At 37.3% G+C, this 65,957-nt stretch overlaps 3 protein-coding genes across 3 annotated transcripts; 2 read left to right on the top strand and 1 right to left on the bottom strand.

Moving 5' to 3' along the window:
- Window positions 1-5,573: 5,573 nt before the first annotated feature.
- On the bottom strand, window positions 5,574-29,851 carry LOC104588277 (protein kinase family protein / protein phosphatase 2C (PP2C) family protein). Its single transcript, XM_010246135.3, has 12 exons — window positions 29,482-29,851; window positions 29,241-29,358; window positions 28,941-29,107; window positions 26,095-26,162; window positions 25,728-25,951; window positions 24,419-24,470; window positions 11,468-12,014; window positions 11,320-11,389; window positions 11,020-11,239; window positions 8,492-8,596; window positions 7,111-7,206; window positions 5,574-5,948 (listed from the first exon to the last, which is right to left on the bottom strand). The coding sequence occupies exons 1-12, from the start codon at window positions 29,594-29,596 to the stop codon at window positions 5,754-5,756; spliced, it is 1,977 nt and encodes a 658-aa protein (XP_010244437.1). The 5' UTR covers window positions 29,597-29,851; the 3' UTR covers window positions 5,574-5,753.
- A 12,318-nt stretch (window positions 29,852-42,169) lies between these two features.
- On the top strand, window positions 42,170-46,206 carry LOC104588275 (cysteine proteinase inhibitor A-like). Its single transcript, XM_010246134.3, has 3 exons — window positions 42,170-42,485; window positions 42,590-42,809; window positions 45,973-46,206. Exons 1-3 carry the CDS (start codon window positions 42,267-42,269, stop codon window positions 45,978-45,980), a joined length of 447 nt encoding a protein of 148 aa, XP_010244436.1. The 5' UTR covers window positions 42,170-42,266; the 3' UTR covers window positions 45,981-46,206.
- Window positions 46,207-52,366: 6,160 nt separating this feature from the next.
- LOC104588274 (cysteine proteinase inhibitor 12-like) lies at window positions 52,367-55,550 on the top strand. Its single transcript, XM_010246133.3, has 4 exons — window positions 52,367-52,684; window positions 52,788-53,007; window positions 54,905-55,050; window positions 55,221-55,550. Exons 1-4 carry the CDS (start codon window positions 52,469-52,471, stop codon window positions 55,356-55,358), a joined length of 720 nt encoding a protein of 239 aa, XP_010244435.1. The 5' UTR covers window positions 52,367-52,468; the 3' UTR covers window positions 55,359-55,550.
- The last annotated feature ends 10,407 nt before the right edge of the window (window positions 55,551-65,957 follow it).

The raw sequence follows: 65,957 nt of genomic DNA, 5'->3' as shown, positions 1-65,957 counted from the left end.
TTGATTCAAATGATCAAACTCTTTCATTTTTGAGATCAATATTTAATAAACAACATATACTCCCACTTGATATATTCACACATTCTCCTCTAGTGATGCACACAGTTCAATCCTCTAGTAGTGCTTTTGTCCAACCACAAAACCCCTATGTCTTGCAAATTAAATGAACATTGCTTGATTATGTCACAAAAAGAAACATTAATTATACAATTAAGAGTTAGTATAAGTAAAGGAAGAAAGTTCAAAAGGATCTTTTGCTCTAACAACCTTTAAATTTCGCAAAAAATTACTTTAGACCCTAAAAAATTAATGGGAAAATTCCACTTTAGCATCCTGAACTTTGAGGTAGTGCTAAGTTAGTATCCAAACTTTCAAATGTGTCACTGCAATACCTAAACTTTCAAAAAGTGTCAAATTGGTCCCTACCGTTAATCGATCGTTAGTTATCTGTTGAAAATATCAAAACTACCCTTCAAAAGAAGACATTATTCATTGTCTTCTACCTTAAGATTGAACCGATTGAAGTGTTTGAGATTCTAAACTAATGAAGCCATTGTCTTCTATCTATAGATTTGAAAAACATTCTTGTCTAGTTATTTCTTTGCTTTCAGTTATTGTTTCCCTCTATCATATTTCATATTTTTTTCTCTCTTTTTCTTTGAAGATAATCGGTTCAATTTCAAGGTAGAAGACAATGAACAATGTCTTCTTTTGAAGGGTAGTTTTGACATTTTCAATAGATAACTGGCGATCGGTTAACAGCATGGACCAACTTGACATTTTTTGAAAGTTTAGGTACTACAGTAACACGTTTGAAAGTTCGGGTACTAATTTGACATTACACCCAAAGTTTATGGTACTAAAGTAGAATTTTCCAAAAATTAAAAAGGGCCACCCTTGAATTATGTTGGAAAGGACACTTTAAGGCAAAAATAGATGACATTAGAAACATTGTTGATAGATCTGTTAGGCAAAGAATAAAATAATAAAAAGATGCTTATGTGGCATTGCTCAAGTTTGAAAAGGCCACTTTTGACCCTAAAGTTTGAAAAGACCACTTTAATAAAGTTAATTAAGTAAATTAAATAAATTACTCTAATTAAGATAATATTAAGCCAACTATGTAAATTAAGCAATTGAATACATAAATTAAATTAATTAAAAATTAAGTTAAGTGGTTGTTAACTTACTATTAATTAATCTAATTTAGTGTTTAAATAATAATTTATTCTTAATTGTTGTTAATTTTTTACTATTAAATAATTATTGTTAATTTAATGACTTTAATTTGAGAAAATCCTTGAAGTAATTTACTTCAAAGTTAATGAAATCTATTTTTTTTTATTAATAGATTTTTTACCATCTGAAGTGGTATTTTTTATTTTATTCATTGTCTAATAGATTTGTCAATGACGTTTCCAACATTGCTGTTTTTGCCTTAAAATTGGCCTTTCCATCACAATTCAAGGGTGAAAATGACAATTTTGATTCTTTAAGGTCTAAAGTAGTTCCTTTTGCAAAGTTGAAGGGTTGTTAAAGCCAAAAATCCAAGTTAAAAATGTTACTAAAATGATTCTAACCCTTTTGATCATCTCAAACCCCTGAAACCAAAAAATGATTTAGAGATTCACAATATGAAAATTAGCATCAATTGTATTTCAAATGTTATCTTAATTAATAATTTAATACCCACTCTTTGAGTGCCCTCATCTTGTTAGATATTACCTTTTAAGACCCTCCAACTAAACACATATCTTGCATTAGAAATTTGTTCCAAACCAAACTCTTCCATACATTCTGATCAAATGTGTTCCACACCATATGAGTTTATCAGCTTTGTTAGAAGGGGTGTATCTGACCATTTCATATAGTTTATTTCATATATATCATCATCCAATATATAAGCTATATAGGCAGTAATTTCCATTATTCACGTATGTCAGATAAAATATCTTTGGTCTTCAGGTTTCTATGTCCATGTCAATGTTATTGATACTAACTTGGTATCTAACAAAAAAAAAAAAATCTAAACAATATTTATCTAACAAAAAAACAACCCTCTTTTTCCCACATGCAATTTCGATGTGTAAAGGGTAGCCCAGTGTAAAGGTTCCCATTAATGCGGGGTCTGGGGAGGGGACATATGTACACAGCCTTACGGCCTCTGTATATACAGAGAGGCTGTTTCCAAGATTTGAATGCTGGTCACCCCAGCATATGAACTCCTCAATAATGAGACAGAGACGGATGGGCCAAAAAAGAAAATCACACCCCCCAAAGATAAATTTTTTTCTCTCGCTAGCAGTAAGGGATAAACTTCCATCTAAAGAGAGACTCAACAGGAAGGGTTTTAAATTTGATCCTAACTGCAAGTTGTGTGGAAAAAACGGAGTTCAAATCAGCCCCCCACAAGGCTGCACCCCACAACGTCCCACAACACATCCCCACCGTGTATTGAGAATATCTCCAGATGATGACATCATTATTTTAGGTACTATCACCGGGAAATGTTTCCAATACACTCGTGGGGTGCAGTCTTGTGGGGGGCTGATTTGATCTCGAAAAAACGAGGATGTAGCTCACATCCTAGTTAACTGCCCAGTGGCCTCGCAAACTTGGAGGCTAATTGGGAATTACATTCCCACCCCAACAAGATTGAATCCCTGCAACCTTAAAGAATGGTGGGATGGGATCCTCAATAGTGAGCCAGACTGGTGCATGGAGCACTATTGGTAAAAAAAAGGATACATGCTATGGCACTTATGAAAGGAAAGAAATGAGAGAATTTTCAAGAAAACAAACTTGAGCCCTCTAGAATTAGTTAATAAAGCCTTACAAAATTGCAAAGATTTCATACAAGCCCAGCTAACCCTAGGCCCAAACCCAATTGAGAGAAAGGAGAAGAGGAGGACTGGATAAAGTGGATATCACCAAAGATAGGGGAAATCAAGATAAATTGCATGCATCAAAAAAGGATAATAACAGATGTGCCTACGGATGTATAGCGAGAAACCACCTTAGAGAGGCCATCATATGTAAGGTAGGTTCCATTGGGTCCTCTTCTATCAATGTAGCAGAAATTAGGGCAGCCCTTGAAGCTCTAAACTAGTCGAATTTCTTCAGCAGAATGGGATCATCATTGAAGGAGAATCAAAAGTGACTATTGTGGCCCTAAAAGAAGCAGAGGATCCTTCTTGGAGATGCAAGACCATGCTAGAGGAGTGCAAGAGAATAGCAATGCAATCAGGACGTAATTTCAGATATCAGCACATCCATTGTGAGGGAAACCAGGTGGCAGATTGGCTGGCCAATGAGGGGCACTATCACGACGTGCATGGGACTACGTCGACTCCATGCGGGACCTAACTAACCCTAATCAGGTCCAACTTTTCTTATTCTCTAAACTAAAGGGCTAGATGAATTCAGTTGTATCATTATTATATGTAAATGGACATGGTTATCTTTATAAAAGTTTTGCCCAATTTAAAATTGTTGACATACATATTCTCAAAGAACTATTCAACCTAAAAGCTTAAACTGTTAAGTGAGGTCATTGAATAAGTTTTCTTCTCTAACACATACAGTACTGATGACATAAATACATATTTATATAATACTTATACATACAAATATGAAGTTAAATCAGGTTCGCGCTTATGACCCTAACTCTAACCCAAAATTCAAACCAAATCAAACCAACCCAATGACATTTTGGGTTGGGCCACCTATGTTGCAGTCACTAATTCCCAGTTTCTAAAAAAATGTCAATAAAATAATCACTTGTCAGGAAATATAAAAATCAAACATGAAAACCCCTAATGATAATAAGAACATAGCTCAGAAATATTTAGATATGGGTAGAATCCATTAACTCACAATTTAACATAAAATGTGATGAGGGCAGATTTGGCCCTCCAGTGAAGTTGCGACACGTGGCACCCCGTGACAACTAGGCAAGTCCCCAGGCAACAACTTACCAAGTTGCCCCCCCCCCCGGGCACCGGTCTGGCTGGTCTGGCACGGCCTGCGCGTGACCTGGCACGGCCTGCGCGCGACCTGTGCGAACTGCGCGCAAACTGCGCGACCTCGCGCGAACTGCGCGCAAACTGCGCGACCTCGCGCGAACTGCGCGACCTGGCTGGATGAGCCTGCCACATGCGCCGACCTGGCAATCTGGCCCGGACGCAGGCGCCGACCTGGCGATCTAGCACGGACACAGGTGCCGACCTGACAACAAGACCCGGACACAGGCGCCGACCTGCTGACCTGACCCGGACACAGGCGCCGACCTGGCAACCTGGCCCGGACACCGACCCGCCGACTGACACAGGCGCCGACCTGGCGATCTGGCCTGGACACAGGCGCCGACCTGACAACATGACCCGGACACAGGCGCCGACCTGATGACCAGACCCTGACACAGGCGCCGACCTGGCAACCTGGCCCGGACACCAACCCGCTGACTGACACAGGCGCCGGCCTGGCAACCCGGCCCGAACACCGACCCGTCGATTGACAGGCGCCGACCTGACAACCTCGAGGAGTTCATCACCGTACCCCGGTTCTGACGGGATATGACGTTTTACCATTTGAAGGCTTTTTACCCACCTAACCCGCGAGGGCACCACTATATAAGGACTCCGACCCCCAAAGCCAACGGAGGAGGAAAAAGGGTATGGTAACCCCCGCTCTCTAGCTCTCTCATTTCTCTCCAAGCCCTCTGTAATCAGAATGCTAACTTAGGCATCGGAGAGTCCCCGCCGGGAAAATACCCCCGGGTCCTCTGATTCAATTCCCGCAGGTCCCTCAGCTCCCGCTGTCTACAAAGGAGAGAAAATCACCTCACGCAGGGGGTAGTCGGGTAGCGCTGCACCAAGGAGCTCCACCATCCTCTGAGTTGCAGACCGCCTAGGAGCAAGTCAAGTGACGAGTTCGCCACCAGGCAGTTCGCCATCAGGCAGTTCGCCACCAGGCAGTTCGCCATCAGGCAGTTCGCCATCAGGTAGTTCATCACCAGGCAGTTCGCCATCGGGCAGTTCGCCACCAGGTAGCACTGCCGGGCAGTTCGCCACCAGGCAGTTCGCCATCAGGCAGTTCGTCACCAGGCAGTTCGCCATCAGGCAGTTCGCCACCAGGGAGCACTGCCGGGCAGTTCGCCATCAGGCAGTTCGTCACCAGGCAGTTCACCATCAGGCAGTTCTCCACCAGGCAGTTCGCCATCAGGTAGTTCGCCACCGGGCAGTTCGCCACCGGGCAGTTCGCCACCGGGCAGTTCGCCACCAGGCAGTTCACCACTGGGCAGTTCGCCACCAGGCAGTTCGCCATTAGGCAGTTCGCCACCAGGAAGCATCACCAAGCAGTTCGCCACCAGGCAGTTCGCCACCAGGCAGTTCTCCCCCGGGAAATTCGCCACCAAGTAGCTCATCACCAAGGCACGTCACCACCAGGTCAAACACGAGGTACTTAGCCAAAAAATTTTACACATCCCAAAAAATGGTACGTGACCAAAAACGGTTACATCAAAATGTTTCATGCATCTGACTGTTGAAGCAATTGAATTGCACAGTATAATCTAATACGAATCCCCAGTGGAAATACCAAGGCTTTTATTATACTTTAGGTTCATACAGAAGAAACAGTAAACCGGATAATTTACAACAATGCCATCACTGACCATTTTAAACACATCCCCAATAAAAACGGATGCACAATGTAGCGCACGCCCATGCAGAAATACAAAGAATATCTCCAACTTAGTAAATTCTCTCAGCTGTAGAGACCGGCCGTAAGAAGACAACAATGACTGTAATGTTATCTTTGCTTCCACGCTCAGCAGCTTCAGTTGCTAACCTCTTTGAACACATTCCTGGCTCTTTAACAGTGTCTCTGATTATTGACACGACATCCTCATTGCTCATCACATCCCAAAGCCCATCACTAGCCATTACCTGATTATACCAACCACACAAATATCAAATTGCTTATAGAACATGTGCGGCTCTTTCAAAAGCCTCTAATAAATTATTTGCTATAGCTTTGGAATTTTAGAGTATTCTGGTTAACCTGGCTGGCTATTATTAATTATATCATATGAAAACTAGGACACTCTCTCCCTTTAAGGTTATGACTCATGAGGATGGAACAGAATGACAAAATTGAACAATTTAAAACATGGGTTGAGTTAATGATGCATCTAAAAAAAAACTGAGTAGGCAGGTAGATATTTTCATAAAGGTAATCTGATTTTTTGGATCAGTCACTAGAATGCCACAAATCTTGCTGGCTCCACAAAATTCACCAAGATAGCATACATGGATGGATATGTACGCATGTACACACAACCTAATTTGATCATGTAAAATTAACTCTGAAGCAACCCATTTAATGACTAAAAGTGCCAAAGGAAAGCAACTAAATTTTGTTCAATAGTGACCAGTTAATTAAGCATCCAACATCCATCATTTTGTTAGGTTGGCGTGCTATAGTGGTTATCAGGCATGACTAGAAGTCATTTGGGCTTCCCCTGCAGGTTTGGATTCTGCCAGCAAATTCTTTCAGGCACTAAACAGAACAGAATGGCAAAGCAGGGTTCTTGTAGCCGACCCCATTTAGTTGGGAGTCTTGGGACATGGCTTATATGAAGATTGATTTTGTTGTAGAGTTGCTTGGCTTCTTACAGGTTTTGTGACATGGTCACAAACAGAAAGCACAATTAAATACTGTCCTAGAAGTTCTTTCAGATAATTGGGAACAATCAATATATATGTAGAAATAACTCTAAGCTAGTTCAGACTAGAACATAAATTACGAAATGCAATTACACTTTGCTCGATTACAATCAGGAAACAGAAGCTTGCCATTTTTCCATAAAACTGTCCATCTTCTAATATAATTTTGTTAAGTACCTAGGTAGAACCAACAAGAACTTAAGACTAGCAAAGAGAACTTCAAGTGATGGACGAAAAGACAGTTTTTTTTTCATAAATTGGTCATTACAGGTTCTTCCAGAAAATTTCAAATTTATTGATTAGAATTATATGCACTTAAAAGTATGCACCATTTATTCAGTGAGAATAAAGATTCGTTTAATTGGCAGTTAATAGTCCTTACCAGGTATTCATCTTCAGGTGACAAATTAATTTTGGTTATCTCAGGCTCTGCAGTAACAGCAGGCTTCAAATCATCATCACCAATTGAGCGTGTAACCTGTTAAAAGTGAAACACTAACACTATGAGAAAATATAATATGATTAAAACAAACCACTGGTAATTAATTTTGAAAGATCTGAAACTAAAGGGGCAACTGGACATAGCACACTAAAACTGGCCTTAGGTTATTTTCTTTAGAAAATAAAAGCAGTGGATCCTTGTTTTTCCACAAGGGGGAAATAGAGAAAAAAAGAATACCTTCTCAGACAGAATTTAATATAGAACACCGTGGAGAAGGATTGTATGTGCTCCAAGAAATGGAGTTTTAATTTCTTTATCTATATGTTATAAATAATTTGTCTCTCTGTCAAGGCCTGTCAAAGGGCTGGATAGACAGGCCTCTTGGTAACCACCCAGTAGAGGGCTTACACCACCACATGAGCCATAAAATTCTAAGTATAGTGACAGTGATCAAACCAAAGAGAAAAAGTCAGATTGGAGCCTCTTTTGACTTGTTTTCGGTAAAACAAGTCCAGAAGAAAATAAAATTAAAAAAAAAAGAAAGGAGAAGTAAAAGAAGAATTGCAGCCTTTTTATAACAGTTCACAGCTTCCAAGGTGCTCTGATACCATGATACAATCCTTGACTTTCAGACCTGAGAGTAGAAAAGAATGAAAGAAGCAAGGGAGAGAAGAAGAGAAGAAGAATAAAGAAGGCCCATGGGGTAAAAAACCATCACCTACTCTGTCCCAGTCAGCTGCTTTACATAGCTTTCTAAATATGTTACAGTCACTCTTATGCCCCCATTAAGTATGGGACACCCTACTTAACACAGGAATCAATTACTCTTATGCCCCCATTTAAGTACAAGTGACTCTTAAGTTGGTACATAACAGGAATCAATAAGCTCCAAATTTTGTGCAAGTTTTATATTTTACTAAAAAAAATATTGTGCAAGTTTCTGCAGTCCTTATCAAACTTAAGTAAGCATACACTTTTTCCTGTCAAGCAAACACATCATTTTTAGAAATTTAATGATCAAGCAAAAAAGGATTACTTACGTTGAAAAGGCAAAACAGGATTCATGTAGCCAACCCCATATAGTTGGGAGAAGGCTTGGATGATGATGATGATGAAACAATGATCAAGCAAAACTTACATAGAAGAAAAGGAATCAGGGAACACCTTTGGTTAACTATTTTACAAAAAAAAATGGTACCACTCAATGTTGGTCTCGGCCATCTGGGACTTGAGCCTACCAAGATATTATATATTTATACCCAATGGCAAATTCTATGGATACAGTTGACATGGTATATTCCACAAAGGTAGAGATAAAAACCTGCAGAGCAGCTGGACCAACTCTCCATGTATCCACTTGCCATTTGACTTGCCCCCCAGCACTGATGACACGTTCTCTCTCCTCAAGACTGCTTGCAATGTGATCCTATTTTAAAAAGTTATCCAGTTCACCCACAGAATAGTTCAAAATTTAGAGCTTAGTCATGCTATACAAAATATACAAGTAAAGAGTCACTTGTACACTGTTGAAATTGAAATGTGATGGAAGCACCCTATTTTGTAAATTTTGTATAAAGCTTGTATATTTTGTATAAAGCGCAATTGAAATGGGGCTGCAATTTCACATTGCAAGCTTTGTATATTTTGTAAATTTTGTACAAGTTTTGGTTGGTAAACTAGGTTTACTTGCACAAGTAAAGATTGGCTGTGCAAGTTTTATACAAAATATACAAGTAAAGAGTCACTTGTACAAGTTTTATATTAAATCGATAAACATCTTCCAAGAGGTAAAAAAACCTAGGGTCTAGGGCTGAGGGTGGCATGTCCCCCCCCCCCCCCCCCCCCCCCCCCTCCTGCCACCACACACACAAAAAAAAAAAAAAGAAAAAGAAAAAAGATTATGTGAGTTTTGTTACTATTGTACAATGTGGAAGCCAAAATTTTAAATATACATATGACCCCCCAATACTTAACAAAGCTCATTAATTTTTTTAACGTAAGGTATATTCATTAAATAAAAAAAGCCCCATGTACACCAAAAAAGTCCTTTAATTTACAAAAAAGAGTATCACTATCAAAAAAGTATCATTAAACTTGTCTTTGAATAGCCTACAAACCCCAACCTAAGACAAAACTCTCCCCTATAGCTTTCAGGTTTCAGCTTATCTTTGGATTAAAAATTTGTTTTAAAAGATTCTTAAATTTCTTTCTGACCAAAACGTCCACATCATATCAAGAACAGCAGTCTTCCGCACAATAGAACCTTCTTTGCTCAACCCCTTCAGCTGCCAGCTCCTGAGAAGATTGATTACAGATTCTAGATTACAGTTATGCCAAACAACGTTTTCACCCAAACCCATAGCACCTCTGAAGTCTCAAATGAATAAACAAATGATCAACTATCTCATGGGAATTATTGCACTTAATGCAAGTTTCATCCGTCAAATGCACTCCCCTAACCCTTCTTATCAAAGTTACCTTAGTTAAGCACCTTATAAGAACTGCAGTCCAAACCAGGAAGGACACATTGGTAGGAAGTGGGAACAGTGGTGGTCCAAACAACAGAAGCTGGAAGCTGGAAAGAAATTAGGATTCAATCCTGATCACCTTCTTTTACATTGCTCAGAAACAAGGAAAATTTGGTGCTTCTTCCTAAACCTAGTAGGATACAGCTGGGTCTTTCCTGAACATATTGAAGACCTCCTTTGGCAATGGCAAGGAAGAGGCCTTGGAAAAGGGGGAATAGTGTATTGGCGCATTGTGGTTCAAGAAGTTTTGTGGGGGGTATGGGAGGAGAGAAACCACCGAATCTTCAACAATAAAGCTAAAACTATGGGCGAACTGTTACCTCATATTTTTCACTTGTGCAACATTTGGGTGCTGAGCTCAGAGGAGCTCAAAGGTGTTCCCTTGAATGATCTTCAGAGAAGCATGGTGGATATCTTGCTTTCTTCTCCAACTTCTCTAAAAGCAACAAACATTCCTCAGCCAAGCTTAGAAGAGGAGGTGACCCTGAACTTTGATGGAAGCGCCCTTGGGAGCCCTGGTTTAGCTGGGATTGGGGGTGTGTTTAAGGGAAGGGATGGGAATTTACTGTGGGCTTACAGCGGTCCAATCGGGATGGCAGACCTCACAAAGGCTGAAGTGTTAGCAGTGCTAACTGGACTCCAGATTGCAAGAGACCTTGGCTTGTCTTCCCTTGTCATCAAAGGAGATTCGAGAAACACCATTGGATGGCTTGGAGAGAAGAATGGAGGGCCATGGAGGCTTGCTCATTATTTATTTGCATGAGGCTCGGGACCTTCAGGACTCTTTGAATGCTAATCTGTTCTGGAATCCTAGAGAGTTAAACTCTGTAGCAGATTGGTTGGCTAAATCGGAAGCCCATAGGGAATTTTTACATGGTGAGAGAGTAATGCCTTTGTAATCTGTGTGTGCTTCCTGTTGTACATTTTCTCATGTACCCCTTTCTTGATTAATGACATCTGTTATCTTTCATCTCAAAAAAAAAAAAAAAGTATAGAATTCAACCCTCCACGAGATAACATATGGTTTTGATTTGCAATATTTTTTTAGGAGACTTTCTCAGGAGTTTAGATATTGATACTTTATGCATTTCATATCTATTCTAGATTCTGTAAATTTTTAAAACTTTTTTTTGTTCTTTTTATAAATACATTATCATCCCCCCACCCACCCCCCAAAAAAGAGAAAATTACTAGTTCTGTTCCTGGCTGGAATTGAAATTGCAGCCCCATTTCATGGTATTGTATATCTGTAAACCCAGTTTACCAACTAAAAAGGAAATAAGGGGAAAACAATGAGAAGATGAAAAATATTCCAACTGACCTTACTTAAAGCAAAGGGATGGCCACCCCGACATAAAATTGTCCGGCAATCACCAGCATTAGCAACAAAAAGATGGTTCCTAACAATTAATGCCACAACTGCAGTGCAACCAGGATGCCAATCTTTCTGAACAGCTCCTTTTATATTACGCAGAGCTAACAATTCATTTCTGAATGCAATATCTGTCTTGACAAATGCTTCCAATAATGCGTCTGAGGGACTGTTTCAACAAATAACCACAAATTATGGGATGAAGAAAAAATAGAGAAAGATACAAGCAAACGAGAAAGAAACCAAAACCTATTTGTGGAACCCAAAGTTTGTAAGAATCCTGGTAGTGCTCGAGCAGAAAACTCGGCAGCTGCAGCACCTGCAAACATATACTATTCATTTACTGAATTCACATGTTCAAACTAAAAATGGTGATGGAAAAAGTCTCTTTGTGAACCTCGATGACCATCAAAGATTCCAAATATATGGATATCCTTCTCGCCACACATTTGAGGCATTAAAAAGTGTGTATCTTCCATTGTCTCCCTTCTTCCACATGTAGCAAAAGATCCCCAAGACAGTATTGGATGGTATTCCAAAGAATTATTTGACAAATCAGCCCACATTCTTGCACTTGAAGCTGAAAGAGAAGTTCTCTTGGCCAATTGCTCCCCTTGAGTGAACCAGTTTATACTCTCCTGATAAGTCCTTATGTTACTGACATCACTTGGGAGCTGATCACCAAGAAAAATATAAGGAACTCCAGGGATATTTTCTACTTCTTTCTCTTTTTTTGCATGTTCCATTATTGAATCAAGTTCCATAACAATATTTTCAAAAGAAGGCCTGCTCTCAGGATCTGCGTTCCAGCACCTCTCTATCAAGGACAACAAACTTGTTGGTGCACCAGACTCAGGATCAGCAAGCACTGGCCGCAATCCTTCAGATACTACTGCTGCTGTGAGCTGTTGTTCAGTGTATCTCATCTCCAGCACAGTGTGGGCCTGTAGATAGTACATAGCAGTATAATTCAGGTACACATCTGATGTTGCAAGAACTAACGCAAAGGATCAAACAATCAAGAGAAACATACCCATGGATGTGAAAGGCCAAATTTTTCAAAGATGATTAAATATGCTTTTTCAAATAAGCCCATAATAAACTCGTTCCAAGATTAAAAATTTAGCTGTTTAATTTGAACTAAATCTAACTGATAGAGAACAAGCATAGCATATGAATAACACATGTGAGGATCAACGAGGTTAACCAATAAAGATAAATTGATGACATATAGATGAATCCAACTTGAGTCGCATATGGTGGAAGAGGAAATGACAAGAAACAGTCCACATGGTAAAATATGTGAATGCCCCATTGCCTGATATGATGGGAATATTAACTCAACTTTCCGAGTACATAATGAACTAATTTGGACTCAGAATGAAATATGTTTTGGTTTAGTCAAAACAGTGCTCATCTTTGTAATGCAGTGGGTGGATGGCTAACAGGTATCCTTCCTTACAGCCTCATGCTTTAATAGGTAGGTTAATCCTACAGAACACATACAAAGGAAAGGAGCCAATGATAAATTCCCAGAGATTAGTTCTTTCTACAAAAAAAAAAAAATTAATGTAGGAAATACTAATCAAATTATGTAAAACTGAAGGATTGGTTGCCCAGGGTCGAAGTTGAAGGGAAAAGAGGATGAGGTAACACTTCACCCTGGAGATAACCTCCACTTACAGCCTCATACTTTAATAGGTAGGTTAATCCTACAGAACATATACAAAGGAAAAGAACCAATTATAAATTCTCAGAGATTATTTCTTTCTATAAAAATAAATTAATGTAGGAAATACTAATCAAATTATGTAAAACTGAAGGATTGGTTGCCCAGGGTCGAAGTTGAAGGGAAAAGAGGATGAGGAAACACTTCACCCTGGAGATAACCTCCACTTCCTAGACTTGTCTGTGTCTCAGTCTTTTTTTTTCAGCTCCAAGCCTCTCTGGACAAGAATCATATTAATTTTTTTCCCTTTTCTTTTATCAGTAACAATCCAAATTTATGCATTGACATGTAGAGAATGCTATATAGAAGACACAAGTCAATGCCTCCCTATCACTGAGCCAGCAACAGCTGCCTTCCCTATGTTTTCCTTTCTTGCTATAAATTCCACTCTTGGGGGAACATTTCCCAAAACAATTGTTCCATACCCACTCCTTGTCTTTCAAGTGCATCAGCGACACTATTGGCTTATCTTGGGATCCACCTATATTTGATTCCCAGCTCCCTATCAATCTTTCTTGTATCTTTGAATTAGGGGTGAGCAAGAAAAACCGAAAAATTGACTGAAACCGAACTGGAAATCCAGTTAACTGAAACGGTCAGTTCGGTATTTTTAAAAAATCTAAGGTACCAATTCAGTTTCGGTTAACCAATACAGAAAACCAGTGGTTAACCGAACCGACCGGTATACATATATTTCTATATATTTTATGTATATTTATGTAATATTATATATTTTTTATTTTCTATATATTATAAATTAATAAATATGCATTATATATTATTTATTATTTAACATATAATAATTTATATATATTTATAGTTTTTTATTATATATTTATAGATATTTTATAATATATATATATATTGTAAATATAAAAAAATCGAAAAACCGATAGTTAACCAAACCGGTCAACCGGTTAACCTATTGGCTTTGGTTCGGTTTCGGTTACCGGTTTTCTAGAAACTAGTAATACCGGTTCAGTTTCAAAATTAGGCCCATGGTTTGGTTATCCGAACCGTGAGCACCCCTACTTGGAATTCATTTCTATACTACCATGAACCCCCAATATCCTTTGCAAGCCAACCAACTACAACATGGAAATCTCCTTCCGCTATTAAATTCCTGAAGTTTAGACTTTTAGCCAGCCTCAGCCCATATTGAACTGCCAACAGTTCTGCTCGTGGAATCACCATACCAAATGGTGCCAGAAAGCACTGCCAAGATATGCCCATGATTTCTAAATATGCCTCTAATTCCTGACTTCTCCGAGTTACCAAGACTAAAGACATCAAAATTCATCTTGATTAGGATAAGAGATACTGTCCGTAACAAGTTTGATACTCTCCAAGGGGATGCAGAGTTAGTCATGGTTTGCCAATTCCAAATGATGTTATGAGTAATAAAAGGGGAAAAGGCATCCACTAAATGTACCCAATGGATCACTTTAAAAGACATGTTTTCTGTAATAGCTTTATTTCTTTGTGTTGAGTGGGCCGACTTATGTTTAGTTTATTTCCTTTTAAATTAAGATGTTGCTGGGCCTTGGGCCCATTAGTCTTTATTTTTTAAAGAGTTGTAATTACTTAGGTTGAGTTGCCGCCCTACTTAGGGCATCTTTGTAATATCTCATACTTAAGTTAATTATAAATAGAATGAGGGGCTGGCGGCTAGGGTTAAGTTAATCAATCCTAGTCGACCTTCTTCTCTTTTCTTCCCTTTCCTTTGTCTCTTGCTGAAATCCCCAACTTTCTACTCTTCCTTTCACAAGAAGCTTGGCCGAAATCAGCACATAAGGTTTTCTACTTGGTATCAGAGCGAGTTGAAGGTTCTTGAAGAGATTCGTTCCTGCAGCCCTAGATCGGCCGACTGCATGGAGATTTAAGAGGCTGATCGAAGCTTTCAGGTAAGCCCAGTTTTTGGATTTTCTTGGTGGATCTGTATGCCCTATAGCTGGTCTAGGGTTTCTCATCAGAATCAGGAAAAACTGGAGAAAGGGGAAGAGTCCTGATTTTGTTGGACTCTTCAATTTTGACTTAGGTAGTGGTGCCCTATTTTTTTAGGGTTCCTCTGGGTTTTTTGTAAGGGGCGATTCAAGTTCCATGTGGTTTGGAGGCCTCTAGAGAGGGCGGTTGTTTCTTCTCTCTCTTCTCCCCATCCCACCGAAAAGGAATCTTTCGTGGGAAGAAAGTCCAGGACACCAAAGGAGTGTCGTTGGTTCCAAAAGGTATTTTGTTTATTCTTGTTGCATTTTTAGCTGTTTTTTGTACCTCTTTGAGACACATGGAGGGACACAGAGTTGAATATAAGCCCGGGAATGAAATGGGACCAGTGGGAGGAGGTGCTGGAGACCCTTTCGGAGCCGGAACCATTACTACAGTTAGGTTGGATGGTACAAATTACTTGGAATGGTCCCAATCTACAAAGATGGCCATTGGGGCTCGTGGAAAATTGGGGTATATTACTGGTGAAGAGGTAAAACCCGAAACTGGCAACTCCCGGTGGGTGCAAGAAAATTATATGGTAATGACATGGTTGTGTAATTCTATGTTGCCACATATAAGTAAAAACTTTTTATGGGCAAACACTGCTAAGGAGATATGGGATGGGGTGGCAAAGACCTATTCACAGAAGGAGAATGTTGCTAGGGCTTATCAACTAAGAAATCAGATTATTGCTACGAGGCAGGGAGATAGATCTGTTGCAGCTTATTTTTCAGTCCTTAAGACCTTGTGGCAGGAGATTGATCATCTAGAGAACTTTGCTTGGGAAACCACCAAGGATGCAGCTACCTATCAAAGACACTTAGAGAAGTATAGGGTGTTCGAATTCCTTGCTGGCCTTAACCATGAGTATGACATTGCACGACAACATCTTCTTTCCAGGGACAGTGTCACTTTCTCCCAAGCATATTCATTCGTGTCAGGGGAGGAGTGCAGGAGGGATGTAATGATGAAGAATCTCATGACTGATCAGTCTGCTATGGTAAGTGCTGTGAAACCTAAACAGAATGGCAATGAGAACAAGAAGGAAGACAAAAGGGACTTACTCTGTGACTACTGTAAGAAACCGAAGCATACAAGAGATACTTGCTGGAAGCTTCACCCACATCTTGTGCCAACCAGATTGAAGAATAAGAAAGGAAATGCACATATGGTAGTTACTGGTGACACTCCGGCCCCTCCTACTACAGCTGCCTTGGAGTCTGTTGCAGTTGCTGCAGTAAGGGCCAAGCTTGAGAGGTTTGGGTTACTTCTGAATCAGAGGGATACAGCTAGTTCCAATTCAGCCGCAACCGGACAACAAGGTACAGGTAGCACAGGTGGAACTCACTCTACCTCCCTTGCCCACACAGGTAGTCCACATGTCACTGCAAACTATTTTTCTGCTTCAGGTAAGGAGAGATCTCCTTGGGTTATAGACTCTGGAGCCTCAGAGCACATGACCCATTGCTCCACCATTTTCTCCTCTTACCAACTCAGTTCTGGCAAAGATAGGGTCTCCACAGCTGATGGATCCCATGTTCCTATTGCTGGGAAGGGATCTGTCAAGATTAATGATTCCATTTGTTTACCCTCTGTCCTCCATGTTCCTATATTGAGCACTAACTTGTTATCTGTTAGTAATTTGACTAAGAATCTGAATTGCTTAGTAATTTTTTCTCCTGGACATTGTATTTTGCAGGATTTGGATTCAAAGAGGACGATTGGGAGTGGTCGTGAAGTGAATGGAATCTACCTCCTGGATACTCTTCCAATTCACCAAAGTCATCATGTTTGCAAGGGCAGTGAGTCAAAACTTGTGGATCAAATTATACTTTGGCATAATTGTCTGGGCCATTTGTCTTTTTCTTCTTTAAGTTCTTTGTTTCCAAAACTGTTTGAGTCTGTGAGTCTGTCAAGGTTGAAGTGTGAAGGTTGTGAACTTGGAAAGCATTGTAGACACTCTTTTAAACCGAGTAATAAAAGATGTTCTTCTCTTTTTGATGTTATTCATTCGGATGTGTGGGACCCTTATCATGTTCCCTCTATGGGCGACTATCGCTATTTTCTCCTGTTTGTGGATGATTTCTCTCGATATTCCTGGATTTACTTGATGAAATCACGTGATGAGGTACCATCCTTGGTGAGACAATTCCATCAAATGGTATTAACACAGTTTGGAACTAGAATCAAGATGTTCAGATCTGACAATGCTAGGGAATATTTTGAGAGACATCTTGCCTCATATCTGTTGGAGTATGGTGTTGTCCATCAGAGTAGCTGTTCCTACAGTCCACAGCAGAATGGTGTTGCAGAGAGAAAGAACAGACACATTGTTGAGATGGCAAGAAGCATGATGATCACAGCGACAGTTCCAGTTCGTTTTTTGGGTGATGCTGTTCTCACGGCAGTATATCTGATTAACAGGATGCCTTCTTGTATACTTGGATTCAGCACTCCATTCAGCCTTCTTTTTCCTCAGGGGGAGATGTTTCATATTCCTCAAAGGGTGTTTGGGTGTGTCTGCTTTGCGCATATTCTTGGTCCTTACCGTTCAAAACTTGATCCCAAGGCAAAGAAATGTGTCTTCCTTGGATATGCAGAGAATTAGAAAGGGTACCGCTGCTATGATCCAGTCTCTGGGAACCGGTTTGTTACTATGGACATCACTTTTTTCGAATCTACATACTTCTTCTCAAGGAATCCTTCTCAGGGGGAGTGTTTTGGGGAAGTAAGTCAGCAGTCTATCCCTCTCCCAGTTCCAGTTCCTGTGCCTACTACTGTGCTTGACAACCATTCGATGTCACCTACCTTGCCCCCCCCTTTGCGTTCCATCTCACAGTATTACTCACGGCAAAGACTTCATAAGGAGGTTGATTCCACTACAGCAGAACTCACACCACTTCCTGTCGATCCCTTGGAGACTCCAGATTCAGCTGATACAGATCCAGGTATTCCTCTTGATCCCTCTACTATTTCAGTTCCCATTGGTCCCACTAACACTGTTACAGATAACCTTGATCTCCCTATTGCTCTTAGAAAAGGGAAGAGGAAGTGCACTGCTCATTGCATATCACAATACTTATCCTACAGTTGACTTTCTCCTTCCTACCGTGCTTTTCTCTCTTCTCTTGATTTCGTGTCTATACCCAAGGGTGTTAGTGAGGCTCTCTCCAAACTTGAGTGGAAGGCAGCTATGCAAGAAGAGATGGAGGTTTTGATTAAGAATTAGACATGGGAGATTGTGAACCTACCAGAAGGCAAGGAGACAGTTGGATGCATATGGGTTTACACAGTAAAGTATAAGGCAGATGGAAGCATAGAGAGGTACAAGGCAAGACTTGTTGCAAAAGGATACACACAGACCTATGGCATTGATTATCTAGAGACTTTTGCACCAGTTACAAAGATGACCTCTGTTCGGATACTCCTTTCTCTTGCTGCCTCATACTCTTGGCCCTTGTTTCAACTGGATGTGAAGAATGCTTTCCTAAATGGGGATCTGCAAGAAGAGGTGTATATGGACCTTCCAGCTGGTTTTTATGATAATGCTAAAGAGGGAAAGGTATGCAAGCTGAAGAAGCCACTATATGGCTTGAAACAATCCCCTAGAGCATGGTTCGACAAATTCAGAAAGGCCTTGATTGTTTTTGGCTACACTCAAACTCAATCTGATCACACCTTGTTTGTGAAGCGCAGGGGATCCTTGGTGTCAATCCTAAGTGTTTATGTGGATGATATTGTTGTCACTGGGAATGATCTAAGTGAGATTGATAGTCTGAAGAGGAACCTGCATAAGGAATTTGAGATTAAGGACCTTGGAGAACTGAGATACTTCTTAGGCATTGAAGTTGCAAGATCGAAACATGGAATTTTTATCTCTTAAAGGAAGTATGTCTTGGACCTTCTCCAAGAAACAGGGAAACTTGGAACAAAGGCAGCTAGCACCCCCATTGATCAGAACCATAGAATCAGTGCATCAAAAGGTGAACCAGTAAAGGACCTTGGGAGGTACCAAAGACTTGTGGGTCGGCTACTATACTCGTGCATGACAAGACCGGACATCTCCTATGCAGTAAGTGTAGTGAGCCAATACATGCATGCTCCACGAGACCAGCACTGGAAGAAAGTTGACAGGATCCTTGCTTATCTGAAGGGACATCCAGGCAGAGGCATATTGTTTACTGATCATGGACAGCTCAAGCTAGAGACCTATACAGATGCGGACTGGGCAGGATGCCTCGATGGCAGAAGATCAACTTCAGGAGTGTGCACCCTAGTTGGGGGCAACCTAGTCTCATGGAAGAGTAAAAAACAAACAATTGTGGCAAGATCAAGTGCAGAAGCCGAATATAGGGTCATGGCACATGGAGTTTCAGAACTTCTCTGGATCCGTTCTCTATTGGAAGAAATCAGTGTTCAGGTAGAAGAACCTATGATGCTATACTGCGATAACCAGGCAGCAATTAATATTGCTCATAATCCAGTCCAGCATGACCGAACTAAGCACATTGAAGTAGATAGACATTTTATCAGAGAAAGGGTAACTTCTGGAGTTTGTCTTCCATACATTTCTTCTGATCTGCAGCTTGCTGATGTCCTCACAAAAGGCGTTGCAAAGAATAAGCTGGAGCATGATCTATGCAAGTTGGGGATATATGACATCTACTCCCAACTTGAGGGGGAGTGTTGAGTGGGCCGACTTGTGTTCAGTTTATTTCCTTTTAAATTAAGATGTTGTTGGGCCTTGGGCCCATTAGTCTTTATTTTTTAAAGAGTTGTAATTACTTAAGTTGAGTTGCTGCCCTACTTAGGGCATCTTTGTAATATCACATACTTAAGTTAATTATAAATAGAATGAGGGGCTGGCGGCTAGGGTTAAGTCAATCAATCCTAGTCGACCTTCTTCTCTTTTCTTTCCTTTCCTTTGCCTCTTGCTGAAATCCCCAACTTTCTACTCTTCCTTTCACAAGAAGCTTGGCCGAAATCAGCACATAAGATTTCTAAATATGCCTCTAATTCCTGACTTCTCCGAGTTACCAAGACTAAAGACATCAAAATTCGTCTTGATTAGGATAAGAGATAATGTCCGTAACAAGTTTGATACTCTCCAAGGGGATGCAGAGTAGTCATGGTTTGCCAATTCCAAATGATGTCATGAGTAATAAAAGGGGAAAAGGCATCCACTAAATGTACCCAATGGATCACTTTAAAAGACATGTTTTCTGTAATAGCTTTATTTCTTTGCAATTTTTCCTTGAAGATCCTAGCATTCCTTTCTTCACATAGATACCAAAAAAGTAAATGCTCTTACACATCTCCATAACCAATTACCCCTCTTCTTAGGAGGAAAGAAAAAGGAAAGGCTGAAGATGCTTTTTATGTCCCCAGGAGGATTCCACCTACAGCCAAATAAAGTAACTCCCAAATGCAAAAAATGAACGATAGGAGATTAGCAGGTGGTGCATAGTCTCACAACTTGGCAACTTGCTAAACAAAGGAAACAAATATCCTGCAAGAGGTACCGATAGGGTCTTCTCTTTTGAAGGATCTCAGAAGTGTTGATCCTCATGTGTATATCTTTCCAACAGAAAACTTTAATTTTAGTGTCTTGCACAAGGTTTTAAAAGGCTAAAGGTGTAGTTGAGGTGTAAGCCTGTGAGGCGTATGCCCAAAAATTAAGAAAAAAAGTAATTAAAATTTATAAATAATAAAAATAACATGTAATATACTAAGTTAGAATGATGGAAGGTACAAATATCCATAAAATAGAAGTTTATAAGCAATAAGCTTTAAGTTTGAAGCATTAAATAAAATAATAATTAATCATCTAACAATTATAAGCATTTTACATTTCATGTTTCAAAATGCAACCTTATGAAATTATCCATATGAAGAATCATCTATATAATGGGCATTAGATTTATGGTCATCCAACAGTTGTGAAGAAAAGAAACAATGCAGTTGATTTGATCTATGCAAAAAGAAAAAAAAAACAATAAAAAGAAAAATAAATCCATTAGGAAAAGGAATGAGAAAAGCAACAAACTTGGGATGTTCAATTAGAATATTAAGAAAATTCCACTTGATTTATCCAAGAAAACTAATAACATGATTGACCCTTTTTTTGCACTGAACTCTCCTAAGCTAAAATACTATGAGAAACTAATAGAACTTGATTTGCCTTATTGGTTTTTCATTTTTACTCTTTTTATTTGGCCCATAATTATTAAAGTGTTTTTTCTATATATTTTAAACTATAAAAAATACATAAAAATATGTATTTTTTTGGCTTACGCCTTTTTGCGCCTCATGCCTTAAGGCTTGAGGCTTATGCCTCATTCTGACAAAGGCTTAAGCCTCAAACCATAATTGTGAGGCTTAAGCCTTGAGGCAAAATCTTAGCGCCTCGCTTCAAGGCGTACGCCTCACGCCTCAAGGCTTAAGCCTTTTAAAACAATGGTCTTGCATCCCTTTTAGGTAGTCAGCCTCAGCTAAACTCTCCCTTCATATTTCTTTCACTTGGTATAATACCCCAATAAATTTGGTTTCTATATACCCCAGACTTTGCCAAACCATCAGCTAGGTGGTTAGCTGACCTTGATGTCCACCCTGTATTGGACTTTAATTTCCAAAGACAGTCTTGATATTTCCCTTATCATATGTCTGTATTTTTACAATCCCACTTTGTTGTTCTTAGCCCAAGCCACTACAATCCCTATTGCTCCTGAAAATGTTATGTAAATGTGTCCTTCCCAATTCCTGAAAACAACACCAATTCTAATAGAGCTTCCAGCCTTAGACTGAGTTTGTTTTTATTTGTTAGAAAACTAAAATTCTGTTTAAAAGAAAATGTGAGGGAAATACATTCTCATGTATTAAGATGTCACTGAAAAACAAAAATAAAAGAAACACCCCAAATTCATACCCCCTTCATTACAAACAACCCACGTACTAGCATAAACAGAAAAATATTGAAAAAAAAAACTTTACACTTGATACCACTACTAACTGCCATGGTTCACAATTTTGATTTCAATAGACATTTCACTATGTAGAGATGGGAAAATTTCAGGGAAATTTCACTAATTTCACCAAGATATTTGGAAAATGTAAAAAAAAAAATCAGAGAATTTTTCTAGAAACATAGAATTAATTAATAAACCTTAAGGAATTGTTAGATTATAATTGCACATTTAAGGCTCAAAAGACTGTAGCAAACAACAATATAAATCAAATAAGAGAATATTAAGAGACTTAAATAGGTACCTTTCTCTTTGTCTCCCATTTTAGTCTTTTAGCCATCTTCTCTTCATTACATACACCATTTACTTGCCATTTTGACTTTTTCTTGGGAAATGATTGTGGTATCTGCCTCTAGAACTAGATGGTGTTTTGGATAATGGTTGGGATGCAAAGGTGTCTCATCTTGCTTCAGCTTCTTCACCCTAGAAAGCCATTCATGAGGTACTCCCTACTTTCCTAAATCTCACAAGGTTTGATGTAGGTTGTGGAAATATTCCTTTTTTAGGAAGACATTTGGCTGGGTGATACCACTCTCAAAACCCAATTCCCCTTGCTTTATTCTCTTTCCAGCTTTCAAAAGAAACCCTTTGCTTCTTCCTAGAGCACCTCAAATTCTAGGTTAAATTGGGATTTTGGATTCATAAGAGGCCTAATAGAAAGAGAGTGTGAACTTGTGATTGAACTGTTAAATAAGGGTTTGCTATGTTCTGTGGTTGGAAAAGGTGTGATTGAACCATGGTTGGTGCATTCTATAGGCTGTAGTGTGGTGTGTTCTAGGATGAACCACAATAAAAAATATATTCTGAAATGTGGTGGAGAAGCAGGGAATAAGAGATAAATACAAAAGGAGGGGTGTGGCGCATTTGGAAACACGAAAAATTAACGTTGCTGGATTGGCACGAGATTTTGCATTACAGAACCAACCACAGCTCATTTTGGAACAAACAGCACCCCTGAAAGAACGGGTTGAAACACGCCAAAACCACGTTACCAAATGCCGCCTAAATTAGGGTCAGTTTTTTTGAACCCAAGGGTGGATGACAATAGAATTTGGAAACCTTCTCCTTCTAGACTTTTTTCTTGTGTTCATTTTTTGATACCCTAGTCTTTTCAGTTTCAGGAAGGAACCTTTCTTGCAAAAGAAATTTGGAGCAAACCTACTCATCCTAAAGTACAAGCCTTCTGCTAGGAAGCTTTCCTTGGAAAGATAAACACCTATAATGTTCTTCAAAGAAGAAGGCCATATAAATGCCTTTCTCCTCATAAGTGTGTTCTATGCAAGGAAAATGGACAAACCATCCCTCATTTACTAATCTCCTGTACTTTTGTGAATTGTGTTTGGGTGTGCATTCCTTCTCTCTTTGAATGCAGGAGGAACCCTCCACAAGATATTACAACACTGTTGAGCCCAGGCTTTTTTCAGACAAACAAAAAAGAGGGGAAGCCTATTATGGAAGGCAACCAAGGAAGCAACTAGTTTGACAATTTGGGAAGAAAGAAATGAAGGAATCTTAAAGGGAAAAGTTTAGGAGTTTAGAAGATATTGTAGAGGGCATAAAGACAAAAACTGCTCACTAGGTAAAAAATTTGGAAGCATTCCAAGTGGTGACAGTAGGTGATATCCTATGAGTCTGGAATGAAGTAGCAAAGCTCTACCTTTGTGAAAGACAATAATAATAGACTGGAAGCCTCCAAATAATAAAATGAAATTGAACTTTGATGGAAGCTGGGCCCATTGCAGTAGGGGATTCTGCAAGGGCTGTAAGTGTTAGCCTTGCACCAAGGAATAAAGATAGCAAAAAACGTGGATTTCAGCATGTAGAGATTGAGGGTGACTTAAAATTGGTAATCTCTTGGATGGGCAGAAACCCGGGTGTGTGGAATGGGATGGTTGACATCTTTTAGATGGGTAAAGAGAACTTTTATAAGAGAAATTAAGAGCATAAAAAAGGAGCTAGAGGCAACTTTTAGATGGGTAAAGAGAATGGTAAATGGTATGGCTGCCATCTTGCTTAAACAAGGGGTGTATAGTGAACAATTTTTCTGGGCACATTTGTTATTGGGGCTTCTAAGTTTGTAAAGGGGGTGAATACATTTGTAAAAGAATCTTGTTGTAATGTTTTCTTTGTGAATTATGAAATGAACCGATTACTGATCCAAACAAAAAAAATCTCATCATCTTCAAAGTCTTCTTATTGCTCAGATATCTTCTTGTTGTGAATGATGAGAAAGAAGAAAGTTGAGAAGAGTAAAGACCATTGGTCCAACAATATCACATGCCAATATACCTCTCTGGTGTGAGAGTCTTTATGTAATATGAAAATTATCCAAAATTACAACCTCCTAATGGGGATGATATTACATTCAAGTCCCTAACTATATATTTTCTTCCTAAAATAACCCTTTCTCATGCAAATTGAGTATTCCAACATGAATGGAAAATGAAGAAATGAATCAATGCAGGCATGTATATATGTAAAAAATATGTATATTGTATAAAAGCATGTGTGCTTAGATGTATAATGCACATTTAACATATTAAAATCACTACTCATCAACAGATCATACCAGATAGAAAAACTTAAAAATACAGGAAAAAGAGAGAACTTATACCTGGGCTTCTGCACGGAGATCAGTGTATGGAACAACACCAGTAAGCAGCTCACTGCAATAAATTGAGTTAAAAATTCTTTTTCAGCATGAAACTTAAGGAAAAAGCATATAACAGATCACTAAAAGTAATTGTTATTGCTGATACAGTTTTTTTATAAGTAAAAATTCTTTAAAATTTCATTAAATCAGTAAAGATAAGCAACTGATACAAATTTCAACAAGAACATGTTAATATAAACATCCAAATCTAAAGATTGTAGAAGAAAGCAGGCAATGAAACCAAATTTATAGAATTGGGTCTTTGTGAATGAAGCAAGCTCTAAATATAAAGATTTTTATGTCTAGCTAAAGCAAGAGTGCAAAGAGTTTATTGACAGCTATTGATGCATTTAAGTTTTCAAATGTTATGCCCTATTCAATTTGTCATTAAATCACACCTTTTGATACATTAGAGGAGTTAGAAAGCATTAATGGAGGTTCACCTCTCCAGAGTAGTTTCTATTGGGGTTGGTGTCATTAGGTAGCCACCCCTTTCTTCTACAAGAGTAAGACCTCTCCATCCCACCCCTTCCCCCTAAAGAGAGGTAGGCCATGGGATGGAAAGTAAGATCATTTACTTGTGGTCCTACTTTGGTTTTAAAGGGTCTTGTATGGGCTTTAAAATAGATTCAATAACTCACTTTATTTAAATAACAGAAATATGTCAGTTTATGGTGAATCCTATTTTCTTTTAAGTGAAATAAGATATTATCAGATGCATCATAATACTTGGTCCCTGTTCAGAAAGGATCTTATAATCATTAGATCATGATGATCAAAGCCATCCAAAATAGATTCATTAAATACCAAGTTTTCATACCAGAGTATGCACTGAGTTTTTTTTTTATGATCAGCAAAATAGATTCATTAAATTAAAAAAGAAATAAGTTTGGTATAACGTTGGAGCACTCCATTCAACACCCAGTATACAGTTTTACACTTTTGCCCAAACAAATGGTCTCTATTTACCCCCTCTTCTGCTAGTATGCACTGAGGATTTTCTGATCAATATTTCTTTCCTTTCCTAAAGTGAACCTCACATACAAAGGATTTCAGCACAAAGTTTAATTTACTTTCATGGTTACTGTTGTGTCCCAAAAATTGGCTTGATTAAAGTATATTAAAAAAATTAAAAAAAAAACCTCCAACAAGATGCAAACCAACAACTTATATATGAAAATATAATTCCATCTCCAGTCAGATTTTCTTTGGAAGCAATTGACTAATGAACTACAATGTCCTAAATCCTTTACGATTTCCAAATGCTTACTTTATTGATATTCCAAAGCTATAGACATCTGACTTTTCTGTGTGTATGTCCTTCTTTAATATTTCAGGTGCCATATAGAGGAGGGTTCCAACCATATTCTTTTTATGGAAACCACCAGTTGGCTTTCCAGATGATTTCCAGTTTTCAATAGAGATTTTCCTAAGATCTTTTTTGTACTCTGCCAACCCAAAATCTGCTAGATGTGGATAATAATTTCTGTCAAGCTGCAGCACAACCACAAGCAATGGTTTTATCAGTGTCTTAGAGTTGAAAACGAGGAAACCAAAATATAGAAAAGAATTGATGCGAATTTAAAAATATAAATAAAGAGTAAACATGAGGATAGGTAGATAAAATAGATTATTACAAGAATATTTGCTGGTTTCACATCCCTATGTGCAATTCCAAGGCTATGTAGATACTGAAGAGCTTGCGCTGAAAAAAGAAGACAAACAAACATTGCAAACCTTTAGTTATTATTGTAGTAGACAGAAGATGCAATATATAAATATCAGATTAGCTACAAGGATACAAACAGCTTAATGTAATACTACCAAATATACAATGTGAACATTTCTATGCATCTACGTTATTTCTATTTTATAAACACAAAGATGGCTTTGTTATTTACCTTTAAAACATGTTGTATGATGGACACATAGACCTGGATAATTCTTCAGGTCCCTCAAAAACAAAAAATAAAAACAATAAAAAAAGATGAATATTTATTTTGAATATATAGAAAAACTTTTCTGCCCAAAAGAATTGCCAGTTTTATGTTTTTCCTTCAAAAAATAATAAATAGATTGCATTTGTAAATCTGTTTATAGTTTTTCTTATGTTAGAGAGTTTTTGTTATGTAAACAAAAAAAATTATGATTTTTCCATTTCTGGATACATGTGGGACAATAATTGCAGGAGATGGATGCAACCATCAAGTCCCTTGTAGACAAAGAAAAAGAAAAGAGTTTCATAATGAAATAGAAGAAAAATTTTTATTAATCACAAGAAAATGTGCATATGGATGATGAGGTGATGGCATAGCACCCCAAACAGAAAAGCCCGAAATCAAAGAAAAAGAAATCAACATCCTCAATAAAATCATCACTCTACATTTCCCTAATGCAACTCTGGTGTAACCCAAAAAGATGTCCTAAAAGAGCTTCTTTGAATATCAGCATATTCTGGATGAACAAGAACCTAATCCAGAATCAGATTCCCAGCAATGAAACATACTCATTCATGGTTCACTGTTTGTTATTTCTTTCCTTCCAAATACACGAAACCACTGCAAACAGGATGTATCTCTAGAAGATGTTAGCTCTCTTGCTTCCATAAATCCTTGGTCGTGTAGCAAAATTTTCTCTTGAATTTAATGGTTGCCACCCAGATCTTCTAAATAGAGAAAGTAAGAAACCCCAAACGAATTTTGTAAAGCTGCAAGAAATAACAAGATGACTAGAATCTTCTTTGTTGTTAAGGGGTAGCAAATACAGGGAAACTGAAAGCATCTCATCTTTAGTTGATCTAAGGTCATTATGCTTTTCATCACCACAAGCCATGCAAAACCTCCACCCTTAACCCCTGCTCGCAGCAAATGGAACCCCTTCCCAACCAAAACAAAAAAGATGCTAATATTCTGTAGAAATGGAAATCTCAACCTGTTCAACCTCACCCAACCTTTGATTTCTCTAGGAAGCTCTGTCTTGGATAGAACATATCTTGCCATTGTTTGTCTACTCCTCTTGTGGTGAGGTCGTCAGACATGGTATTGCCTTCACAGCTTCCATAACCATAGTTAATGCCATATTTCATATTCTCCAACAACTGAACAATGTCTCTGCACCATTATGTCACATACCAGGGAGGCTTTTAGTTCAGGGATACCCAATTGATTACAATAGAAGAGTCACTCAATACTCTAATTTTGCAGCCAAGGTTTAAGACTTGCCAATAATAAAGTCCATCCAGTAAGGCTCTAATTTCTGTAACCAGATTTTAGTAACACCATAAGCATGTGAAAAGGCCAGTAAAACTTTTCCTGTCACATCTCTGAAGCAAGTCCCTTCCACTTCCGGGATTCCTTCTGGATATTCCATCAACATTTGACCTCCCCCACCCAAGAAATCACCAATAGAAGAGTATAAATTTGGAAGGCCTGGGTGAGCCCAGTTCCTGAAACCATCTAATAACTTTGTCTGCTATTGAACCTGGCTTTACCTAGCATCTTCAAAAGTTCGGAAATTTGTCCCCGTCTATTGTTCCAAAACTTTAAATGTCAGCACCATACAGATAATGGAAGTGAGCTGGTTCCTTGTACCAGCTTTCTGAAACCATTGGCTAAATATCCCAATGAGTCTCTTTTAAGTCATAGTTGTCTTTGAGTGTGCAAGTTGGTTCTAATAATTCGAAATAGATAAGCCAGATAAGTAAGCTACCTTAAAGAGAGAAGATACAAATAAAACTCCCTAAATAGAAAGTCTATTAGAACTTTCCTTGATTTTTAAACCTAAAAATAGATAAACAATTTTAATTTACTAACACCCAAAAATAGGAACTTAACAAGACCTTTCCTTGAGTTTTTCCTAAAATCTTTTCTACAAGCATTTAATCAATAAAATTCTAAGAAGAAAAAAAAGGAAGTACAAAATACTTAGTGGTTCTGTATACCACTAAAGCAAGTGAAAAAATATTTAATGATATACTTCTATCAGATAAAACATTTATAGGAAGAAAAGTATACACTAGCTATATAAAACAGAAGCTTAACCGTAGACAACCTGATGCGATAGGGGCTGCAAATTTCAAATTACCAACCCAAATCCTAACCAAGAAAACCCAGGAACAACAAATTAGCCCTAAATATACCATAAGATGATGTTCAGAAATCAGGCTCCTCGCTGGAATGTCCTCCAGTCCTGGTTGAAAAATGTACACATTTTCCATTAAAAAGGAAAATGTGGAAATTATATGCTCTTTTCTTTCCAAAGTAATTTCCTCCCTATTGAAATTATATGCTCTCTCTCATTTCAGAGGATACCCACAAAAACCTCTTGTTCAAACACTAACATAAACCCAATTTCATGCCTAACTGTAAGAAAGAGTAACAACCACATTTGAAGATAAATTTAACAAGTAAAAGATGGAAAAGAAAAACAACAAATAAATATATAGATAAAGAATGAACTCAAACGCAGCAGAGTATAAGTTTACCGAGTTGAAAGGCGATCTTGAGCACCTGATCAATTCCCGGGTTCCATTCTTCAACATGTAATTGCTCGGCCAGATTCCGAGACTCATAAAACTGGAAGAAGAACATGTAATTGGGTGGCCTCGCATGGGCTGCAACCAATGTAGCTATCCCCGGATGATCTAGTTTGCTAATTAATTACCGAATTAAAAAAATGAGGTTAACGAAAGCCCACCTTCATGGGCATTGATCAAACAAATAATTAACCCAATACTCTCAAAATTCAGAAGAAAAAAAAATAATAAACAATGGATTTAACCAACCATAACATCTGTAACTCTTTATGGAATTTGTCAAGGTCTTCTGATGTAGACAAGATGGGTTTCTTCACTGCAACTCTTTTCCCATCTAGAATTCCTTCATAAACAACGCTTTCCGAACCTACAAGTCCACAAATATAAACAAAGAAAAACAAATAAGAACATGAACAAAATTTCCCTATATTTAATTAGAGAACTTTTCTTCCATCTTTCCTGCTCACTGGATTGGATTATAAGCAGTTACCTCGAGCAATTGGGGAGAGGAGAGTATACGATGAAGCTGGGAGATGCAAAGGGATGGTCTTGCTGCTGCAGCAGCCTCTTATGCAGGTGTTGGGCTCCAGTATCTGCACCCCCATCTCTCTCTCCCTCTCTCCCTTATGACTGATGAGGTGGGAAATCAGAGAAAAGGGATGGGAATCAAGAGAAGTTCTAATGGGTTCGTTTCAGTAGAGGTATTTTAGCTCAGACAAGCAAATAATTTGTCTAATTGACGATTGACACCGACACTGTTCTACAAAGAACACCCTTTTTGGCCTTGTTGGCTAAAAGAGAGGACCCATTACTTGGGAGCTGATCTCTGAATCCATCCAAATGGCGTTGGAAGAAGCCCCTTTCCTTTGTCAAGTTGTTTGGACGTTTATTCAGTTTGAGACTCACCTAGCAAAGAAATCTAGGTGAGCCACAATATTGAATATTCCATTTGGTCCCTTTCCTTCATTTTTTTTTATTTTTTATTTTTATGAATGGCTAAACATAAACATTGCCCTACATGAAGGGGTCATTTGATGACCACTGATGTGGCTGAAACTGAGTGACTTATTTTTTTGGTGAATATGGAGCTTGCAACTGAACTCTTTATTTTGGGTAATGGGCTAGGCAACAGGGTTAGCCCTCCGGCCTCCCCCAAACCTCTGGACCCTCATCCCATGTCTTCATTACAACCACCCAAAGACTTTAGAAGAAATCCAGCCACAATGTATTTCAAATTGTGTTACATATTAAATCAAAATTTCAATTATGGTATATGGTCTATTTTATTTTGATGGCTGTAATTTCAGATTTCTGAGGGAGAGTACAGTCTATTATTCCTTTTATTTTTTTATTACTTTATCTTTTGCAAAGTGTATTTATATAATGTATTTATTATATATTAAAGACTTTAACAATATTATAGATCCAACCATAGTATGTTAATTTATCATTAGTTCGAGTTTTTTTTTATTAATAGGCTCAATTTGGAAGGAATATATGTAAAGTGCAAAACCTTATATTTTGTATATATTTGCAGTGTACATATTTGTATTTGTATTCTTTCCGAACTGAACTATAGCGCATGTACCATAGATTTTGCTTTTCAAATTGTAGTGTTACATTTCTCTTTTGGCTTCATATGTCAAATAGATAATTTTGATTTAAAAAAAAAATGGTTGGACATATTTGAAATGATGATATCACATTTTGGTATTTTCTTCTTGCAAGAGCTTTGCCTATTAAATGTGAAAGTTTCATCATTGCTGAAGCTTTCTCTTTATCACGGTTTACTAGTAGTCCAAGAGCTTCAATTATCATGTGTTATAATTGAAGGTGATGCTTATAGTATTTTTAAACTCGTGTTGGTGGATGATCTCCATCCATCGTGGCAGTTGATCCATATCATGTAGTTGTCAGGCGGGGTTTATCTCTGTCTAGACTTTTTACTTGGTCTACTATTCTAAATTTTTTTATGTAATACTGTGGAAATGGACTCTTCATCGAGCTAATGGATTCAGTTGTTGTCCGCTATGTGTAAGCAAAAGGGGTTGCAAAACAGCATTTTTACTCCCCACAACTGAAGTGTGGGGAGCAACTGAAGTGTATGTGTTTGAACATCATAGCCGACATCATTCTCCTTGAGTTATTTTACATTTGATACTTAGGCTTCTTACAAGAGACCGATTGCTCCGCTCCACCCTGGTCTTCTCCACTTTTCCTCTTTCTTCGTTAAATACAAAACCTAATGGCAAGAGGAGAGATAAGACCATGTTTGGCATGGCTACATTACATTGCATTGCTGTTTGAGGCCCACATCAATGCCAAGTAGGTGTTTAAACATCAATGGCAAGAGATGTTTCTAATACACAGTTGGGATGTCCTATGAGGCATTGTGGGGTGCTGAATCTTAGGGGTGTCAATTGGATTGAATATGGTCCAATCCAATTCAGTCCAATGTGAGTCCACTACAAATGAATCATGTTCAATTTAATGAGTATTTTGGACTAGTCCAATTCAATGTTTGGACCGTTCAATCTGTTCAAATTTGTTTTAATTTTAATTGGTTTCAATTCAAATCCAGTCCATTGACACCTATATTCATATCTTATATCAATGGATCAAATATTGACTTAATCCAACCCAATCCAATATAAATTTATTACGAATAAATCAGATTCAATCAAATTTAATAAATATTTTGAACCAGATTGGTCCAATCCAATATGTTTTGTTCGTCTGTCCAATCTGTCCAAATTAACTTTGGACTTAATGGGATCCAGTCCAAAACTGGTCCATTGACACCTTTAGCGCTGATATGAACTCTTTATAGTGAAGTAGCAATACAACAAGGTGACTCGATTTTTTGAGCCTTATCCATTTGAGGAAGCAGCATTTTTTAGCTTACTTAACTGGTTAGGGTATTTTAGAAGATGCCTCTCCTTTCCATTCATTCTCTTTTACACACGACTTCTTGCATGAACCCAAATCACCACTAATCGGTTGTGTTCCAACGGTGCACAATATATGTACAATGGCTATTCGTCTACAGTCTACTATTTTGTAGAGAAATGATTAAGGTTTTGCTAATGTTAGTGTTAGTATAGAAATTTAATTTTGCTAGTGACAGTTTCTATGATTGGTTTTATTTTAGGCAGAACTATTGGGAATAATAACTATTGGTTGGTTACAAGGCTTTTAAATTTTAATCCATTCGTTGATCTCTAATTGTTCAAATCATCACCTGATTGACTTTGTATGTATTTGGTTTTGTTGGCATTTATTGAGTAAACGTTTTGTACTTAATCTGGCTGCAAAACTGAGAAAAACAATTAATGAAGGCATTTATGACATATAGGCGCCATTAGGCACCACATCAGCAAAGGTGCCAATAAACGCATACCCGTTGGGGGAAACTCCAAAATGAAACTTCCTGAAACGGGAAAAGGCACACAAAAATCGATACATACAGATGCGCATAATGAGGCCTTTGTTGATGGGGTGCCTATGTGGTAGTGTTTACTCAATAAATGCGCGTGGTTCCAAACACCTTCTTTCTGAGTCCAAGTCTTATAAAACCTGGCATTTTCCCAAAAATCATTGACAAAGTAAAAAAAGTCAACCCGAATGGTTGAAACGTGGAATTGGATGACCTGGTTAGTGGGCGACAGTTCTCATGTCAACTTAGGTTTTAAGTCCACATTTTAGGTTTAAAAAATTTAAAAATTTCCTTAAAGTCTAAACATTACTCGACCCCCTTTCCCGTATGTTTCTATGTTATTGTCTCTTTGTTCAGAATGTTAGAGGAGGAGATAATAGAGAGAACCTGAATGAACGAACAAACTCACATAGATTCCGCCATTGCTAGACACAAAAGAAGGTTGTTTTTCGTCTCCAATCACCGGTGACACCAAGGTCCCGTTCACTTTTCGTAAGTTACCTACCTAGGTAAATGCAGTTACCTGGGTAAGTTTTTCTTGGGAAACACTTACCAAGGTAAGTGTATTTACCCATGTTATTTTATTTCCCAAGTAAAAAAGAAAATGACCAATTTAGCCATAAAAATCCATTATTAAATGGGGCATTTTTGTCCCATTTAAGTGCTGGAATCTTTTCCCCCATGTGAGAAAGTTATTTACCCACCAAGGAGATGGGCATTACTGACCTAGGTAAGTGATACCTAGGAAAATAAACTTTCCCTAGTCCCCACATCAGTCTGAAAAAAAAAAAAAAAACATGGTATTCTTGGTCAATGGGAACCAAAATCCCATTGACCAACTTTCCCCCCTCTCAAAATCCAAAAAAAGAACGTCCCCAAATTCTTAACATTGGCATCTATTTTTTTTTTCATTTTTAGCATCTGTCTTGAGTTTGGGAAATGCCAATGCTCTGGCCGTTGAATGTACTTCTCATTGGTGATTGTATTGGGTTGGGTGATTCAAAGTTTCAAACTTCAGAGAGAGGTGCTCTAGTCTTTTATTTTATATTTTGTGTTTTTCATTTTTTTCTAGTTTTGTGTATATTTCATTTCCGATTTAAGGTTTTTTTTTTGTGTAAATCTATAGTTTCTAAGTTGTTGGAAGCAAGTCACTTTAAACCCATTAGTCTTTGCAACACCATTTACAAAGCCATGACCAAAATTCTAGTTAATAGGGTCAAACCTTTGCTTCATAAAATAATAAGTGAAAACCAAAGTGCTTTTATCTCAAGCAGGCAAATTCATGATAATATCCTAATTGCCCATGAAATAATTGATTTTATGAGGAAGGCAAAAGGGAAAAAAGCTTGGATGGTTTTAAAATTAGACATGAGTAAGGCTTACGACAGAGTGGAATGGAGTTTCTTAGAAATGGTGCTAAGGAAGCTAGGGTTTGGCAATAAATGGGTAGCTTGGATATTGGAGTGTATTTCAACAATGTCATATCAAATTCTAATTAATGGAGCTGTGGACAAACCCTTCCAACCAGAAAGGGGAATCAGACAAGGAGACCCCCTATCTCCATATATTCACTCCTCTTTGTGTCTGAAGCACTCTCCACTTACCTTCATAACCTTGTTTTGCAGAAAAAAAAGGTGTGAAAATAAATAGGGATTGTTTGGTAATTTCCTACCTCTTTTTTGCAGATGGCAGCTACCTCTTTACAAGGGAAACCCCATATGAAAGTCAAAATCTGGTGGAGGCAATTAAACTTTATGAAAATTCATCTTGTTAGTAGGTAAATTTCTTGAAGTCTGAGCTTTTTTTTCAGCAAAAATTTTCACCCAAGACTTCAAAAATTAATAGCTAGAAGACTAAAGATTAAAAAAGTGGATCATACTGGAACATATTTGGGTCTATACACAGTAGTGGAGAGATCAAAGAAAGATTTGTTTGGTCATCTAATAAGGAGGATAGAATCCAAAACTTCGAAATGGTATGGCCTTCTCCTATATAATGGAGGGAAAGAAGTAGTCCTTTTAAAATCAGTAGTAGCTGCCATTCAAACTATACAATGTCCTGCTTTCTGGTGAAGAAAATTTTGGTGGGGATCACATATAAAGAAGAAAAAATGCATTGGGTAAATTGGGAAATCATAATCAGAAATAAAAATGATGGTGTGTTGGGCTTCAAAGACCCAACTTGCTTCAAGGCTCTTTTAGCAAAGCAGGTTTGGAGGCTTTGTACAGAAGAAAATAATCTGGGGTGCAGAGTGATAAAAGCAAGATATCTAAGAGGGAAAAAAATTTTAAATGACAATTTGCAAAAGAGAAGGTCATGGGGATGGCAAAGTCTTCTAGCTGGGAGGGAAATTCTTAAAAAGGGGCATTTTGGAAAGTAAATTTAGGAGAGAAAGTGAAAATCTGGAGAGACCCTTGGTTAAAGGACTTCCCAAATTTCAGATTGATGGGGCCGGATCTTGGAAATAATGGTCCCATATGGGTTAAGGACCTAATAGATCCAAAAAAAGATGCTAGAATCTGGATATTATTAGGAATTTTTTACAAAAGAAATTGAAAACCAAATTAAAAAAGTTCCTTTAGCTTCTGGTAATTGGGAGGATAGGCTAATCTGGAAAGGTAGTGCGACAGGAAAATTCATGGTAAAGTTGGCTTATTTTCTTGCGAGTAGGGAAATATTTGAGAAACAAATTGGTGATCAATCACTAGAAGCTTTACTCAAAATAAAGATCCATGGAAGGAGTTATGGAAGTTAAAAGTTGATTAAAAAATTAAGCATTTCATTTGGAGATGTTTGTGGGAAGCAATAGCGGTCAATGTTGTATTATTTAAAAGAAATTTATCAACCTCAATTTTATGCCCAATTTGTAATAGGGAACCAGAATCAATTATGCATGCATTATTCAAATGTGATCATGCCAAGAAACTATGGTTCGGTTTTATTTTTGGCTACAACATACAATCAGACCCAGATGTTTTTAAAGAATGGTTTGAATCATGGATCGCAAAGTGTGGTCAAATGAAAGAAAGGAAGGAAGAGCTGCTAAATTACACAGTTCTCATGTTATATATGGACAATATGGAAGTGCAGGAACAAATGCATTTTTTAAAATGTGACTCCTAACCCAAATATATCTCTATTGCTATTTAACAGGGCCTGGAAGGAGAGGAAGATAATTTTATTGAAAAAATGGCAAGGTTCTTCGCAAGCTCTTGAAGAAGAAAGACCAAGGTATTTGTGGAAGCCTACTAAAGTAAATGTATTGAAAATCAATATGGATGGTAGCTTAACTAATGATGGCAAGGCAAGGTTTGGAGCAGTTATTAGAAGTCATTTTGGTTGTTGTGAAGCAATATGTTTTGGTCCAAGTTCGGTAGTATCCTCGTTTCAAGCTGAAGATGTAGCATGCCTTCGAGGAATTAAGCTGGCTAAGAGCTTCTGTAGAGTCGCTTTTGTGATCGAAAGCAACAACAAATCTTTAATTCAGGCCTTGGCTTCTTGAGATCTCTCTGGGGTTTAGGACGCTTTCTTTATTTGTAAAGATATTTTGGCTGAATGTGAAAGCAATATATTGGCTCATAATCTAACCAAAAAAGGACTGTCGGAGTCAGGTGTTTATATTGATGCAATTCCTCTTTGGATAGCGAAATGGGTGGATCTCCCCCTCACCTTTTGTAATCTTGTTTCCTGTATTTGCAATGAAATTTAACTAGTTTATTACCAAAAAAAAAAAGTTGTTGGAAGCCTAGAAGTTGGCAAACCATTTTTTTTTCATTCATTTTAATATATATATTTTTTTCAATTTTTCTATGATTCCTAAGCTGCAATGTGCAACCTGAAAGGTTGAAAGTTGGAATATTAGGCCATTTTTTTAATTTAGAATTCATTTTTTCATTTTTGGCTATTTTATATATTTGTAAATATTAGGCTTTTTTTATAAATGTTAAGAGATTTCATACATTTATTTGGCTATATATATATATGTGTGTGTGTGTGTGTGTATAATACATTTTTTTAAATATTTTTAATTATGACATCATGAATTGAACTATCCAACCCAACCAGGCGGACCAGTGACCCGCAACACAAACTATGGGTCGGCCTCCGGGTCGGTTTTAAAAACATTGGTTGGTTATTCATCATTAATATCAATTCAAACTAATGGTAATAATCAAATTCTCAATTTTGTGTTTATCTTGGTTCATGGTGCTTAGGAGGAATTAACATGGGTAGCTATGAGTTTTTTTTTTTTTTGGGTGGGGAGGGGGCAAAAGCTAATATGGTTACTTAAACATGATTCCCCTTTTTTTCTTAATAAAAATGGTACAATTAAAATTAAATCTATTGCATATTTCTAAACACTAAAATAAGGAATTATATTATATCTCAACTATAGAGTACAAAATTATGTATCTAACTAATTCATATATTCTATCATGAGAGAGTGAGTGTATAATGAATACAAAAAAAAAAAATCTCACTTTTTAAGTTGGGCTATGATGCTATCTAATCAGAGGTGTGTCGAATTGAAGATGTTGGCCACGGAAGCTAACACGTCTTCGGACCATGCTAGCACACACCTTCACGGCCTTGTCACCAAAAAACCTCACAAGTAAGCAAAATCCTACATGGACATAGAGACATGTCCCTACCAGGGAGAGAGGAACCTCCCAAGAACCTCGGTGGGCAGCTTCATCCAACAATCCCGCGGACCCTATCCGGCTACAATACAGACACTTAATTATTTAAAGGCATTTCCCCTCAAGATACAGGGCTTTTGCTCTTGAATACTCTTGCTCTCAGATTGATCTCCTATATTTGGATTGGCTCGCCCTCGATAGCTCGTCCCAACCGCTCTCGATTCTTGTTATTGACTTGAGCATCAATGTGCCTTCCCAGGAAACAACTCCTTGAGCCTTTAATTCGCTTTGTAGCCAAGTGTTTGTTTTAGTCTATAGACTCCCACTTCTAAACTACCACAACTTTAAAGGGTTGTTGTGGTTCTTCCTCTATGTAAAAAAAACAATAGCACTTACCATTACAAAAAGAAGAAGACAACAAGAAATGTAAGAAAATCATCAAAACCCCCAACAAGAAGAATATTAAGGACCGGAGTATCAAGTAAATCCAACTTCTGTTCTTCAACTGACTCCACTTCAATTATCGTATTCTCCATGGAAACTCCTAAAACCTCAATTTAAAGTTTAAACAATCCAAATTCCTATGTCCTAACGGGTACACTAGGTAACTCCAGCTACAAAAAAAAATGCAAATGAAAAATTCTCTCATATTATATCTTTAGTAGACAAGACAAAGGAGAGGCAAATATCTCAAAAAGAAGCTTGAGAGAGAGATGTTTTTGAAAAGCTAAAGGGAAAATTTAGATTTTTGGAATTTTTAGTGTCATATGCAAATGGATCTTTACAAATTGCTAAGGGGAGGTGCTTGTTTGGTGATTTCATTTTTTATAGGGAAGGTCTTAATCGACTTTGAAATGAGAGGGGAGGTTTCAGTATTTAAGAAAAACTTGAAGGGAGGTTTATGCCTTTTACCCTAAATTTAAGCAATCATCATTATCTTCATTGTAGTCATTGTAATCATCATTAATTATCTAAGCCTTATCACAACTATAAAATTCAAACAATTATTATCACTTATGCAAATCCATGTTCTTACATGATGATGCTAATGAATATTGTGGAGCCAAAGATATGACTAAACTAGAGGACCCTATTTGATAGATGACCTAAGAATTCGTTTGGTTCGCAAGAACAAGGGTATGGAATCGGAATCAAAATGGTCCATTCCGATTCCAACTATTTGGTTAGATGGAATCAGAATCCCATGCTTATTACTGATAGAATGGCATTCCCCCATTTGAGGGAATGGCCATTCCCATCCCTTTAGGAATGAGAATCCATTCCAACTGAATTTGATTCCTATCTCAACCAAACAGGCAGGGGGAATAGACCATTCCGATTCTAACTATGAACCAAACTGACCCTAAATTAGGCAGTGGAACCCTCCCCACCCCACAGGGCATAAGATGGGTTTATCAAATAAACTTCCTTCAATTAACCTAATTGGAAAATTTTATTTATTTATTTTTTCAATTTATATTCATCATCATCATCATCATTTGAGACTTATCATAACCATATGGGCTTAGCTACATGAATCCTATTTAACCATTTCGTTCCATTTAGTGCCATATCCACTAGCAATAACATTGCACATAAGTTTGGGCTATACTATAAATGAGAAAATTATGCCTCAACCAATCTGATTTGGGCTGCCAAATCTGAAAGACCACCAATAAATGGGCCTTAAAAAGGTTTAAACAAGGCACAACAAAAAAATTGCCATCCAAGCACAGCCTAAATTAAAACTACTTTTGGTGCCCATTGGGCCATCCCATCCGCCCATCTCAAGTGCCATATTTGTACATCATTATGCATTGACCATACTTTGCTTCAAGGCGAAGGAAAAAGAATTACTACTCACACAGATTTTTTTTGACTTGTATCCATTACAAAACCATTGTACATAACCAATTGAACCTGGCTTAACTTCATATTTGTATGTATAAATACTAGAAAAAGCTATGATACCGGAAATACATATTACTGGAAGAGCTTTGACCAATCACAAGCTTCTATGAATTTGATAAATAGTCATCCGATTGGTTATAACGGTTATAGATTTGTATGGTAGTATGTCTTTCTAGTATCATAGTTGGATCCATAAATATCAAATAAACATGTATAAAAGTACTTATGTGTATATATATATATATATATATATATATATATGTGTGTGTGTCTTTTTATTGACATATATGGGTGTATATATGTATGTCAACAAATAATTTTCAAAGCAATTTTTTTTCTAAAGTATACATAATACTGGAAGAGCTTTGACCAATCACAACCTTCTGTGAATTTGATAAATAGTCACCTGATTGGTTATAACGGTTAGAGATTTATATGGTATTATGTCTTTCTAGTATCATAGTTGGATCAATAAAAATCATATAAACATGTATGCAAGTACTTATGTGTATATATATATATATGTGTGTCTTTTTATTGACATATATGGGTATATATATGTATGTCAACAATTAATTTTTAAAGCAATTTTTTTAAAGTACGATAACTATGCCATTTTGTACATAATAATGCTAAAATTGAATTGACGTCCATCCTTAAATTCAAGAAATAAGAAAATTTAACAAAGGGAAATCGAGAAATTGGGTCAATCCAAACCAACCTAACTCAAAATCTTAGGGTTGGGTTTTAGGCTTAGGAGTTCAACAACTTGGGTTAGGTTAGGATTGACCTCAACTCAACCTAACCCAATCCAACATTCACCCCCTACTAGGAGTCAACATATGTCCACACGGCTATCCAAAGGCTAATGCTAAACCATGGAAAGGAAGGGGGAGAAGCAAGGCATAGCATAGAATCCAAATGGTCTCGATATACAATTCATCACTTAAAAGTGCAATTTAGTCTCAATTATGCAAAAATTATGCACAATGCATAAATTAAACTGTGTTTGGAAACGATGCAAATAAGTGTGAATGCATATATATAGAGTGTAAAATGGTTCATATAAATAGCAAAGTTAGGTTAGTTTTGTACTGACAAATTTACTTTCTTATCAAACAAACTTTTAGCTGTAATGGATGCAAACATGAATTTCAATAAAGCATATACTTTTTTTTATCAAAAACCCACTTGAATGCAAATTTACTTCGTTTTTATTGATGTACTTTTACATCTTCTTATCAATGTAAATATGCATTGGTCTGTTATTTATCAATGCACAAATGTAATGTTATCAAATACAGGCAAAAGTGAACCAAAGTGCAAATTTACCCTAAACCGGGATTTACACTCCATTAGCATAATTTCCAAATGCAGCCTAAACAAATTACATGCAAAATGCAAAATTGTGAATTATGTACAAATTAAAAGAGAAATATGCAAAATGTGAAGTTGTGTACAAATACATGAAAAAATATGCAAAATTAATACGAGCAAAATGTCTAGAAATGGGTATAGAGAAAAGCCTAAACCAGCAAACATATCACCAAGAAAAAGAAGTAATTAAAAAACTAACATGGCACAATATGAAATGCTTCCTTAATTGATATAATGTTATATTGTTTAGAGAAGTCCAAGCATGCTAATGTGCCACATTCAATTCCCAGTTCTATTTTCTTCTTATGCGATAAGTTTTTTTTCTCAAAAAATTTACGTTTTTAAATACAAAAACGTAAATTCAAACAATCATCATCTAAGTGGCACATTCCACCGTGCATTGTCGTAAATAATAACATATAAGTATGGGGAGATATTCCCAATGCACAGTGGGATGTACCTGTAAGGTTTAGAGAGCACTCAAAAATCAGCTACTCCATTTGGAGTAGCCCTACTATGCTGGGCCAAAACCATGAATCATGCCTCTTGATGAATTGATGTGGACTCACCTTAACTTGGATGAAGTGACCTAAAGTGAGGCCACAAAAATGCATCAAAAGTTGTTATTTCATCATTTTAGCCCAAGACTACTCTAAGTAGAGTTTGGATTTGCTCTTCACATAGAACTCCTCACACCAACCTCATAGTACTTGGAGCCGTGCACACGCATATGAAACATCGCCATACTCTTATAAGTTTATGAATTGGATCTGCTCTCCTCACAAGTCACACCAATCTCATAGTCACATCTTACCATGTATTGAGAACATCTCCCCATGAGTAATAAATCCAAGTATGGAAGATGTTCCTGATGTGTGGGTGGAATATGCTAAGGTCGGTGTGAGGAGCAGATGGAACTCATCATTCACGAGAGGTGTTTCCAATGCAGGGCTCCAATGTGCTGAGGACCTTGAGGTTGATGTGAGGCATATTCAGTGAGTAGGGATACCAATGGATCGGATTATGATCTGATCTGACCATATTTGATCGAATTTGGATCACCCATGTTCGGATTTAATCGGATCAGATCTGGATCACCTTTATTCGATCCGATATATGTTATATAATCTCTGTGTTATGACAATAATTAAAAAAGTACTTGTATTTTTTGTTTTTTTTTTAATTTAAATTGGTATATTTTATTTTTCTTTTAATAATTTATTAATTAAAAAAAAACAAATTGGATCAGATCAGATTTAAATATCTGACTTGTCAATAAAATTCAAATTCAGATGGAAACCTATCAGATTCAATCTCGTCTTCCGCTATAAACAAAATAGATTGGATTCAGATTACCCTAATTTGAATCTCGCATCCCTAGCACTGAGCAATAAATCCAAAATTCACAAGTAGAATACAATACAAATAACATAGGATCCGCACAGACCATGCCTCACATGCACCTTACATCACATATCAACAGTGCATTAGAAACCTCTCTCATGAAAATATTCCCATTTTCCAATGCACGCCTCACACCGATCCCAAAGTCGGACCGATAGCACGCTCCAAACATCTTCCGTACTTATCGTGGAGTTCATATCAATCCCCACAAGATAATTTCTCACAGCATCCCACAGCACATCTCCGCCGTGCATTAAAAACATCTCCCGATGATAACATGGCAGATGTTCTGTGAGACATTGTGGGAAACTTACCGTGTGAGGGGTTGATTTCAACTCCTTTGTCGTGTGGGACGCGCTCCATGGGAGCCAATCCGAACTCGATTGAGAGAATCTAATCCTGTAATCCATGCCAGAGCAAAAGTGCGGAGGATAAAGTGGGTGAAGGAGGAAACGAAGCAGCTGCCACCTGCCAACATTCAGCAGAGTTATTAAAGAGAGCGGACCGATGAAATTCAGGAGTGTAAATCGTTGTTCGGTTTTAGCGTCATCTCTACTGCTTCTCTTCTCTGCATTTTCTGAATTTAGGCTTTGTTTCGCGAATCCCAAAAGGATGGAACGCGAGGGAGTAATCCTCGGCGGAATACACGATTCCGTCGGGTTTGAGAACAGCGTCGAGATTGAAGACCTTGCTCGATTCGCTGTCGATGAACACAACAAGAAACAGGTTATCTCTTGTCTCTTTCTCGAATCTCGACTGGAAGCTCTCTGGAGTTTTGAAAAAGAATTCTTTCATTTATTTAATTTTTGTTTGCTTGATGATTGGGGTAGAATGCGCTGCTGGAGTTTGGGAGGGTTGTGATGGCGAAGGAGCAGGTGGTTGCCGGAATGATGCACCACCTGACTCTGGAGGTGATTGAGGCGGGTAAGAAGAAACTCTGTGAAGCCAAGGTGTGGGTGAAGCCATGGATGAACTTCAAGGAGCTGCACGAATTCAGGCTGGTTGGAGATGCCCCCACTGTCGCTTCGTCGGATCTCGGTGCCAAGCGTGGTAAATGATCTGGAAATCTCTCTTTGCACTTCAATTTTGAAGCAATATTGAATATAAATTGATTGCAGAATTTTATATGCATCTTTCACATGTAGTCTGTTAAAAGTTATAAGAATCAATTCTAGGATTGAGAGTGCACGTTTTGGATTTTCAATCCACCAAATATACAGGGTAGGGGATAGATTGTGTCGATTGGGAAGAATGCTAACCATGGTGCCCTTTCTCAATTTTTTCTTTTCAAGAAGATCTTTCGCCAAAATATATATGAGTTTCCAACCCTCTACCAAATAATCTCACACGCACATTTCATAGATGACGGGTCCCAGTTTCATGGTGAGATGTGCGGTGTTAGATGAAGTTAGTAGTTGGCAGAAGGTCTCAACTGAGTCAAATATCAATTTGGGAATATTTTTGTATTTATATGCTTTATTTTATGAGGAGGTATTCCAAATACAAAGAGACCGTTGGAATGGTGTGTGAGCATGCACATGCACCCACCCAAGTCAATTCATAAAATTGTACTCACACAGTTGTCACAACTCTTTTCTGTTGTGCATTGGGAATATTTCCATGCTATTTTTACGGAGAGGTATTCTCAAAGCACCACTGAAAAGGGCTGTGAAAACTGTAAGCACAATTTTGTGAGTTTTTTTGGGAATATTTTACTTGTGCTGTTAAATGAAAGATTTTAGACATAGAAAGAAAGGCTTATGCAAGTTTTTTGGGTAGTGTTTCCGGTTTCTTGTCTTTTGTTACCAAAAATAATTAAAGAAAAATAACTGATTGTTGGTCTAGAGGTTAGAAAGTTTGAAAGATCTTCCAAGACTTGTCAAACAAGCCCTATGTTATGTGCATGGTTGGGTCCCAAGTCAGAGTCTATAGGCTTCCAGTATATGGTGGATCATTGTTTGTTTTATTCTATTTGGAGTTGCTGAAATTGTTGGAATCAAGCTTTTAAAACCTCACCCATAAATGGAACCCTTTGGCTCATTTTGGTTGTCAGATCTAAACGAATCAACACATGATGTTTTAAAAATAATAAAAGGTTTAAATAAAAATGATTAAAAAACCTTTGTCCAAGTCAAATTGTTAGCCATTTCAATGGTTTTTTTTTTGAAAAATTCAGGCCAAGTAAAAAACAGAAATGGATAGGTAGGGGTGTCCATGGTTCAGTTAACCGAACCATAGGTAATTTTTGCAAACTGAACAGGTATTACCGGTTAACCAGTCCGTCGGTTTTGATTTTTGACTGGTTTGGTTCTTCAATTTTTTGATTTTTTATATTTATAATATATATTATATAAGTATATGTATAATATTATATTATAAATAATAAATGATATATAATATATCATAAATATTATAAAAATATATAAAATATTTATAAATAGATTATTATAAATATAATATATATATATATTTATATATTTATATAATAAATATATATTTATGTATAATATATAAAAAATATGTAACATATATTAAAAATATATAATATATACATATAAATATATATATGGCTCAGTTCAGTTTTTTGGTTTTTCAATTTTTCATGGACACTCCTATGGATAGGTGACTGTATTCCAAGTCAAATAATTTGCATGGAAATCATCTAAGCCATATCCCAACTATACAGAATTGGTCACATGAATCCTGTTTCGCCATTTCCTTCTATTCAATGCCATATCCATTATTAAACTATGCACACTTAATCATTTTTTATTACTCCCATCTAAGTTTTCTTTAGTCGGCCTCTAGTTCTTCTAGCCCCTTTGATTTGCAACTAACTCCTTTTTCTAAGAGGTGTAAATGGTATTTATGTAGATGATCAAATACACAAAATCGTTGCATAAATTTGGTTTGGTTTTATATGAAATCAAATACTTGATGTAGGCAATTCCTTCACCAAATAATAGGGGTTATCATTCTTGGCTTGTCATGCAATATATATATTATAAAATATAAAACTTTTAACATATAAATATTTATGAAGTGGCACGTGTCAACACATGTGGCAATACATGAGTTAATTCAAATATGAGAATTGTCTTCCTAGCAAAGTCTTAGGAATCATGGGCTGGGCTGGACCACACTTTGGACACATGACATCTAAAGATAAAAATATTATTTTGAAAATTTAAAATTAAATAATATATAATGCATGAAACAAAATATTGCACATGGCCAACCTAGGATAGGCTTGACTAGGCTTTGGCCTATGGCACAAAAACTAAAGCATGGGCTTTATTTAATTCTTATAAATGGTTTGGCTTGATTTGCCTATCTTTGTATAGATGAAGCCAAGCCAAGGCCTCATTATCATTCCCTTTCATTAGGCTCGGCCCATGATTCCTTAAATTAACTTTTATTAGTATTGGAAAGCCCATAAGCCTGACTTGTTTTATAAACAACATTTTGTTGGTTTCAAAAACATGTGTTGTTTTTTAAAATAAACTAAACTTGTTTTTTGCTTTAAGAACAAAAGTAGAGTTTAAAAACATGTTTTTTTTTTTTTTTTTCTGATGTGGTAATTTCAAAATCAAATGAAAACAAAAATATTAATGTTGTAAAACACCCCTTTCACGCTTAACATTCCAAAGCCTTCTCAAGCCGGTAAGCCCACAATGTGCATGTATAGAGGCCAGAGCTGGGATCATGTTTCGTACTTCGTAGTAGTAATTATTGACGTGTAAATCCAGATTGCCATGAAATGGGCTGGGCCACTCATGGGCCAGCACGCCTTGATACAATTTGGCCGATGCTCTAAATGGCCCATAGTGGTATAGTGTAGTGCAGGCACGACCCATAGCCCTGTTCTAGACTGGGTTAAGGGTTTGAGGCCCATGAGCTGGCATATGTATGTATGTATTTATTTGTTTTATTTTATTATATAAAAAAAAATTGCTCCTCGATTTGTTGTGTCATGGTAGCACCGCCTGCTCAGTGGCATGACAAAAGCACGCTACACTTGTATTTACCAATTGTTGGAGGCAGAGGCCGAGGTTGGCACCTTTTGCTCCTTTCGGTTCTTTTTCCCTATTATTTCCATAATAGCAGTTTTATTCTTCTGTTATTAGCTCTTGACATGAAAACTGCATGTATATTTGTAACTTATACAGTTATGGAAGATAGATAATGATCTTATCGTTTGTGATTCATGCAGGTAATTGAGTAATTGAAGTAGCAAAACTCGAATTGCTTCTCAAGGTCTACAGGGTAAATAAGAAAGAAAAATATAGTTTTTTTTTTTAAAGTAAGTTGAAGTACATAGGAATGTTGAAGGTTTCTGAGCAGGATCACTCATGAGTCTAGGCACTAGCCTATTATGCTAATATGTGTGGATTTATATTATAGACATCTGATTTAGTACTTCTATGAAACATTTATTATTGCTACATATATATTTGAAATAATAGTGTACTGCTCGAATAATCTTCAGAACACGTGGTATGCATGCACCATGGGTTTATGGTCTAACCATATGGTCCGTGGATTAAAAGACTATGAATTAAAGAGCCGTAAATCAATATAAATGACATTACGGACTATTGGTCGGATATTAACACACAAATTCAAATCTTCCTTTGCCACTTTAAGTTTGTAGTGATTCAGTGACTCAGGTGGATGGTGAAAATTTTGTCAATTTTCAATGGTTGCATCGGGTGTTGATCCATTTGACCGTTTTTCAGAAATTTGAAAAATCAGAGCAATTTCCGATTCCAGGGTTTTATGGTCGGTCTAACCATATGATCCGGTTTGAGTCTCGTAACATTGAGAAAATAATAATAGGTAAACAAATGAATAAAACCATAAAAAGTACATTTTAAAGAAGTTCTAACAACTACTGCCAGTGCCACATCCAATTTGTTCTTAAGGCTCAGTTTGGAAAGAGCACAAGCACAAATATATACACTATATATACATACAAAATACAATGTTTGTATTCTATATATTTATATTTGTACTCTTTCCACACTTTGGGAGAAATATAAATATAAATATGAACAGCGCGAATATATACAAAATAATACATCTTTCAAACTTTGGAAAGAGCAATGTACATATTTGTATTTGTTCTCCTTCCAAATTGAGCCTAATTTGTATATATATATATATATATATATATATATATATTTTTTTTGTGGGATACTTTTTCTCAAAAAAAAAATTATCATTTATCTATATTAAACAGTTTTTTTGTGATATATTTTCAAATACAAAAATGTAAATTCAAAAACATAATTTTCATCCTTGTACTCATCATCATCCTCTAAGCCTTATTCCAATTATAAAATTCCCTAAAATTTAAATTGGAATAGTTTTAACCACTAATTAATTCTTACTTTACCAAATGAGAAAACCTATGATGCCGAAAAGGTTTGACTAATCACAAGTTCACAACCCGTTGAGTTTTAGTGAAAAACCAACTTGATTGATTCTTATTCTTATGATGCCATTTTAATTGGTTGTAAAGTTTTCTGTATCACATCTTTCCAGCATCATAGTGGAACCCTACACAAAAGGACAATACTTGCAAGACGACACATGTTATCATGTGCATTGGGGTTGGGGCCGGGACGACAGAACTCGGAAGGCGCGAAAAAATGGGTATGAGAGTAAAGAGAGAGAATCTAATCCATGCCAGAGCAAAAGCGCGTAGGGGTAGAATTAGGAGCAAACGAAGCAGCTGCCATCATTCACCAGAGTTATTCAAGAGATTCTACCAAAAAACGAGTTATTAAAGAGAGTGGACCAATGAAAGAGTGCTCGTTGTTTGCTTCTAGCGTCATGTTTTCAGCTTCTATTCTCTGGGGAGCCATGGCCTCTCTAATACTTTATAAATCTCTGCTTGTAATTAGACGTGTTTATGGGTCAGGTTTGGGCTTGGTTTCTGTCGAAATTCTAATGGGTTCGGACTAAAGTTCAAGTGCAAGACAGTGTCAAATTGGGCTCAAAGACCAGCCCGTGAAAAGGTCTACTTGTAATACACACTCTTCCCTATAAATTTCCTCCATCCTTTCACTTCCTATCCAAATAGTTGGCTCAATTCACTTTAGGTTTTGGCCCCTCTCATAAAAAATTCCTGACTCCGCCTTTGGAGACGGCAATCCAAAGGCTCCCAATGTCACCAACTAGGCGGCTATAAGTCAAAATGCATAGGATCTACAATACAACAGCAAACTCTCAAGGTTCCATTCCAAAAGCCTAAGGCTCCATTTGGTTTGAGGAAAAAAGTGTGCAAATTTCACTTTCCATCGTTTGGTTATACAAAGGAAAATAATGGGAAAATTCATTTTCCCTGTTTTGTGGGAAAATAATTAAAGGTGGATATGATTTTTTTGCAACCATCTATGTTTTCTCCCTAGCTCTTGCCTTCTTGTTTTAAGATTTCCATAGAACTCTCTCTCTCTACATAATCATCTTTGCCATATGCCAAATTGACTATAAGTAATTAACATAGACTGACTTGGCCTTATTAAACTTTCTCAGAAGTAGGGTCTGGCATGTTGGCCTCCACACTAAAAAGCCAATGAGTTCTTGTTGCTTTGGTTCTCTCTCTCTCTCTGATTAGTGTCTTTAATTCAGGGTTAAGGTTTCAATTAGCATGAGCACATTGTTACATGGGCATGCTCAACTTTATACATAATTAAAAAATAATAAAACTAGATATAAATAAAGCTCTTGGACATTACTTAACCAAAATGATAAAATATATTTATCCATGCCCATACTATTCACATGATATTTAGCTTCCTAGATTGTTGGATGACTGCAGGGTGGTTCATCATTTTACAAGAATGAAAACATCCAACAAATGTAGGGTGATCCATACAATTCATATGATATTTAACTTATTGAATTTCTTGAAAGAAATTACAGACAACTTATCAACTTCAATCTTCATGCATGCACCAAAAACTATGTAGAAATACTCATGCCAAACTAAGCTTGCCTACATAAGGCAGCATATGTAAGCACAAAAGAATTAAAATAACACCTAATGAGAAAATTTGAATTCAAGAAATCAACACATAGTCCATGACTTTGTTACAGGTTTGTCATATATTTTTACTACACTTTTGCAACCTCCATTGCTCTATAATGCCAAGTCATCCCGTAACACAAGAAACATAGAAAACATATAAAGAGGTGATTAAACCATCATTAACTCTCAAAATATCATGAGGTGGTTATGTATGAATTCAATTCTTAAAATACCTTTGAAAGTCAAATACTTGTAAAATATCAAGAGGTGGTTATTCTTCTCTTACCACATCATGTCTTTTACCTTTCCCACCATTTCAGTAGATCCATCCAACCCAGCCAGCCTCTATAAATCTATGGTTAATGTATAATACTGCAAGGCAGCAACTTTTCTTTTTTCTTTGCTATTTTGTTTTCAAATATTCAACTCTAAAATTGAGAAAATTAGAAAGAACATGATAAAAAAAATACTAAAAGTTTACCTACATTTTCCTTTTAAAAACAAAGCAAAATGAAAAAAAAAAGGACATATTCTAAGTAGCAACCAGTCATGCCATTTTAAATTAACATATGCTGAAGCCAAGCAAATCCATGAACCAGAAAAAGACACTTAACAAACATATGTCACATTTCTTCCTAATGGGCATATGTGCAAACACATGAATCTGCATAATTAAGATCTTTTGATGTAGAAAGGTTCCCAAAATGATTGAGAATGTCTTACTAAAGCAATGCAGTTTATTCAAATATGAAACTAGAACCACAGAAGACATTTTCTTTTTTTGGGAAAAGAGTCAAACCATATTGGAGTTGAATATTCATAAAGAGGACTGTGTTTTAGAAGTATTATGAAATCAAGATATGGTGGTCCTGAAGTGTGTGCAACAGAAGAAGAGAAAGTCTGAATGTGATCCTATGGGAAGAAAAAGTTGGTCTCTCTCTCCTAGTCAACCATTACAAATAGAGGTTAAGTGTAGAGTGTCTAAGTTGCCAGTCTGCCCCATGTAAGTTGGGATGGATCTATACAAAATAGAACATAAACAAGCATTTGACTGTTATGCTTGTGGTACAGAATTGAACATAACTTAAACTGAAATGTTTCTACCAAGTGAACCTAGTTGAATCCAGTCAATCATATCAGTCTTGTTTCAGAACATCGGTTTAGAAGTATTAAAAAAACACCAAATATCATATTCACCATGATCAAAACTATCAAAACAGAAGACTAACCATGATCACAAACTTCGGCAAAGATATTTAATTCGTATATCAAACTTCAGATATATTATAATGCCAAAAATACAACAATTCTATCTATATATACACAAATGTACACTTTGTGATGCTGGAGCAGTATGTCATGATCCCAAGAGACTGTTTGATGATGGCTTATTTGCTTGTACTTAATAGTTCATTGGGTTATATTTTAGTCAATGTATAAACAATGAAGCAGTTGTGAGCTCCTTAACTGCTTAATGGTTTGATAGGGTAACCTTATTACTCCTAAATATTCCATTAAATGATTGTTAATTTCATTATAAAAAAGTTGATTTCAGTTCAGCCAATCCAACAGTTCTCAAACAGCTCCTAAGAGTGTAAACATGTTTTTAATGCTCAAACAGCTTTTTCTTTGTTAATGTTTTTGTGTAGTTCATTTGGTGTTTCATTGATATTTCTATTACCCAAAAAAGTTATTTCTTTACTTATTATACTAAGTAAATACCTCACTCCCCCACCTCTCTCTCTCTCTCTCTCATCTTAGATGCAAACTGTGGGTTGACCTTTAGAGAACCCAAACAAGCATCCTTGTTTGTTGTCAACTTGTTGATAAGAGAATTCTTGAATGATCCAAAAGCAAACATGGACAAAGGCAATAAATTCTTGTAGTTGTGGGCACTTTGTCCAATACCCAATTACAAGAGTAATTTGGCTTATGGATTTATAATCTAGTGACGAGAATTGAGAAGAATTGTAGAGAGATCTTGTACTAGGTAGGAATGAATCATAGATTTGGGCCTCATTATTCTCACATCGTCCCACTTGAGAAAAGAGCTTTGGACTTGCAGCCGACCTTGGGAGAGCAGTACCGCGCCCTCTCCACTCTCCATTAGGCTGTGTTTGGTTTGAAGGTAAAAGTAGGGAAAGGAAGGGAAAGATAGGAAAACCTTTACAAACCTTATATAGGTTTCCCTTTCTTTCCCTACCTTTTCCTTCAAACCAAACATAGTCTTTAATGTCTGGTTTTAAAAGTGAAAACAGAAAGCTGTAAAATTGCTAACCATTTGATCACTTCAATTAATAAGCTTTATATGTTTCCTTATATGTGTTATTTCAGCAGTGCAAAGACCTTAGACCAATGTTTGGCGATAGAAGCACAGATGTCTTTGAGCAAAGGTAGGTAACCAAGGATATGCAGAGGCTTGGGATTTAGAAAACTAAAATAATTCAACCTAGTTCTGATTTATTAACAGATTTTGACTTAGTAAAGCTTATCAAAGATCAGATCCTAAATTAATGTATTTTGGTATATTTGAACAAGGAATCACAAGTTACAAGAGTGTTATCTCATAGGGTTTGCTTTGAAAATTCTTGCAGTTGGCATCCATCTACAAAAAGAAATGTTGAAAAAGAAGTTAAATTTACAAACCAATGTGAAATTTGTTAGATTTAAACAAGAAAATCATAAGGTATAGGGGTGTTACCTTGCCACTATCGATTTTCTTCCCATTGCCAATTCTTAAGACCCATGCACCACAAAAATATACAAATGTGCATGAGTAACAACACAATGTGTTATACTATTCTATTAATCAAAACTTTTTATACACTACAAAAAAAAATAATAATAATAATAAAAAATAAAAGGGAGATAGGTGACAAATACACTAAATTTTCACTTGGAATTATGGGGTCAATGACAATTGTCCTCCTAGACTTCGAATTATTTTAACTAATTACTTTTGGGTTAAATAGGGTTTAAAGGAAAAGGGCAAGTAAAAGAAAATAAGAAAAATTTGGATGGATATTTTGATGATTTAATGGAATATTCCTCCATCTCACTTAACGGGGATATTTGTTGCAAAGTAAAAGTTTGGGGGGTAATTTTCAACAATTTAGGGGTCTTTGTAATTTACGAAAAAAATATGAGGTCGGTATCATTATTACGGGTTGACCATTCTTTGCTTCATGGCAAAGAAAAGAAATGTTAATCACACGGATATTTTCTCGTGTCCTTTACAAAACCATTATATACCACAGGTATTTGGCCTCACGGTGTACGATAATTTCCTAAAAGGATACAAGCAAAACAGTTCGTGCGGTTAGCATTCATCTGGAAGACTAAACTACGCAAAATATCATTACTGGTCAGAGACTTAATAGAGCCTTAGTCCCAACGTCAGTACGTCACCAACTACCAGTCAAACGCGTAGGACCTACGCAAAGGGAACAAAACTTGCAAGATTCCACCCCAGAAGCCCAGGATATGACACGTGTCCTCACGTGCCCGCACGTGCACTGGGGCCAGGGCGACGGAGCTCAGAAGTCGTGAGAAAATGGGTGTGGGAGTGAGAGAATCTAATCCATGCCAGAGCAAAAGCGCGGAGGGATAGTGTTGGAAGGAGGAAACGAAGCAGCTGCGAGCACTCAGCAGAGTTATTAAAGAGAGCGGAGTGATGAGATTCAGCAGAGTTATTAGTTGTTCGGTTCTAGCCTTGTCTCTTCTGCTTCTCTTCTCTGGGTTTTCCGAATTTGGGTTTTGTTTCGAGAATCCGATAAGGATGGCAACTGAAGGGCTCCCCGGCGGGATACGCGAGTCGGTGGGGTTTGAGAACAGCGTCGAGATTGAAAGCCTTGCTCGATTTGCTGTCGATGAACACAACAAGAAACAGGTGATCTCCTTGTCTCTTTCTCGATTATTAGTTCTCTCATCTGGAGTTTGAAAAAATAATTATTTTATTTATTAATTTTTTGTTTGTTTGATAATTGGGGTAGAATGCGCTGCTGGAGTTTGCGAGGATTGTGAAGGCGAAGGAGCAGGTGGTTGCTGGTACTCTGCACCATCTGACTCTGGAGGTGATTGAGGCTGGTAAGAAGAAAATTTATGAAGCCAAGGTGTGGGTGAAGCCATGGTTGAACTTCAAGGAGCTGCAGGAATTCAAACCGGTTGGAGATGCCCCCACGTTCACTTCGTCGGATCTCGGTGCCAGGCGAGGTAGATGATCTTGGAATCTCTATTTGCCTTTGAATTTTGAAGCAATTGAATACTGATTTTAAGGGGATCATTGACCGTAGAATCATATATACATATTTTACATTTACCTTGTTAGGGATTATCGGAATTAATTCTCGGTTTGGATGCGATTGAGAATGCATGCCTTCTGTAAACATGGTTTCTCGGATTTTCAATCCATCAAATATACAGGACAGGGAATAGATTGTGTCGATTGGGAAGAAATGATATCTCTGTTATTGTGCTTGAGTGGGTCTTCTTCAGAGATTTTGTAGGCTTCAAGTATCTGGTGGATCCCCGTTATTATTATTATTATTATTATTTCTTTTTTCTAATTGGAGGTGCTAAAATTGTTGGAGTCAATATTATCGAAACCAAATTGGATCATAAATCACGAACTGGAGAAGTTTGAACCAAAGTGAAAGGATTTGACTTTTTAATTTGATGCAAGATCATGAATATATATATATATATATATATATATATATATATATATAGAAGTGTTCTTAAACCTTATATAACTGTTGTTGATGGCATAATATGATTATTACTAATAATCTAACAAAATTGCTGCATAAATTTAGTTTGGTTTTAAATGCAAACAAATACTTGATGTAGGCAACTCCTTGACCAATTAGACAGATCATATTATAAGTTTACAAGTATAAAACCCATATCACCAACTAAAAGTTTGAATTTGTTGAGAAGTATGAGAAGTAAAAGAAAATAAATAAAACTTGATAAATGGATATTGTTGAGTCAATACTCAATACTTTGGCAATCATATTATCTTCCATCTATATCTTTATTCTCTTTCTTGGTTGTTCTATTTTTGTTTTTTTTTTTTTTTTCTGTTTTGATCTTTAACGATAATGTCTTAATATCTCCTTTGAATTTCCTATATTTTCTGAGGTAGCATTTTAATACAAAAAAAAAAAGTTTTTATTAGTCTCTAGAACCACAACTGTTCTTTGTAGGTTTCTTATGCTATTTAATTTGGGTTGTGTTTATTGATCCAACATTCAAAGATGCCTTTTTTTAAAACATTAATTATTATTAAGAGAGTGTTATATGGTCAATCTAAAAAGAAAGTACAGACTTGGGCACAATTTAGAATTGTGCTAAAAAGTAATGGAAATTCAATGAGCACTCATTAAATCATTTTTGCCCTACCATGTTTTTCACTCATTGGCTTGATTTTTAAGACAACAAGATAAACTGTTGAGTTTTTCTATTTCCAAGAAGGTGAGTAACAAAGTAGTGGAAAGGGATCCTATTTTGGGTATTGGTCAGCCTTTAGTAGTCACCTTGTTTGTATCAAGCCTTTGGGTTTTGAACATGCTTCATCTTTCACATGCAAAATATAATACTTTTCTTTTTCTGATATAAAGGAAAGAAATTAATTGACTTATTAATGCATGTTTCAACCCCATTTGCATTGTTTTGGGGGTTTTTTACTTTTTACATGATTTCTTCCCCCCTTATTTAAGGGTAATTGGTATTCTGCTATTTGTACATAAAAGCTCCACCCATGGGAATTTCTATCATGTGGGATTTGTAAATACAAGATATCCAGATTGTGTTATGTGCTCGAACTTGAAAACATAATTAAGTTTCTTTCTTCTTTTACTTGTTTTGTAATTGCATGTTCAGATTCTTCATGAGGACAAGAATATGACATATTCACATTCTTTTAGAATCATGCTTGACCTAGATTAACCTCTTTCCATTAAACACTTTACCCTTCAACATCCAAAGCCTTCCCAAGCCACTGGAGCCGATAATGTACATGTAACAGGCCATGTTAGGGGGTCGTGTTTAAGTAAATTTGGGCCAAATATTTCCTAGTAGTAATTATTGGCCGGTCATGTAAATCCAGATGGCCATGGACCAGGATGGAGAGCAGTGCCAGCACATGATCCTATTGTCCAAGATGCAGCAAATCATGCTGTTAAGACTATCCAGCAGAGGTCAAACTCGCTGGCCCCTTACGAACTGCTGGAGGTCCTTCATGCAAAGGCAGAGGTCGGCATCTTCTGCTCTGTTTGGTTCTTTTTCCCCATTATTTCCTTAGTAGCAGTTTTACCCTTCTGTTATTAGCTATTTAGCTGTTGGCATGGGAATTGCATGCATATTTGCAACGTACATAGTTTTGGAAGATGGATAAATGATCTTATTGTTTGTGATTCATGCAGGTAATTGAAGAAGTGGCGAAGTTCGATTTGCTTCTCAAAGTCAAGAGGGGAAATAAGGAAGAAAAATTTAAGGTTGAAGTACATAAGAATGTTGAAGGTATCTTTCATTTGAATATGATGGAGCAAGATCACTCATGAGTCATGACTCTGGGGACTACCCTAACATGTTAGTATGTGTGGATTTATATAGACATCTCTTGTTTAGTGCTTTGTGAAACTTTAATCAGTACTGCCCTACAGATGAAACGATGAAACAACTGTGTATTGCTTGAATAATGTTTATATCTTACATAGATAAGAAATATAGCCTATTATAGATGTTGTCTTGGATGCTTCTTTTTGAATATGCTGGGCATACATTTGGGCCTTATCTATATGTAACACCTTAACTGCAGCTGACCTATATGATTATGACCCCAATTTTGTCATTCGACAGTTGTGGTTCCTCTATATACAACATGGGGGAACAACTTGGGCGGGCTTGGCCGTGTTCCGAGCCAATTTACACATGCTTGATCCTTAGAGCTGGACCCTGGGTCCAGGGCAACCTAACGTGAGATGATCAAAACTGTACAAGGCTAGACCCTAAGAGCTTTAATCTGGTGTTTCACAATTCACATAGACAATCCGTAATGTATCTATCAAATACATGTTTGTTCATGAATGTGGGCTCCCATGGCATGATGTAAATACACAATTGAGATGCTAATAGATCGGTTTTGGTATGGGTTTTCTCAACCCGAACAACGCCTATACTGACCTGATTCGAGTAAGTGAAAATGGGATGTTTCAATGATGCAAAGTTAAGGGTCGGGTTTGGTATGGGATCATTCGACCTGACCCAAAACCCGATTAAGCCCAAACCTATCTCAGTAGGGTCAGGTCAATGCGAATTTACCATTTAAAACACAACTCATTGATATCGCTACACCATATTGTATTATGGTTATATGGTATTTGCAAAGCACACAACATGGAGACACAATGTATGCATAACAGGAAAATAGGAACGCAACTTGGGTTGTGTTGGCTTAGGGCAGAGAGAAAAAGCAATCTAAAGCAACGTTTTTGAACCGCTGCTGACCTGAATGGTTGGACCGTTTGGCCCAGGAACTGTTTAGGCAACCGGTTCCATTTTACTTCATTCCTGGAATCTGATAAAAAACCGTTGGAAAAGTCAACAAACTGTTGATTCGGACGGTTGAATCATTGATCTGTTCAATGGTTTTTGACTGTTTTTTATTTTTTAATTTTGTCGTCTGAACAGACCGTTCATTTGAACCGGACGATCAGACCAACAACCCGAAAATCAATGGCCAGAACGATTCTATTTTTGGGTTGTTTTTTAAAACGCTGATCTAAAGTGTTGTATTCTTGGATTGGACCTTGTTGGGTGGTTTTTGGCTTGGGGCTGTCATGTGATGCGGCATTACTATGCAGTTTCTTGCTGAGGCTATGTTTGGTTTGAAGGAAAAGGTTTCCTATCTTTCCCTTCCTTTCCCTACTTTTTCCTTATCAAACACAGTTGGGCTGACTGTAAATTCTATATACAGGCCTTGTTATACTGCATACTGCTAACTCAATGTTTCAAGGAAGAACAAAGCTATAGACATAGATTTTCACTTTTTGAGAGAACAAGCCATTAAAGATGCACTTCTGTGTGCAATGTTCTCACAATTGAATCCAGATTTTCTATCAACAAAACACTACCTACATGACTTCCAACATGATCTAAAGCTGCATATCCAAAACATGATTGCTGTCTCAAAAGTGCGACCCCATCAATGTCAATCTATGATGCAAGGTATGATATAGGAAGAACTTAGACTAATCAAAAGCTCCCGTGAATTTTGAATAATACAGGAAGAATTTAGACTAATCAAGGGGGAAATTCCCAATTAGTACCCTATACTCTGGGTCTAGTGCTACTTTGGTCCCCAAACTTTAAAATATGACAATTTAATATCTGAACTTTCAAAACGTGTCAATTCAGTACTTGTTGTTAATCAATCCGCTAACCAGCCATTAAGTGGCATTTGAAAAGACACAAATGCCCTTCGAGTGTCATCTAACTCTCTTTATCAACCATCCAAACATTGATAAAAAATGAACCGTAGTTAATTTCTCGAATAGAAAAGGTAAGGATTTGAAACTATTCATTTTTTGTCAACGTTTAGATGGTTGAAAGAGAATTAGATGACACTCAAAGGGTATTTGTATTTTTTCAAATGCCACTTAACGACCGGTTAACGGATTAATTAGTGACAAGGACTAAATTGACACATTTTAAAGTTTGGGGACCAAAGTGGCACTAGACCCAAAGTACTGGGTACTATTCGAGAATTTTCCTGAAAAAACACACTTACACCAAGAAGGCAAGAACAATTCTCTCTACCTCTTTTTTTCCTCTTCAACAAAAAGGACGAAAAAAAAAACAGATCAAACTTTTTAAAATCTATATACAAAAAAAAAACTTTTAAATCTATATACAAAAAGACCACACAATCTCAATAGTAATTATCATATAATCCTGTACTTGCTATCCATATATATCCTACTTTAACATCTTCATCAACTAGCAATTCCTTTTCATATGCCCCACCATGGTCCTTATCATATCCAACATTACTCGTTATCTCCCTATTAATTAAACTCACACCGAAAACTGTTTAATGCGTGGAGATGACACAATTTCTTCCCATTATTTGTAATCATCGATTAATGGGCATCACTAAAATTGATTATTTTAAAAAAAATTACTTACCTTGTGATTTCTATTATAATATAATTGTGGAAGATTGTGTTTATAAATCCAAAGTTTGTACTTGTTACTTAAATATAATGAGTAGGGATGTCAACGGTTCGAGTTTGGCACTGGTTTGCCTCAACCATGAATAACCTGATCCTCCAATGTCCCAATCTAAACCTGAATCCGATCCGACCTGATATATTGTCGTAGCATTTCAATTATACTTTTTTAACATGTTTTGAAACAGTCCAGATGAGCTGAAGACAAAATTATACACACCTGGCTGAATTACCTATCACGAGTGAACACGTCAGTGAAAAGTGTTTACAAAAGGTTTTAATTCCTATGATCCATCCGAGCAGAAAGTGTGACACTGCACCTTGCAGTCAGGGGAGAGGTCTTTCCTTGTCGGGTAGTGTCTGATCATTATGGGTTGTTAAGTGTAAGAGACTATTAAGGGATGATTACTTGATGGGTTATATATTACTTAAGTCCATTATCCTTGGGTCTTCATAAGATAGTTGGATTCATTGATCATTTAACTGTAAATGTTGGGCCCAATTTGAACCCATAGTGATGAGCTTAGGGGTTCATTGCGTTTGGCAGTGAACTCGGCCAGGCCTTTTCACAGAGGCTAGGCCAAACCCATATGGTCTTATGTGAAATCATTGTGGGGTCCCACGCCATACAAATCAAACCTAAATTGGCCAAGAAACACTCATGGGTCGTGAGTCATATAGCTAATAGGCCTAAAGCCCATAATTAATATGATTAATTAATCTATCATATGACATGGGTGAATCTGGGTTTAAAAATGGGTATGGAGCACCCATTCTCTTAAGAGGATAAGACCTATCTCTTGATAGAGTCCAGATCCAATTAAAGATTTGGATAATCTCCTATTTTGATTAGGTGAAGTGCTCCATAAAAGGACAAAAGATGAAGAAGATGAACTGCTGTAGAACATTGCAAGTTCTGCTCTCTCTCTCTCTCTCTCTCTCTCTCTCTATTGTCACCCAAGAAACCCTAATTCGACTTCAACTTTTGGGATTGATATGGATCAGTTCTTTCTCTGATTTTTGTAAGAAAAATTCAGAGAAAATTTGTGCTCACCTCCCCAATTCGATCCAAGCTATTGGATTGCAATTTTGATGAAAACTACGTTGTTGAACCGGCTTCAACATCAACCTGCGCCATTTTTAATGGAAGTTGATTTTAGGGACTGATTTGGGCGTGAATTTCCACCTTGGGAGCTATATTTGTGGAATCCGTATCAAGTATATATCTCCCTTTTGTTTTGGTTTCAAATCTGATCCAATTTTAGTGTAAGATCGATCCTAGAAAAATGCAATTTTTCGAAAATCAAAGAATTTGATTCCCAAAAGATTAAGAAAATTTTTGAAAATTTGCCTTGTCATCTAGCGTGGTTCAGAAATCTATGTAATGGATCTTAACCTCCCTTCAGCAGGTTCAAACAAAAAAACCGGCAATGGTACATGTGGTAAATGTGAGGAAACTTGATAATGAAACAAAGTTCACGAGATTGGACTGGGTGTCAAGGGAGGGGGGGCTTGGCAAGCAAACAAGTGTAAGACAGATGTGACACATGTGTTTTAAAATTAACTTCCTTCAGGCTCAGTTTGGGAAGATTACCAAATTATAAATACAAAAATTGTTGAGTGCAAGTGCAAATATGTCCTTTTCATGAAAATCTAAAATTGGTTTAGGTTGGAAATGATGCTTTTTAGTTATGGTAGTATAAATGTACGGATCTTGGGATTGGAATACATCTTTTTAAAATTGACTAGTTTTGGATGTAAACTTTACTCTTCGTTTGGAAGGCAAATATGTCTTAGAATCTAGAGATGGCAATTTACCTGCCCGAGTCAGGGTGGGCACCAGTGTTCCAACTAGCCATTGCAGTTGTACCTCAGGAACATCTCCCCATGAATGACAAAGGGAGATATTCCTAATGTGCAGCTGCAATGGTACAAAGGGAGATATTCCTAATGTGCAGCTGCAATGGTACATTGGGACAGTGTTCTTAGCATTTTGTTGGTAGCAGATACTATTAGGGGAGAAGGAAAATCAATTATAGTGTTGTGTTTAAGGATTGGGCTTTGTTGTTGGATGGTCCTTTGGCTTGGGGTGTTGAGGGTAGCAGATAATTATTGGGAGATGTTCCCGATGTGCAGTTGCAGTGGTATGTTGGGACAGTGTAGTAGTGAGCATTCTTTTGGTAGTAGATCACAACGGGGGAAGAAGGAAAATCAATTAAAGTGTTGTGTTTAATTTATGGATTGGACTTTGTTGTTGGGTGGTCATTTGGCTTGGGGTGTGGAGGGCTGTCTTGTGGTTGTAAAAGGACTTATATAAAATAGGACAAGCACTACCAAGAATACAAAGGACTTATATAACTACAATCTTATTATAAAACACTCTTCATTATAAAAGAAAATGAGAAACAATACATGGATCTTGTAGTTTGCAAGCCAAATTAATCCGTAATCCTTATACATCCATTTTTCATTTCCTCTCTTAATATGAGGAACAAAACAAGAGAAAAAAAGGGGGAAATTCCCAATTAGTACCTTGTACTCTGGGTCTAGTGCTATTTTGGTCTCAAAACTTTAAAACACGACAATTCAATACCCAAACTTTCAAAACGTGTCAATCCAGTACTTGTTGTTATCAATCTGCTAACCAGCCATTAAGTGACATTTGAAAAGACACAAATGCCCTTCGAGTGTCATCTAATTCTCTTTATCAACCATCCAAACATTGACAAAAAATGAACAGTAGTTACTTTCTCGAATAGAAAATGTAAGGATTTGGGACTATTCATTTTTTATCAACATTTACATGGTTGAAAAAGAATTAGATGACACTCAAAGGACATTTGTGTCTTTTCAAATGCCACTTAACAACTGATTAACGGATTAATTAATGGCAAGGACTAGATTGACACATTTTAAAGTTTGGGGACCAAAGTGGTACTAATCGAGAATTTTCCTAAAATAACACACTTACACCAAGAAGGCAAGAACAATTCTCTCTACCTCTTTTTTTTCCTCTTCAACAAAAAAGAAAAAAAAAAAAAAACAGATCAAACTTTTTAAAATCTATATACAAAAAAAAGAACTTTTAAATCTATATACAAAAAGACATATAATCTTGTACTTGCTATCCATATATATACTATTTTAACATCTTCATCAACTAGCAATTCCTTTTCATATGCCCCACCATGGTCCTTATCATATCCAACATTACTCGTTATCTCCCCATTGATTAAACTCAACACTGAAAACTGTTTAATGCGTGGAGATGACACCATTTCTTCCCATTATTTGTAATCATCGATTAATGGGCATCACTAAAATTGATTATTTAAAAAAAAAAATTACTTACCTTGTGAATTCTATTATAATATAATTGTGGAAGATTGTGTTTATAAATCCAAAGTTTGTTTTTGTTACTTAAATATAATGAGCAGGGATGTCAACGGTTCGAGTTTGGCACTGGTTTGCCTCAACCATGAATAACCCAATCCTCCAATGTCCTAATCTAAACCTGAATCCCATCCGACCATTTCAATTATATTTTTTAACATGTTTTGAAACAGTCTAAATGAGCTGAAGACAAAATCATACACACTCGGCTGAATTACCTATCACGAGTGAACATGCCACTGTTCAGTGTGAACCCCATCTGTACTGAATACTGGCATGTCTGGCCAAAATAGGTAGCTCAGCCTAGTGTGCATGTGCATGACTTTGTCTTCAGCTAATCCACTTCACCTAAACCCATTAATTTAAGTGGGATTTACTTTGTAAGTTCTATATGGGTCAGCCAAAACTCAAACATGATTTAAACCTAAAACAATCAAAACCTTAACCCAACCCTAAAGCTGAAGCTGAATATACCTAACCCTAACCGCAGAGTTTACCGTTTAATAACCATTAGAAATCAGATGAAAACTTATGATAATTTGTGGTAAGCTTGCAAAGAGAATCTGTTGCCTAGGATCCTAGAATCGAGAATTACCCATTGGCATAATCTTGCAAATTCCACCCGCAGAAATTAGCAACTTTTGTGAGAGCTGTCTTCCACTTGTGCATCTTCTCCTCCTTTAACACCTTGAATTTATTATTTTCAAGTTCGGCAAGTGCTTCGGCATAACTACCAGTCTGGTATCGAACCTCCGAGGGATCGACACCATAGAAGATGGGCAGGACAATCATTCCCAGAAGTTCTTGGCATTCCAGGATTTTCACAAGTTCATCTAGGCACCATCCTGAAGATGCGTACTTCGGCGAGAGAACGATGATCGCAATCCTGGATTCTTCTATTGTTTTCAGCAGCTCTGTTGTAATTGCTTCACCTCTTTTCAGTTCATCCTCGTCTCTAAAAGTGTGAATACCTCCTTGAACCAAAGCCGCATATGGAAACAAAAACAAGGTAGCGATTATATCTGGCAGTCATTGTATCACCCTAGCCGATTATATATAGCCACGCGGCAGACAGAACATGGAAATATTGTTATTATAAACGTATCTTATTCATGTGTTTATTTATTATTTATTTGCAAAGACCGGACCGTGCTTGAGGAACTTTCACATGGGCACAAGTAATAAAAAAACAAAAAAAAAAAAGATCGACAAGATCTGGTTTTTGATTCGGGTGGTTGAGCTGTTGATTTTTTGATATTTAGTTTTTTAATTTTTTATTAAAACGGGCCATCCATTTAAATCAAACAATCGAACCGTCAATCCCTATTTCTACTATATAGCAACGATGGTGGTTGATTTTAGTATCTTTTGATAGACTAGAACCCCTATTACACAGCTCTCCACTATTTATTGTCCAGACTTGTATTGTGATCTCTCTAGGAGTTCAATTTTTTCCATCCAAATGATCAGTTCTTGCAATAATGTAAGCAGACCTTATTCTGATCTCTCTAAGAGCTCCATTTTCTTTTTGTCTTTATCTATTAAGTTCTCTACCCATAATGGACAATGACCTCCTAACTAGCTTGGGTCCAATTATGTTTGGTAGTGCTTTTTTTTAAGCGCTTATTAGGCTTATTGCTTATTAGATTTCAAAAGCACTTAAAAACGTCTAAATGGAACTTGCCTATAATTTGAGGAAAATTCAAATGAAACTTGCCTATAATTTTAATTTTAAGTGGGACTCATTTATATATTATTTTTAATATTTATTAATTATATATTAAATATTCTTATTTTATTCAGTGCGATTCACTTGTAAGTTTTTAATTTCTTAAATTTAATAGTATCACATTAGCATTTTCTATTATTTTATTTATTATTTAATGAATTATGAATGATTTTTGAAGTCTAGGCTTTAAATTGGCTTTTTTTAGTTTTAAGAGCAAAATTGCCCTTTCCAAATAATACAAAGGTTGTCAGAGCCGTTAGTCCTTAAAGAAAATAATAAAAATGAAAGAAGGAAAATGTGTAAAAAAAGGAAATAATAACATTTCGGAGGAAGAACATAGCCATTGGAGAAGTAGGGCCCAAAAATGATCGATTAGGGTTTCTTTCTTGACCTAGTGTTGTTTAAATCACAAAATGGCATGAAGGACCATGTTTGCACGTGGAACATGGCACTTGTGTTCGTCATTGGCCCTTCCAATGACATTGTGACACATGGTACCTCAAAACAAATAGGTGACACCCGGAACTACTTTGACAATAACTTGCCTTAGCTAAGTTGATGGTGTCCCACTTGGTGGCCTAGTGCAGGCGTAGCCCGGCACAGGCACGGTTCGGCATATGCGCGGCTTGGCACAGGCACGGCCTGGCACAAGCGCGATCTAGCGGCCTGGCCCTGGCAGCCTGGCACAAGCACGAGCTGACAACCTAGCCTAGGCACGACCTAGCGCCCTGGCCCAGGCACGACCTGGCAGCCTGGCCCAAGCACAACCTGGCGGCATGGCACAGGCACCGACCTGGTAACCTACGAGACATGCTCACCGACAAATTCGACATGCATATCCTAACACTCCTACAATCCTTCGAGGTTGGCTCACGTGCTGAACGATCCAGAGGGTGGTCAACGCGCATGACAATTACCTCCAGGAATCTTGGACCAGTTAGACACAACCTCCTGGAGATCTCAGAGGCAGTACATGAGCAAGGCCTATATAAAGGCCCCAACCCCAATGACAGAAGGTGCCAAGCAAGCAAATAAGGAAATTCTACCTCTCATACTTGTGACTTTTAGCTCACACTCTAATATGAGAGTGCTGACTTAAGCATCGGAGCGACCTCGTCGGGTTAGCCACCCCAGGTCCTCTGGCATTTGGTTCCTTGCAAGTCTCTAAAGAGTAGCGAAGCTCGCCATAGGCAGTTCACCACAGGCAGCTCGCTATACGCAGCTCGCTATAGGCAGCTCACCATCATACAGCTCAGCACCTGATGGGCAGCTCGGCACACTGGTTAGCTCATCACTTAGCCTGCCCAGCTCGGCCCAATCAATTCGGCCCAGTCGGTTCGGCACCTAACCAGTCCAGCTCGGCCCAGTTAACTCAGCACCTAATTTGCCTCCAATTCGGCCTGGTTAGCTCGGCATCCAAGTCCTCATCCAGCAAAAGTTCACTTCAGCCTCTGAGTCATCAGCCATTTGAAAGCAGACCAAATGATGAGGTACTTAGCCAAAAAACTAGTAAATCACCAAAAATTGATTCATCAATTGGCAGCCATCTATGGGAAATGCTACAAAAAACTAAGTTCTCCTCCTCTAAAAAGTTAAGTCCTCTTCTCCCATAAAGTTAAGTCCTCATTTTTTGGAAATAAAGCTCTCGCTTTATACTTTCCATTTTTTATGAACTCAAAGACTATGCAAGGAGCTAATAGACTAAGCAGCTCTACCAACTTTACTTTCAATTCAGATAAAACCTCATTAGTCCTCTTCGTGAGGTCCCCTCTACAAAGATGAGCTCTTCGTGGCTTCCATGGGAGTTGGCGGCCAACATACTACATGGGCACCCTTGCTGGTCGAGTCTTCCAAGGCTCCCGTATGAGCTGGCGACCCAAAGATTTGTAGAGCTGCCCCTGAAGGTCGTACTCCTAATAGCTTCTTATAAGAGTGGGTAACCGACATTATGAGGCTGATGCAGCACAACCATAGCACTTAAGGCGCCCACCCGGTGGCCTGCACATGGCCAGGCATGGCCTGCGTACGGCCTGATGACCTGGCATGTCCTGGTGTGACTTGCGCGTGGCCTGCCACAGCCCGGCGGCTTGGCAACCTAGCAGCCTAGCACATGTACCAACTTGGCACGACCTGGCGTGGGCACTGACCTAGTAGCCTGGCCCAGGCGCGAACTGACGAACTAATAAGAGGATTCCTCATCACATAAGACCCAGTCGCCTCTTCAGCATTGGCAAATTGAAGGAGAGTGGACTACGAGTCGCTCCCAGAGCCTAAGGGCTAAAATATCACACAAGACCCAGTCACCTCTTGTGCATGGACAAATTCAACAAGAGTAGACTACAAGTCGCTCCGAGAGCCTAAGAGCTAAAGTATCGAACTGGTACGACACAATCGCTTCTTCGGTAGTGACAAAATCCAGGAGTGGACTGAGAATCTCTCCCCAAGCCTAAGGAATTGAATCAGCGCTTGGGGTGTGGAGGGTAGCAGATAATTATTGGGAGATGTTCCCGATGTGCAGTTGCAGTGGTATGTTGGGACAGTGTAGTAGTGAGCATTCTTTTGGTAGTAGATCACTACGGGGGAAAAAGGAAAATCAATTAAAGTGTTGTGTTTAATTTATGGATTGGACTTTGTTGTTGGGTGGTTTGGGGTGTCGAGGGCTGTCTTGTGGTTGGCATAGCTTTGCGGTTGTGTTATGGTCATCTACTGCATGGGATTTTGTGAGCTTTGGGGTTTTAGAGCCTGTTTGTGAAGGCTTCTGTATTGGAGGCGAGATGTAGTGGGTGATTCAGCCGTGGTGGTTGAGA

This window comes from Nelumbo nucifera, chromosome 7 (genome assembly GCF_055504915.1).
Source record: "Nelumbo nucifera cultivar China Antique chromosome 7, China Antique-T2T, whole genome shotgun sequence".
In the NCBI taxonomy this organism is placed as follows: Eukaryota; Viridiplantae; Streptophyta; class Magnoliopsida; order Proteales; family Nelumbonaceae; genus Nelumbo; species Nelumbo nucifera.
Note: the sequence above shows the minus strand (reverse complement) of the source record. Positions and strands in the feature narration are given on the sequence as shown.

Coding starts and splice junctions, on each gene's coding strand:
- LOC104588277 (XM_010246135.3), bottom strand. CDS start 29,596: ATGGGGGTGCAGATACTGGAGCCCAACACCTGCATAAGAGGCTGCTGC. Junction 12,015..24,418: donor ATCTCCGTGCAGAAGCCCAG/GTATAAGTTCTC, acceptor TACTATCTACAG/GCCCACACTGTGCTGGAGAT. Junction 5,949..7,110: donor CACCTGAAGATGAATACCTG/GTAAGGACTATT, acceptor TGGTATAATCAG/GTAATGGCTAGTGATGGGCT.
- LOC104588275 (XM_010246134.3), top strand. CDS start 42,267: ATGAAATTCAGGAGTGTAAATCGTTGTTCGGTTTTAGCGTCATCTCTA. Junction 42,486..42,589: donor ATGAACACAACAAGAAACAG/GTTATCTCTTGT, acceptor TGATTGGGGTAG/AATGCGCTGCTGGAGTTTGG.
- LOC104588274 (XM_010246133.3), top strand. CDS start 52,469: ATGAGATTCAGCAGAGTTATTAGTTGTTCGGTTCTAGCCTTGTCTCTT. Junction 53,008..54,904: donor GGATCTCGGTGCCAGGCGAG/GTAGATGATCTT, acceptor ATGTAAATCCAG/ATGGCCATGGACCAGGATGG. Junction 55,051..55,220: donor TCCTTCATGCAAAGGCAGAG/GTCGGCATCTTC, acceptor TGATTCATGCAG/GTAATTGAAGAAGTGGCGAA.